The sequence below is a fragment of the Plectropomus leopardus genome, chromosome 23 (assembly GCF_008729295.1).
Source record: "Plectropomus leopardus isolate mb chromosome 23, YSFRI_Pleo_2.0, whole genome shotgun sequence".
NCBI lineage: Eukaryota > Metazoa > Chordata > Actinopteri > Perciformes > Serranidae > Plectropomus > Plectropomus leopardus.
The window spans coordinates 15,307,576-15,379,664 of NC_056485.1; the positions used below are offsets into that span (position 1 = coordinate 15,307,576).

General features: G+C 40.2%; 2 protein-coding genes across 2 annotated transcripts; both read right to left on the reverse strand.

Moving 5' to 3' along the window:
• Window positions 1-7,721: 7,721 nt before the first annotated feature.
• arhgef40 (Rho guanine nucleotide exchange factor (GEF) 40) lies at window positions 7,722-57,495 on the reverse strand. Its single transcript, XM_042511909.1, has 27 exons — window positions 57,247-57,495; window positions 45,517-45,606; window positions 44,550-44,657; window positions 41,229-41,514; window positions 39,085-40,231; window positions 38,039-38,277; window positions 37,767-37,955; window positions 36,898-37,012; window positions 36,701-36,794; window positions 36,478-36,564; window positions 35,472-35,588; window positions 34,566-34,664; window positions 33,985-34,136; window positions 32,333-32,471; window positions 30,735-30,854; window positions 28,779-28,970; window positions 27,169-27,678; window positions 26,520-26,899; window positions 25,849-26,098; window positions 25,074-25,163; window positions 22,959-23,165; window positions 20,190-20,369; window positions 19,367-19,547; window positions 17,988-18,098; window positions 13,975-14,084; window positions 12,243-12,286; window positions 7,722-10,622 (listed from the first exon to the last, which is right to left on the reverse strand). The coding sequence occupies exons 1-26, from the start codon at window positions 57,247-57,249 to the stop codon at window positions 12,260-12,262; spliced, it is 5,223 nt and encodes a 1,740-aa protein (XP_042367843.1). The 5' UTR covers window positions 57,250-57,495; the 3' UTR covers window positions 7,722-10,622; window positions 12,243-12,259.
• A 4,636-nt stretch (window positions 57,496-62,131) lies between these two features.
• si:cabz01007794.1 (mucin-5AC) lies at window positions 62,132-71,676 on the reverse strand. Its single transcript, XM_042512697.1, has 8 exons — window positions 71,510-71,676; window positions 70,193-70,680; window positions 69,889-70,077; window positions 69,658-69,753; window positions 69,046-69,178; window positions 68,795-68,920; window positions 68,663-68,679; window positions 62,132-62,233 (listed from the first exon to the last, which is right to left on the reverse strand). Exons 2-8 carry the CDS (start codon window positions 70,676-70,678, stop codon window positions 62,132-62,134), a joined length of 1,149 nt encoding a protein of 382 aa, XP_042368631.1. The 5' UTR covers window positions 70,679-70,680; window positions 71,510-71,676.
• Between the last annotated feature and the right edge of the window lie 413 nt (window positions 71,677-72,089).

The window sequence follows — 72,089 nt, forward strand, 5'->3', positions numbered from 1 at the left end:
AATGGTTTAGCCATAGCAGGTGCATGTCTCCAACAACACACCCGCATTGACATTTGCATAAAAGATCTCCTGCGTCATCCTATTTATCCTCTTATTAATGGGTCCTAGTTTAATGCACCTCCCTGTGCTGAAAGTTGGACATTTCTCAACAGTTTCAAATTCATAGGGTTTGGTGCCGGTCGAAGGAAGAAAAACTCCAAGAAAAGTTATGACTAATGTGTCAGTTAACATCTGCATCCTCAAAAATCCAGCAGACATGGAGCAACATCTATTCAACTTCCTTTTAGATTCAGAGTTGACCAACTTAAAGAAAAATATCTGTCTTCAGCAGTTAGATATTTGATTTTCTTTACCAGCTGGTTGCTAACGTCGTGTGTCAGCTGGGCAGCTCCCATACACTGGCTTAATCCAAGCTTTTTTTCTGAAAACAGCTGCTGGAAACCTAAAATATCCCCTCCAAACATGTTTTTAAAGACATGTAAGTACTACAATTTTCAGTGTATGATCACTGGAAGTTCCAAGTTTCCACATGGCAGTAGTGTAAGTTGCATACTGGAGCCAGATTGGCTCCCAAACTAGTCCTTCTCATACATCCATGTTAAAGTGATCTCGGTAAAACTTTCCTCCATTAGCATTCACTTCAAATGTTATCACTCCATCCAATTGGCATTATCAGTAGTTATTAGTGTCATAGATATAGTAACAAGGAAGCAGCAACCGCTGCAGTTGAACAGCGATGCCAACGCATTAGTGCCAAATATTGCAGTTTCTTGAGGCTAACTCCAAAAGCACATAGACTCAACTTTGCAAATAAATAAATATGTTAACAGCCTGGTGCAAAAAACATTTTTGGTCTTTACAGCTTATTTCCTATCCATGAAAACCATACAGGGGAGGAATTTAATACTTCTATCAATTTTATTAAGATTTAAGGTTATGTGTCTGATCTTTCTCCTTTGCAGCTGCACCCACTCATTACAACATGATAAAAAAAATCAAAAATCAAAAAATCAAGATGGCAATGGCCAAAATGTCGAACTTCACAAACCAGTGGGTGACAGCATGTTGGTTATCTCAATTATTTTTACCGTCCATGGTTAGTCGAAGCCCGGTAAACCCACTGTTGGGCATGGAATGGAAGTCCATCATCAATCCATTATCAGGCCATTAAATGGTCATTATCAGGAGCATAGACGGCGACCTCTAGTGGCTGTAATAATTATGTGATGCATTATGAACAGAGACAAAGTTCACACGGGTAGGACGGTCAGGGTGGTGGATGGGTTAAACAAACACAGGATTTGCACCCAGAAGAGCACTGCTTGTTTCCTGTGTGAAACGTCATGTCATGTGACATTAGGCAATAAACTTTTTTTAACCAAAGCCACGATCATTTTTTTTTTTCAAAATCTAACCCCTTAGCTTAAACCTGTTGAAACTGAAAGTGAAACCCACCAAAACTGCTACTGCATAAATGAGCTTATAACCTTCTGAATCTACTAGTAAGTGCAGCAGGCCCCTTCTAACCCATATCTGTGAGGTGATAACCACTGATAATGTGTATTCAATCAAGTAATTACATTGAAAGGAGTGTTTTATTAAACATTCTTCTAGAGTAAAAATCTGCAAAAACATACTTCATTTTGCACATGAAGGTCAAACATATTGAAGAATCAATACAGACTTAAGCAAAGATGAACTTTTTATAAAGTTTTTCTGCCTTTAACTGAAAAAAATCTAGGTGTATGGCTTTGTGATGTTTAAAGATTTCCAACAAAGTGAAGTATTAATACGCAAAACTTATTTTTGAAAGGAGAGGGCTTTAAAACCAAAACTATGAGCTAAAGGAGGGTGAAAGAATTGCAGTTAGGTAACAGTTCCCTGTGGGATCTTCACCATGAGTGACCCTGATCACATAAGTTGTAGACCTTGAATTTAGTGTTATTAGAAAACGCAGTGTAGCTTCTAACTTTACTTAAATCTGCAACTGGTGTTCAGCACTTTTCCTCAACTTTCGAATTTCACCCCGTGTGGTTGTGCAGGTGTTCTCATTCACCGTTTGTACTTACACCTACAAAAGTAATGTGCTACAATTCATACATAGCCTGGAGGCTTTGCTTTTGTGACCTGTGTATTGCCGGTTCGTCCAATGTAATATAATGGGTTTCCTTCGGGTGCTCCAACCATCCAAAACATGTACTTAGGGTAATACTACTGTCAGTGCTCCTGAGCAAGGCAGTGGCAGAAGATCTGGAGTTGGTCTCCGAGCACTGCACACAGCCAAACTGCTTTGTAGAGGTTGGGTTAAATGCAGAGGACAAATTTCACGATATAATGTGCATGTGATAATAAAGAATTCTTCTTCTTCTAATGAAGGAAGTCAAGTGAGGTTAATATAAAGAGCTACAAAGTTTGTATAGGGAGCCAGTCAGGATCAATGGATGGGTCAAACAAACACAGGACTTCAACCCAGGAAACTTAGGTTTGTTTCCTGTGTGAAAACAAAACTCATCATTGAGTTATTTTAAACTACATACAATCATGATTTTTTTTCTAACCAGTGAGGTAGGCTAATTTCGTACAATATTATACGATCCATTTTATAAGGATAGGCTTTGTTGGTGTAAAAATGCTCATGTGTGGGACGCCTGGTGGCTCAGTGGATAGAGCAGCGCCCCATGTTCAGAGGCAGTGTCCTCGCCGCAGCAGCCGCAGGTTCAATTCCAGCCTCAGCCCTTTGCTGCATGTCTCCCCCTCTCTCTCTACCCCTTTCACACTCACACTGTCCTGTCAATTAAAGGCAATAAAAGCCCCAAAAAAATAATCTTTAAAAATGTTCATCTGTAAAAAGTTCTTGCTGTGTTTGAGGCTCCGCAGACAAGTGCAAGTCTTATCCTGGATCGAATTGTTTTGTTGACCTTGATATGACTGATGTAGATTTTGGTCACGCATGTCTTTTTTTGTCTGGAAAAAAAGTTATTTCAACTCTTTCAACTCAAATATTCTCATCAACCCTTCACCATCTGCTTTATCTGCTCTATATAAATCAGAAGTTTAAAATTTCAAGTGCTGACTTCAACAGACTTTTTTTCTATTCTGACTTATTCTTTTTTTTTTCCATTTTCCATGTAAGTGGCTGGCATGAGCGAGCGCACTCTGCTGTACTGTATAAGGGCAAACGGCAACAACAAAAAGCAGAGAGTCAAATCTACAGTACGTGGGCTAGGGATGCGCGTAGAGTGGTGAAGCCCACGCGCCTCTTCCACCACCTCTCTGCCTTTATCAAAGAGAGTTACAGAGCGAGATATACACAACATAGTGAAGAACAAAAAGCAAGCTGAATAGTCTGTTAAGTAATGATTGCAGAAATGTTCACCTTTACATGTTGTTTTCCTCATTCTCTCACTTTGAGTTGATTCTTTTTAATAATAGGGCTTCAATCTAAGCAGCATTGAGATGTAACCTCTGCCTTTGTGTATTTTCCCCGACATATGGAAGACGTATGAATTGTGAGTCGTTTCTCAGCTAAAGGCCTTGGTTTTTAATATTTAAATGCGATGTGTTCTGTGTGAAGGTAAATGTTGGCTGGGAAATTCAAATGTCTTTGCTGACGCAGAACATATCTCCTGGATCAGCCATTGTAAGCCTGCCATTGTGTATCTGAGAGTGACTGACTAAGTCTGTGGCACATGTGCAGTGCATGCTTGTCTCAGTGTGTGTACATAGTAAATCAGCGTGCGTGTGTGTGTGCGAGCACATTTTTGCATGTCAGCAGCTTAAATGTATGTATACAAGCGCATATATGTATGTGTCTGCTGATGTGTCCCTGCAACTGAACTTATGTGTGTGTTGGCCTTGAGTGTGTGTGTGTGTGTGTGTGTGTGTGAATGTGTGTCTACAGCTCGCTATCTGTTTGTGTGTATGCTCATGGTACATATGTGTACGTGTTTGCGGCTGCCACAATGGCATCATCACCCGCCCCTGACGCTTTGATTGTTTTCTCCGCCGCAGCAGAAATGCACCAATTAATATGCAGAGAGTGAGTGAGACAGTGACACACACACGCGCACACACACACACACACCCCCCTCCCCTCTACCCTCGCCCCTTATCTCACTCCATCTCTCTCTCTCTCTCTCTCTCTCTCTCTCGAGGTGTGATGGAGAGAGGAGTGTGGGGGGGGGGGGCAGAAGAGATGGCACAGAGAGAGGGAAAGAATAGGGGAGATGAAATGAAAGATGAGGAAAGTGTATGTGTGTGTGTGTGTGTGTGTGTGTGTGTGTGTGTGTGTGAGAGAGAGAGAGAGAGAGAGAGAGAGAGAGATGGAGTGAGATAAGGGGCGAGGGTAGAGGGGAGGGGGCGTAGATGGGGGGGTGAAATCTGATAGATGCTTGAGTAAAAACAAGAGAAGAAGAGAAAGAAAGGAGTGAGGGATGAGGCTGAGGTGGGGTGAGGAGGAGGAGGAGGGGGGATCAATATGTACATATTCAGTGGGATATGGTGGGAAATCAATTGAAAGGAGGGGAGGAGGAATTGATTCGGGGGGAGGAGGAGGAGGAGGAGTGGGGGGGGTCGCAAGGAAAGAGGGAGGGAGGAAGGAGACGACGGAGGAGGAGGAGTGCAGAGGTGGAGTGATATGTGGCTACGGCTGCTGCTTCCATCCATCTTCCTCCCTGCCCTCTTAATCTCCACCTCTCCCTCCTTAGAGTTCTCCACCACGAGGGGAGGGAGGAAGAGGCCATCACAATGCTGCCGTGACAACGGCTGTCGCGGCGACGCCTACTGGCACAATGCAGCCACAATACAGAGGGCACTGAAGCATCACACACACTCAGAGAGAGAGAGAGAGAGAGCAGGCCAGAGAAAAAAAAGACAGGAGGGGGTGAAAGAAAAGAGGAGGAGGAGAAATATAAGGAGGGAGAGGTGGAGATTAAGAGGGGAGGGAGGAAGATGGATGGAGAGAAAGAGATGGAGATGGAGAGGAAAGAGAGAGGGAGGAGGGAGTTCATGGATTGATGGAGAGACAGGAGCCAGGGAAGGAAGGAAGGAAGGAAGAAAGGAGAGATGTGGCGGGATAATATTACATGTGTAAAACGCCGGAGGGTGTGTGCCCATAGAAACATGTTTAATGGCTTTTATTATTGCAGGGAAGGTTGTGTGAGGTGCAGGTTTTTTTCATGACAGAGTGATGTATGCACTGTGTGTGTGCAAACAACAAGGTGTTTATTGTGTAGTGTGGTTGCATTACAAATATATACCTACCTGTGTCTAGACAGTGTGCATGCATACGTACATGACTGTCTGGGGATACAGAGATCATATAGCATTTTTAGGGTGTATTGATATAATATGTAATGTCTTTCATAATCAATTGTTTTGTATTTTTACTATTTATTGTGTAGTGTGGGAGCATTTTGGACGGCAAATATGAGGCTTTTAGATACCTGTGTAGACATTGTGGGTGTACAAGCATGTGTGTTTGGGGTTCATAGGATTGCCATTGGAAATTGAGAATGGATTGGTAATAAACATTATTATCTTTGATGATCATTTCTTGGAAATTTCTGAGAATTTTATATATTAATAGTTTGTTGTATGGTGCAGGTGCATTATAGATGACAGATATATGCGTCCTGTGTGTAGACAATTTGCATGTATACATGTGCAAGCATATATATGGTGTTAATAAGATTATTATTCAGATTTTGGGATGTATTAGTAAAAATTAGTGTTATCTTTGATCATCGATTTTATTTAGTTTTCAAGAATGTTATGTATTAATAGTTAATTGGGTGGTGCAGGTACATTTTGGATGACAAACACATACATACATGTGTCTAGAAATTGTGCACAAGCATGCAATAACGAGTTTCATAAGATTTTTTTGGATGTATTTGTAATAATCAGTGTTGTCTTTTATGATCATTGTTGAATAATTTTCAACAATTTTAAATAAAAATTGTTTATTGTGTAGTGTTTTCGCACAGCAAATACACGTCTGTGTCCAGACAGTGTGCATGTATGCATGCAAAAGCACGCATGCATTAGTTGACAAGTTTATTATTGGAATTGTATTATATATATGGAATAATCATTATTGTCTTTTATGATCAGTTTTATGTAATTATTTTTAAGAATGTTACAGTAAAATGCACCCTCCTGTGAAACCCATGCTTCTCTAAGATGTTTTCAGTTTTCAGCTTTGTGATAACACATTAATCTGCTTATCCAATTGGTTTTAAATGGTTTACTGAACTTAAGAAGTCGGATCATTTTCTCAACCCTTAAGAAAGACTTGATCTTTCAGTTTGGTTAAAAAATGCAGTTTTTGGATGTTATAATGGTATTTTTTTTTAATCAAATCTGCTCGGTCAGTCTTTGATCGCTCTCTTTACGTCCGCTCTTTTCTATTATATTGTGAGTCTGTACTGCTGCTGAACAAGGTTTTTAAACTAAGGTTTTTTTGGGGATGAATTTGACACGATGCTGTAACAATAAAATGCTCAAATCATGGCGTACACCTAAAGTCAGTGCTCGTGTGTTTGTTTAAGAGATCATTCTGGTGGCAGATTGTTCCTTGGCGCTTTAAATCATTTGTGTCAAACTTGTATTCAAAGCATTAAAAAAAAAAAAAAAAAAACCTGACCTCCCTTCGCCAAAATGTCTGTGCCGGCATATTACTGTATCTCCCTCCAACATGCACTCTCATTTACAAAAGAAACGCTTGGCTGGCTGCCTATAAGTCAGTTTATCCGCGTGAGATGACCAACGTCCCTCTTTTTCTTTCTGTTTTTTTTCCTCCCCTCTCTCACTATCTCATACAGTGTGTGTGCGTATGATCTATAGTTCCCTGCCTCCCCCCTCACCCCCTCCCTCCATCGCCCCCCCCGCCTCCTCCCTCCCTCACCCTAACCCTTCTTAATATGATGTAAAAAGCTAATCGCATGCAAATGTCTGTTGTCCCGGTAACCGGGCCTGAAAAATCCCTTTGATGTTTCCCCCGACTCATTCTCTTCACGTTCTCTTTGTTCGCCACAGTCTCGCTGCTTTGTCAACATCCCCCCTTTTACCCCGCTCGCTCTCTCTCCTTCATCCATTCTGCAGCTCTCTCGGCCCTCTCTTGGTTCTCTCCATTAGGAAAAAAAAAGTTCGAACTCTACTTTGTGTCTCCCTCTTTCTATAAGCCCCCCTCTCTATTCTTCCTCTCTTTTTTTTTCTTCCTCTCCCCCTCGTGCTCATGCTCTCCCCTTGACTGTGCCTCTCTGTCTGTCTGCCCCTTCGCCCTCGCTCATTTCCCATCATTCCCACCTACTGTCTCCTGTCCTTCTCCTCTGTCGCTCCCTTTCTCTCTCCCTCAGTTCTGCCCCTTCCTGTCCCTCCCTCCCCTCCTCTTTACCCACCCTTTATCTCTCATTCCTCTCTCTATGTCGCTCACATGCACAGATGGACACACACACTCCCAAACTGCCCTCCCTCCTTTAGAGAATTTGATCCCTGGAACTATTTGATATGGCGCTGCACTGTAGTTATCTAATCATTCTGGTTTTTGTGAGGCCTGGTGGAAGCGGCAGCACAGCTGGCTCTCACCGAAGGAGACCCCACTCATTACAGCGAGTTTAAGGTCACGAGGTTACAGGCCTCATTTTTGAGCTTAGACCTGCAACAAGGCTCTCGCACAACCTCTAACCTACCACTTCTCCTCTTAAATCTCCTCTGAGACGTTTGGAACTTGCATCCAGTTTTAATTCAACACAGAAAAGTAAAAAAACAGTACAAATATCAAGTAAGCATAACATGCATTTTCAACATTCCTTCCAAAAAAATGTAAACATCAGGCAGAGTGTGTCGTAGAAAAAAAACAGAGCAGGAGGAAAGTTTCTATACATTAATACTGCCTCGCCGACAAAAGTGAGGGATTTTCTGCATATGACAATCTATACTGCGGTTAAAATGAAAGATGGTGTTCATTACATTGCTTCCAATATAACGCAATGTACCAAACAGCTAAAGGCCACGAAGTGTACAGGCCTTCTCCAAGCCAACAAATTACATATTGATTCAGAAACGGCTCAATAGCCATTTGCAATTTTTGAATCTGAATGCAGATATGAAACGTGCTAAATCTGATAACGGCAGCAAACTGCTGCGGCCGTCGTCTGCAGACGGCTGGCTTGACCTCCCGCCGCCGCCGCTGCCTTTCACTACCTGATGGTTTTATATTGTACCTTAAGCGTGATATTGTTTGATAGCAATGCACATGCTATGATTGGTTTTACTGAATGTGTGCTTGCTGTCATGCAATATGAACTACATCATCATATGAAATATTAATAACTTTTGTTTTGGCTGCATCATAAATATAAAATGACAAGTTCTATATATGTATTATTCTGTACGTATTCAGCCCTAACGTGATATATATTGGATCTTCACTATAATTTTCGTGAGTTCTGAGAGTCTGAATAAAGCTCAGCAATTTAATGAATAGTTGATTACTATTAATGGACCCACGGTTGATTCTGGCAAAGCAGTAGACATTAAAGGAGCTCCATGTGATAGCCTATTCAGAGCATTAGCTACTATTTGCTACGTAAAGATAGAGTGAAGTAATGGTGTCCTGAGCTGAGAATGAAGTCATGCTACCTCTATGTGTATTGTTACCAGTTGGTGCTGTTGCATCTGGTAACTCTCTCAGAACAATTGCCATTGTTAGCACTGTTCACACTGTTAGCACCATTAGCTATTAGCACTGTAATTTGCTAGAATTGCTAGCTGCTAACTGCCTGCTTAGCCATCACCATGTTGAGAGCCATATGCAGACAACTTCTGAACCTTAGATACGCTCTGAATATCACAAAGACCTCCTTTAAGTTGCAACTCTGCAAGGGGAAGTTATTGTTAAAACACGTGTTCAGAAATACACCAGTTCTTTCTTTGCAAGAGGAGCTATCAGCTTTGTACAGAGCCAGGCTAGCTGTTTACCCCCGTCCTTATGCTAAGCTAAGCTGACTTGTGGCTGGCTGTAGCTTCATATTTAACATACAGACTTGAAAAAAAATGGTGTCGATTTTCTTATTTAACCCCTGAAAAGACAGTTTTTTTTCCTACAATGTAGAATCATTCCTTTAAACTTTAAGCTGAAGCAATCCCTTGGCATCACAATAGCAACAGGCATTAAAGACATCACTGAAAAATATTCAAATTGTGATCTTAAAACTCCAAATATTCACAACCAGAAACTAAAAAGAAACATTTTGGGGAATTCTAGGAAAACTGCCTTCCTTTGAGCAACAACCTAGAAGTCAGATTATAAATTACCTCTTTAAGAATAATCAGATGTAGTTCATGTCTTTTGGCCGCAAGCACAAGACCCAGTAAAACTAGAATATAGCACTTCGAACAGATCCACCTTCCTCCATTTCATGGAGCTCAGTAAAGCTCAGATTAAATGCAACAACAATTACTCTTTGTACACAAATCAACATTGCACAGACACCCATTTTATACCTTTGGCACATAGAATATGGAACTTATATCAAAAGGTATAGCATTAAATTCATTATCAGTACTTATAAGTACACTTATAAGGCACCAAGAAGCTCATGTTGCTGACATAAGTTATACTTTAAAAACGACTAAATACCATTTCGCCCTTGCATCTGTTAATACATTATTAGCTTAAACAAACACTCAGATGTGATACTGTAAGATGTTCATTATCAATGCTTACTGTAATCAGATGTGACCTTGCCTGATGTTGATTTAGCCACTGTACCAGGCTCTAAAACAGCCACAGTGAGTGTTTGTGAGCATGAGTGTGAATAGAGCTCCACTGTCTTATAACAATAAGAATGACTGCATGTGTTGAAGGACACTGTGTGTGTGTGTGTGTGTGTGTGTGTGTGTATTTGTGTGTGCTCACACCACCCCTGCCTCATTTACATAGATGCAATCACACCTAGCCTATGCCACGCATTTTTACACAGGCAGGAGAAAAAAAGCCTACAGTACTCCATTCAGCGTTATGAAAATGACAAAGTACATAATACATTCTAAATCTGCAATCCTACGGTGGATTTACGCCCCGCATATTACTTCCTGTTTATTATCAGATGCTGGAGCATGTGATGCGTACAGTCAGCCAGCCAGGCAGTCAGTGGTTCAGACCAAGTGGTTTGGCCTAGTGGGGAGCCGCGGGGCAGACAATGGCCGCACTGTGTGGCTGAAGTGCCTTTGGTGTCAATGACTCTGCCAGCAACTGAGACTGGCAGATCCAAAATGGCGGAGTGCAGAGAGCCCTGCTGGTGCTTGTCATGGTTTAAACAGGGCAGTTTTGATCCTTTTTTGGAGGCAGCTTTCCTTCAGGGGTTCATATCAGAGCTGGGAGGTTTGAAACGTGGGGAAAGCAGTGCAGTAGTGCTGCTCCGGCTAATCTGCTGGCATTTTATTTGTTTTAATGAGGCGAAAGGGGGGAAAGGGAAGGAGAGCAAGCATGTGGGAGAAGTTCAAATAGAGTCCGAGGGTTTCTCTTTTGAGTTTTTGCTCCTCGAAGTCCAGTTTGGCTTGCCCAGAGGTGGAGTAGATGAGATGTTTAAGTCTTCAAACAATCCAGTATCCAGTTTCTGGAAAAGACAAAAAGAAATCAAATATTGCATTTTTTTTTCATTAAAACTGCATGAAATTTAAAGGTATACTATGCAAGAATTGTCTGTAAATGTTTGGAAATACAACATTCAAACTTGGTCCCTGCTCCCTACACTGCTTGTACATATACTGCAAGTTACTATTGTAGGAACGTTACATACCTTTTAACAGGAAAGCAAATACTTAAGCAAGATAACTAAGCTAAACACTGGCTACCAACTTTAAAACAGAAAACAGGCCAACAAAAGTGAAAACCCAACCCCAGGATCACTCAACCCAGTCGCCAGAAAAAAATGTTCGTACTGTACATTTTTGCAAATCATGGATATGTTACATTTGTATTTTATAGCAGATTCATTGAAACTTCATATTTCTTAACAAGGCTATGATTAAGGTGTGGTTATGTTTAGGTAGAAAAGGTACTTGGTTATGGTTAGAAAAAAAAAAGATTAGACCTAAACCTCACATCAGATGGCACACAAGCTGCTGGAAAAGCAGGGATGGGTTGGTAAAAAAAAAAAAAAACAGGTTTGGTAGCTAAAATGCAGCTGGGAAACACTGCGATGTGTCACAAAAAAACACCCAGATTTGGTGTTTTGAACACCACAAAGAAACCCTTCTATGTGTCGGTAAAAAATACCCAAATTTGTTGACTCAAATGCCACTGGGAAACCATACAATGTCACAGTAAAAAACACCTAGATTTGATGGCACAAAAGCCACTAGAAAAGCAGGGATGGGTTGGTGAAAAATACAGATTCGGTTGCTCAAACACCACTCGTAAACCTTGCATTGTGTTGGCACAAAACACCCAGATTGGTGGCTTAAACACCACTGGGAAACACTGCCTTGTGCTGCTTAAGACACCCAGGTTTGGTGGTCTAACAGTGGTCTGCAGCATCACAGGTGTCTCACCTAGGTGACACGCAATCCACCATCCCCTCCATCTCCTGATGACAGAAATCTGCTTCTATGCGTAACCTTAGAAAGGTTGATATTTTCCGTATGAAATGTAATCTATTCGTTTCATTCATCATCTGCATGCCATTATTGGCTGGTGGCTACACACTACTGTCATTTTTTTCTGGCGACTCTGCTGTTCATTTTTGGAAGGTGCTTTGTCTGCTTGGGGTTTTGCCTTGATATATTTGCAATACTGTGTCCATGATTTTCGTAGCTTCCTCTTGGATGCATCCTACACGGTCCAAACCTTTAAACAAAGTCCCACCCTCACCTGCATGCCGTTACTGACTGGTGGCTACACACCACTGCCCAAAGGAAACAGCTCATAAACATCAACAAATAAAGACAAAATGGCAAGGGGTGGAGTCTCTGCAGATAAACACACCGTCACACACCTCTAGTGATGGTTGAGAGGGATTACTTGTGTACGAGTCTGTAGTTTTTGGAAAAATACTGCGTAGCACAGCTTAAAAAAATTCTTGAGGGTACATTTGTGATTTCTTTCAGCAAAAGGTGTATAATCAGAAAGTGAGCAAAGGAGGGACGCGTTGACACGAGCAGCAACATAAAGAGAGCAACAACAGAGAGGGAGAAAAAAAGATGAAAGAAACGTGTAATAAAAAACAGTAACTTACTCTTATTGAGATGACAGTTACACAGCTGTGGAGGGAGACTGACTCTGAGGAGGAATAAAGGAAAACAGAAACAGTCACATTTCAGCATTCTGCGCTTAAGTGTGTGTGTGTGCGTGCCAAAACGGCGTGCACGACGTGCACAAGCGGCAATCCTCCCTCTGTTGTTGAATATGTGCGTATCGCTGTCTGTGTGTTTGCCCTATCTGTTTGGGCTGCGTGTGTCCGTCTGTCTGTCAATCTGTTCCCGGCGCAGTCTGTTTGCCAATCTGTCATATTCTGTTTGCTAGATAAGGAGATTGAGAGAACGTGTGTGTGTTTGTCTCTGTGTGTGAGCGCGTGTGTGTCTGTTTGTGTGTGCAGAGCAAATTCATTTAAACTTTACCATGGAGATGGCAGGCAGGTATTGCTGTTTTCTTACAGCTTAGAAGATGCATACTGACTGTCTTCACTTTACTAATATATAGAAATGCCTTTGCTGTCTGAAGGACATCTTTTTATATAAATCACTGAAACTGTAGCAGGTGTCGCACAATGACAGGTTACATTCAAGTGTCTGCATTTCAGTGTTGCACAATAGACAAAAAAATCTTATGTTTAAAATGGAGAAAATTAAAAAAAAATTGGCTTTTAAATGCAAAAAATAAAGATCAAGACATTCACTTTTAACAGATTGGAAAATGACACATTTCAATAATATCTGATTGCAACATTCAGTCGGGGACCTTTACTGCAGGCCATCGCTGCTTTCTTTCCCCTCATGCCTCGTCCATTCTTCTGTACTGTCTGCTATCGAATTGAGACAAAAATTCTTGCAGAAGTGGATGATCTACAAAGTGTTTTTTGCATTTTTATATTTTCATTCAATAGCCGAGAGATGAAAGGAAATCAGAGAGCGTTACAGAGAACAGACGGATTCAGACGAGGCATGTTGTGGTTCATGGTCAGCATTTCAAAGGATAACTTTGGTATTTTTCGAACTGAACACTGATATGCATTGACAATAAAAATGAAAATCTTTCTGTCAATATTTAGAACTAAAACAAAATTTTCTTTAAAAGTCTTAAGCAGGTGTTTGATTAAAACTGAGACTGTCAGTATCATACAGCAAGTTTCAAGCAACTTTTTTGTAAAATCAAGTGGAATAAAAAGAAGAAATAAAAAAAGCTTCCTGAGGTTTGATGCTGACACTTTCCTTGCACTTCTTAATTAATTTTATCAGCGATCATTAAAATAAAATGCCGATACAGATAGTCGACAAAATGCCAAATATCGGCCGCATAGATAATCAGTTGGCCCCCTACTCCGCTCGCTGTGACAAAATCACTGCAACTCTGTTCGTGCTCCACACTCACATAATAATCTATTCTATGTTTGTTGGCTGAATGAAGTGATACAAGTGACAACCGCAGCGTGGTTTGAAAGAATGCTGCACTCATTAGCAGTCTCAAGGCTCGTCTTTGACCATGTTCAGCATCGCAAACTCCACCCTGATACTTCTTGGGCTGCCAAAAAGCCCTATCAGGGACATTTTTTGGGAAGTGCAGGTTCTTAAAAAAGATTCCTGGAAAACCTTCTGATATTTGTTCAAGCGCCCGTGGTTCAACTTTACATTCCTCACATTCCAGATCTATATTTAACCAGCGTTGAGCCATTTCTGCAAATAAAAGTGTTCTCATCCACGTTGGAATGAGCAGATTGTGTGTTTCTGGATGCGAGTGAACTGTGAGCCCACCTGTGAGTAACTTGTTGATCCCGAGCTTCTCCTGGGGTCCCTCCCAGACGCCGGGGATCCCCCCTCCTTCTGGCTGCCGACAGAGGAGGAGTCTGAGCAGCTACTGTGGACTGAGACAGACAGAGGCAGTGGAGGAATGTAACTAACTGCATTTACTCCGTACAGTACACAGGTATTAATTTGAAATACTTCAGTATTTTCTTTTCATGCTACTTTATACTTTTACCCCACTGTTTCAGAGGGAAATATTGTACTTTTTACTTCACTACAGGTATCTGAAAGCTTTAGTTCCTTCACAAATTGTTGCATAAAAACACACAGGTTTCTAAAATATTGTGTTTTTTTAAATAAATTAAAATAACAGTTTATACAAGTGTAGCTGCAACAATTAGTTGATTAACCAGTCGATTTACAGAACATTTAGGTCAGTTTTCATGTTTTAAATCATTTTGAGTTTTGGAGGGGAGTTCCTTTTTTCGTAGTAATTTTCAGTTATAGGGCCTTTTCCTATTTTACTTTATTTTGAGTAATTTGGTTGGTTGTTTTTTTGAAGATTTTGATGTTTGTTTGTTTTTTTTATAATTTAGAGGTTTAGGGATTTTTTTCTTCTTTTTTTAACCATGTTGAGTTTTTTTTCTTTAAGATTTTTCTGTATCGGGTACTTTTACTTTAAATAGCTTAAGTACATTTTCCTACGTATACTTACTTTTACTCTAAGTAACATTGTTGGTGCAGGACTTTTACTTGCAACAGAGTATTTTCACAGGGTTGTATTTGTACTTTTACTCAAGTAAAGGATCTGAATACTTCACTGGTGAGAGTTTGTTATAGATTAACAGGTGGCATGTACACACAGTACATCTAGCAGGTTTTTTGTCACCTAAAATATGTATTTTGCTCTGTTTTTGCTCCTGTTAGTGGAACAAATATCAAATTATAACATCCTACATCCAGGCATGATTTGCGTGCATGGATTATTTGCATTTACATTATGTGTATGCACTTTTATAATGCCAAAAAACCCCCAAAACATTGTATCATCTTCTTGCGATGAAAAAAGGGGGCAGATTGGGTGTTGGAGAGACAAAGAGAGAGGAGTCAGCGAGAGGAGGCATTTTTTCTCATCCTGTTCAATGAATTTCTAACACAGCGTTCTGTCCCAGAGGACAATTCATGCATTGAAATCCTGAGCCGCTGCACTCAATGAGACACCTGGTGAGCAGTATGTGCATTACACTGAGCTATGAATGGGAAATCACTTTGTGCTTCAGGGCAGCCGCGGCCTTTTGAAACTGGATGGTTCGCCTGGAATCTGAAGAATTATACTTCAGATTATGTCTCTTCTTTCAAATTTCAAACCTTGTGGTCTGACCTCGCTTCTTAAAGGAGAACTCCAAGCTTGGATGTTGTGTTATTATGATATAGCATCAATATGAGGGAGTTATTTTGTTACAAAGCTCTTACTTTCCTTTAACCCTTTGAAACAGGAGCAAACTAGCTTGATTTCTTTCAAAAACATGGGAAGAAAGCATAGAGTAACTTGAGAAGAAAGGGCCCGAAAATTGGTGAGAAACTGGTTAAAACAATTACAAGAAAATTAGCAGAAAAAAATTAAAATAAAATATAATAAAAAAGAAAAAAAAAACAAACGGGAAAATGATTTGGAAAAATTGCTAAATTGTAATAATAATTCCATTATGTAATTTTCAATTTCTAATTATAATAATTGTAAAAATTGTTTAATGGACTTTTTTTTTCTAGTTCATTTTTAATTATTTTCAAATTCTACTAATTTCTTGCACTTTGCAGGACATTAGTTCATTGCCTTTCCCCCATGTTTAAAAAAAAAAATCAAACCGATTAACTCTTGGTTTAAATGATTGTGATCGGTAAATCAAAGTGATGTTGGTCTCTGTTTTAAAGGGTTAACCTGCCTCTTGTGTTTTATCAGTTGGTAATATCCTTGTTTTTTAGGTGGAGTTGTGACTATAGTGGATTAGCAGGGGACTGTTGTTGGCCTGTTGCTGATTACATGTGTAGGTGGAGAGTGCACTAATGCTGCTGACAGCATTGGGTATGATAGTAAGAGCATGGTGATGACTTTGGAGTTTCTCTTACTCATATTATGGTTGTTTTTTTGTGAACTTTCATACAGTTGGCAGATTCAGATTGCTGACAGTAATTCCATGAAAAAACTACATTGCAGCCACTCAGAAAACATAGCTACAATGTGAAAACATTTTGTTTTATTTGATCATTTTAAATATATTTTTTTATTTGATTTGATCTAGCTTTGTTTTACTCTATTCCACTTATTGGTTTTAACGTACGTGGGATTTTATTTGTGCTGGTTTATTGGTTTATCTGTTATTTGGCCTTTTTTTACTCATCATCTTTTAGTAATCTGTTTATCTTATTTTATTTTATAAGATAAAGTTCTTTTATTCATTTTAATTTCTATGTATTATCCCTTTTAATGCTCAACTTTAGTATTATTATTTAAAGTAGTTTTAACAATGTTTTATCAGTTTTGACTCACATGTCTTTCTACCTTTTATTGGTTTATCCTTCATTTTAGTTATTTTCTGAGTTTTTATTTTGATAGATTTAATTCACTTTTATGGTCGGTTGAAAGATTTGTTTTGTGCCTTGCACTTTGTGCAGCACATTGTGCTTCCACCTGGGATTAAATGTGCTATATAAAAAAAAGTTATGTTTGCTTTATCTACAGGTGTAGGGATGGGCAACATAGTCAATTTTACTATATTAAATTTAAAATTGTATCAGTTTCTGAATCTTGAGTATCATTCGCCTTTTTTGGTTTATTTTAGCTGAACGTCACAGTGACCTGGAGTTAATCAGAGGGTGATACAGTGCACCTGTTGTGCAGGAGTGGGCACTGAATTGGTGCATTCCCAATCAGAGTGTAGCGACGCCCATTTCTGAGGGCTTAAGACAGTTGAGGAAACACACACACACACACACACACCCCTCTCATGCTAGCAGAAAGTGTCAGACAGAAACTCTGCTCTTTTGACTCTTTGACATTTCTTTGATGTTCTGTTTGAAGGTGATTTTGTTCACTCTGAAACTTTCCACAACTGCATCAGGGCAGTTCTTTGTGTTTTTCAGGCAAAAGTTTTGCTTCCCTAACAAAAGCCTAACACCCATGCGCTTTATTTTGGTTAATTTATTTTCTTTCACACCTAACATAACCCCTCAGTCCTGTCTATGAGCATATTTGTGTATTTTTGAAGACAAGATGCTTGAAGGTGTCAGTGCTTCTCAGTTGTGCTATCCATATTGTGCATCCCTCGTAAAAAAAATTCAATACTTCTACAGTACCACCACTGATATGATACCATATTATAAATATATACGAGCTGAAATAAATCTGCAACAGTTGTCTAAACAGTGCACCGAAGTCAACACTAGGATGATTTTTTTTATGGATACAGTTTAAAAATGACGACAAAGCCACCGTTTCAGGGAGACACAGGACTGAACGTTGTGATGGGATTTGATCAAAGCAGAAGTAAAAGGTGCTTTTTGACTGAGCTACATATTCTCCGCAGGCACGTCAGAGCTCTTCAAAATTTCTCAGTGTGAGACAAATATCAAAAATTCATAGAATAGCCCGGGGGCGCCAGATTGAAAAAAACATGTAGCACGTTATTACCTTGTCACATGGGGAGAAACACCCAGAACCCGTTTTGTTTCCTGTCTGTATTCTCAGGGCCACAGCACTTTGAGATGGAAAAGTATATTTGAACAATCCAGTAATCCGACCCGGTCAAATAAAACCAACCGACTTCCTGAAGCCACAGTTTGAACTGGACGTTTTCCGTATTTGTAAAGTGAGAAAAGGGCTTCAAATTCAGATTCTACACTCATATTTACTTCTGTGTGTTCATTGATTTAGTGATCTACCTGCAGAAATCAGAGAGTTTTTACTAACACTATCATTCAAATCCCTGATGCAAACACTTTTCTTCTCCTTTTCGAGCTCCTACCTCTGTCATTAAGACTGTAGATGGAGTCCAGCTCTGAGCACGGAGTTCCTGATGCATCCAGCAGCAGCTTACTGGAAATCCCCATGCAGAGTGACTCCTTCAGACACAACTCTGGGAGAAAAAATCACATAATACATGAAGCTGCGTTTGCAAGATGTTCTTATATAAAGAACATTGAGGGAATACAACAGGTGTAACAGGGTAAGGGAATGAACAAGGAAATGATATTTTATAGTTTGGGTACATAAGAACAATGCCGTTTGAACACCAAGTAACGGTGCCTAACACTTGGCTGCCAGCTGCAGAGCATCTTATCCACTGTGATACTGTAATCTGAACCAACTGCAGGAAGCACGCAAGGTTTTATGGATACGAGGAGGTGGATATGACATGCGATAGCCAGCAGCATAGCTTAGAAAGCTGAGCAACAATTAAAACAGCAGATTGGACTGCTGCTGATAGTTTCACGTTTTCTACTCGTACGAAAGTAGAGAGGCAAGATAAAGTTACACACAGGAATTAGCTTTGTCTCTAACCTGGCCAGGGGACGAGCCAGTTGTGAGACATGTCCAGTCCTCTTTTTTTCTTTCAAGTGAGGATTAAACTAGAATCACCACCTTGCTGTTGTATGCCTCTGCACACCAGTAAAGATGTACTTACAGTATACTTCCATGTCTGCAAAAACATGGATACTCACACACACGGTTCCAGTGTTCCCACACATTTTCATTGATAAGATTTGAAAACTTTTCCATGACTTTTCAAGGACCCTAAATATTTTTTTTCCTTGCCCCCAGCATTTATCAAACAAATTTGATTCAAATGGTATTAAACACAATTTCAGCCCCCCAATAACGAGAGCCGTCAGAAGTGGAGTAATTAAAAAAAAAAAAAAAACAAAAAGCCAAAATGTTTTAATTAAAAAAATTTTTAAAAAACGTACAAAAAATACATTTTAGTAAAAATAAATAAATAAAATAATGCTTTCTTTTTTTAATAAAAGCAAAAAAAATGACAAAAAGAAAAAAAAGAAGAAAAAAATCGCAATTTTTTTTAAAAAAAGAAATCATGCCTTCCAGTAGGTTTGTAAGGCCACTCAGAGTCTTTCTTTCCCTGACACTGATTTGAAATGCTAAATTAGCTGTTAAAGGCCGACTAGTGGGTCAGACTGCACGACGGACTGTCCACAGTGTGTCAGGGTCTTTACGTCACAACCTATCAGGTTTTTTACATCCTCTTCACGTGTGCTGTCATACGCCAACAAATACTTAAAATTGGTGCACTTCTTTACAGTCTGAACACTTAAGGTTGATGGAGTTTTCCTTCAAATTTCTTAAAGTCTAAAGTTGATGCCTGTGAGGTCAAAGGTCAGACTGTACCTGTGTTGTTGATGGCGTGCGTCCACAGCAGATGGGCAATGTCATGAGTCCAGGCCGCCTTGTCCTCCCTGTCCTTCGCTTGCAGCGTGATGCAGTCTTTGGTTCGAGGAGCCTGTCGCACCCAAACTTCAAACTTCACTCCTTCCACACCCACGTTTTGAGTCAGACCCATCTCACCCGTCTGCGGGAGAACAGGATGGAAGACAAAAAGACAAAATCTGTGTTAAAGGACAAAAAAATGGACTGTTAAAGTCACAGTTTAAAGGAATGCTTGTGTTTATACTGAGGTGTTTTAAATAGGGTTTTAGCAAAATTGTATTTGTTTGGGAAGCATTGAGCATACGACTGGATAAATGAGATTCGGATTACACTGCACGAGTTGTGTGAGAGTTTATAAACAGATGTTTTGATATAGTTTTGCTGTTTTTAAAGGCGGTCCTGTTTTATTTCAATTCATTTATATTTTTTTCAGTTTTTGGATTCTTCATTCACCATGAATGTATTCCAGAAGTTTTCCTCACAAATTCAACATAATGGGGTAAAGAACTGGTAAACAAATACTCATTTTGTGGTTGAAGTATTCATTTAAAGCAAAACAGAGCAAAATTTCTAAGTTTGCGTTCAATTTAATCTGCACAGAAAGTGGATTTTCCTCTAAACTCTTCGAACACAGAGCACTCAGGAGATAATGAAAACTGACGGAAAAGATAATGTGTGTGTGTGTGTGAGGGGAGAAGACAAGGCGAGCAACAGTGTGTGTGTGTGTGTGTGTGTGTGTGTGTGTGTGTGTGTGTGTGTGTGTGTGTGTTTTCGAGGTGTGCACCTTGATGCTGTGTTTGTAGCTGTAAGAGGTGCGTCCCGGGCCGGGGCTCTTCTGTTTAGTGAAGATGACAACATGCTGGTAGAGGAAAATGTTCCTCACGCCCGCCCGCTTCCTCCGATTCCCCCCGCACACCGTCAGCTCGCCGTGCCGCACCAGCTCGCCGCGCTCTGCCACCGGGATCTGAAATCACACACACACACACACACACACGTTAGGATGCACTTATCTTGGCCTGAGGCCCAGGCCGAGGGCTCTAATCTGCAAATGATACCATCTTAATTTATATCTTAAGAGGCCATTTAGCCTTGAACTGAGTTTTAAATTATGGGGCTTTTTTTTTTTGGCCAGTGGGTTGAAATATTTCCCTTTTTTTTTCACAATCTAGATTCATTAATTGCCTTGAAACAAAAAATAATATTGAAAAAAGTGCAGATGACTTTATTAGATTCTTAAAACAAACGGCTTTGGAAACAAGTGAAATTATCTCCCTGGAACACTTTAAAGGGCCAGCATGTACAAATTCATTACTGAGTACCACAAAAATGAATAAGTGCTCATCTGAAAGTCTTTGCACAAGCTTATTGATGCCTTTATTACCTGGCAGGAGCTCGTTTTGGGCTTCAAACACTCCCTCTCTGGCCTGTTCTTTGTTTCCAAGCAAAATCTCCCCTTCACCTACTCCAATTTTCGATTTGGAGTTGCGAGACATTTCAGCGACAAAGACTGAAAAGCCTTATTCTCGAGTCAATAAAGAAAAGGACAAAGCAGTATTATAATTACAGTGCCGTGCATGGTGACAGGCTGAATTCCCTCTTCACTGGGATGCTTCTTTCTGTTGGATCTTTGCTCTAATTGGCCAGCTGACTCACGGCTTTTGTGAAAATATGACTTTATTGTTCATGTCAATTACAGGGTTAAAGGACTTTGCGATGTTGTGGCGACTCGAACCAGAGGCGGGGAGAGTTTGACAAAGTCAAATCTTACGTAACGCTCCTTAAGGACTTGATACGAGAGGCTTGCAAAGACACAAACAAACAGTGCTAACATTTTCTCAACCGTAACCGCTCTGCCAATAAAAATTAAAAGGACTGATAATTTACCAGCAAATGGTCACACACAGCCTTTATTTTTAAACCCCTAGAGATGTGTGGGTCATGATATAAGTGATGCTTCACACACATTATGAACACCCACATACACACACGCACACCTGCACTTACGGTCTTTTCACTTGGAGAGCTTTTGCAGTGCGATTTGAAGTAGCTCAATGGGAGTGTTTGTGCTGCCGTAATCTCTCCCCTCGCTCGAAAGGGGGAGGAGAGGATGGTGTGTGTGTGTGTGTGTGTGTGTGTGTGTGTGTGTGTGTGTGGGAGTAAAACGTTTGTCACGACTAGCTCTGAATGACACTGCTGTGTCAGAGTGGCACAGTATGGGGCAAGTGGATGTGGTGTTTTCTGACAATTTGATAAAGGTTAAAGCTGTATTTGTCAAATCCATACGAACTGACAAAGTGGTACCAAACTGTCTTCCTATTGGTCTGTCTTTTCTCCTACTTTCTTTTATTTTTTAAATTTTGAGCAAGTTAAAGACAATAACTTTCCCTGAAAAAGCCAAAACAAAACACAATTCAAAGGAGCAGAATGGTTTGCAGCTATGTTATTCTCTCCTGGATTTTAAACCAGCACAGTTTAATGTTGCTGTCTTCCCTTAAGGGTAATTTATGTGTTTAATGTTCAGATTGTCATTGGAAAACCGCCCCATGATTCCAAGCACCTACATTATTGTCTCCTGGATTTTATGTTGACACTTTAAAAGTTGTTTTTTTCAAGACAGTTAAATTGTTTCATGTTCAGATTACAGTATAACAGTTTGCACCTACGTTATTTTATCTCTAGATTTTTCCTTGACACACACACACCTCTAAATTTGTCTTTCCTTTGAGACAATTTAGTTGTTTAACATTGAGATTTTCACTAAAAAAGAAAACACAATAACGTTCTAGAGGCACAGCGGTTTTGCTCCTACATTATTTTCTCTTGGATTTTACATCAACACGCCTAAAAGTTGTCATGTTTCCAAATGAAAAAACATGTTGGTTAATGCAGTTCACAGTAAACTTTGTCTCTTTGTGATGAACAAACCTCACAATACAATCTTCTTAAACACTTAAAAGTTTTGGTGTTTTCTTAGAGGGAATTTAAATGTTTTCGATGTTAAATGTTTTCTGTTTAGATTTCATCAAAAAAAGCAACACAGTTCCAAAGAGCATTTCGGTTTACTGGTGAATTATTTTCTCCTGGATTTTAGGTTTGCACACTTAAAAGTTGGTGTGTCTCCCAAAGGACAATTTTTTTTCTACTTAGATTTTCATAGAAAAATCAAACCACAATTCGAAGAAGCAAAAAGGTTTGCTCCTGTATTATTTTCCCCTGGATTTTACAATGACACATTTAAAAGTTTTCATGTTTCCTAATGGAAGAGGATTTTGATTAGTGTTATTATATGAACTCCGCGTCCAAAAGATTCCTTTGAAGTGCATTTTAAGAGCATTTGACCTTTTTAAAATGCTACTAAATACTAATTAATTCCCTTTTTTTGAGCAAAAAAATGTAAATAATGAACTCTCAATGAAAGGCAGACGAGCAACACAATTCCATCTCTCCCAGCTGCCTGACCTCGTCAAAATGACTTAGTTTCTTCCCCTCTGAGAGAAGAAAGTGGGACTTGATTCACAGTTGTGGAGTCATAAACTGGGACAGGCGTTCTCACCGGACATCCGACGATGAGGTCACTGGCCCGGAGGTCCTCGCCGTGCCGCTGGGCGTGTCTCAGGATGGAGAGGGCGGAGTCAGAGGCTGGGTTTATCCCTCCCAGCTCCTCCAGAGCCTCGCAGTATTGCTCCAGTCTCTGAGTGGGAGCCTGGAGACAGTGAGGGAAGGAGAGAGGGGAGAGGGGGGAGGCTGGGGGGAGTTTGGACTGCAGGAGAGGGGAGAGAAGATTGACATTGCAGGAAAAGTAAAAGTTAGACCTAGATTTCTCTTTTGGAGTCTCAACATAATGTTCAGACCAGAAGATATGTTATACAGCGCATAAAAATAACCCACAGTAAAAGGCAGTGTAAAATATGGATACTGACCCAGATTTATCTACCATAATGCATTGCAAAGACCAAAGAGGGTAAATTTAGACCAAGCGACAATCTCGGGGGCTAAAAAATGAAGCCAATAATCACGTGCTAAAAATTGCAGTTCCTTGAATGGCCACTTGAGGCTGGCTCCAAAAGTGAGTCAGTCTGTTTAAAAAAAGGCTTTATAGCTAATAACAACATTCATGACAACTGGTATGGATGATGATTTTTATACAACGAACCGGTTAAATGTTATTAAGGCTCAAAGTTGAGCATAATTACGGCCGGTTTGAGCGACAGGTGTGTGAAGGCTGTTTGAAAGTCGCTGGAAAGTACAGACATAGCCACTATGTTTTTGTGTTTCTAATGTGAAATATATATTATGTGTAATGAGACGCAAGGGCATAGGTTTTATTTTGAAGGTGGGAAAAAAAAAGGGAAAAAAGGGTGTGTGGGGGTCCTCAAACAGAAAAACACATCAAACACTTCCTGCATTCTGGTGATTTTTTTTAAGTGCACAAATTTTTAAAAAATGTATATTTTCTAAATATTGAGGGGCAAGTGTCCCCTGTGTTCCCCCTAAATCTACGCCTTTGATAAGTGAAAATGAAAGAACAAACATATTTAGGTTTTCTCTTTTTTTATGGTTACGAATTAAACTTTTTACAAAACAGCTTTGCACCCATAGCTTCATATTTCACAACATAAATAGTTAAAATTACACATCACAATACATAAAAAAACAAATATCAGCAAACCAAACGGAATCTGTTTTTGATGATGAGCCTTTTTTGTCTGTCACATGAGACATTTTTCATTGGGATAATCATTTTTTGTGGTCGTTATATCTCAAACTAACTTGATTTTAATGTCATTTCCTGGCCGAGGAAATGCAAACATAGTGCAAACATAATGACATCTCAATCTGTTCCTTTCTTTATGAAATCCCATTCTCCTTCTGGCTTTCCACTCATCACAGAAACCACGTGAAAGTAGCCACATGTGCTGTTCCCGTCATCATCCTCATAACAATCATGACCGCCATCCCCAAAATGATCGCCATCATCACGTCCATCACGATAACCATAAACCCTCCTGCAGCCATAATCCACAAGCTGTTTTAAAGCTGCTGCTTGACTCGACATGAGCTCACACCGCCTCCTGGTGGTGCCTCCTCAGAAAGTCTGCTCCTTTATGAAAACACTCAACAACTTGAATGAGATCTTAAGCACTGTGATCTCTCCTTGTAAAGTCCTCTTAGTAATCTCACGATGCCGTCGATGCATTAGTTTTAGTTAATTGTAGCTTGCAAGCTCAAATTACTTTCCCTATAATCCGCCTTTAATTGGCTTTTCTAGTGTACATTAAACATGTAATTAGCTTTACTGTATACAGCTCATTTTTAATTGCAGCAACCGTTGAATAAAGCAACTTTAATTGCTTTGTGCTTGTGATGTGCTCCAAAATTACTCATGATGTTCTCACATTGTGGTTTTAACTGATTTTCTAGAAGAAAATAAACAAATAAAAACCTCATGACCCTGACACTCTTATTATGTGGAGATTCAGGAATGTTTGATCATCAGCGAGAAAGGAGGGCACTTTTCTTTAATTGAAATTATGTTTACTGGAATAAGAAAAGCAAGAAGACACGGGTTGAACTCAAACACTTCTGATGTAATCTCTGTGGGCACAACACGCTGTTGTTTTAAAGATTCAAGGATCTGATTAGACCACAGCAACATGATGAGATTTACCTTAAAGAAGTCGGCAGCTTGTGTGACCAGCGGAGAGTCCAGTTCTGGTTTGCTCCTGATGTAGTGGGAATACTGCAAAAACTGCTCCCGCTGTATGTGGAAAAAATAAATATAAATGGCGGAACATAATAGAAAATTTTCTATAAAAAAGGTTCTTTTTATTGCCTTAAATCTAAACTGATCGCAAAATAAATAAGTTAAGGAAACAAAGGTTTATTCCAAGCCATTTCTAGTCAATTTGGAGTAAAAATCTGTAACATTTTTGTATAAAATGTCTGCATGTCTCTATGTATGTACCACAAAAAAAGGATTCCTTTAAAACAATTCAAATTTCAACAAAATATGTGCCACGTTTACATGATTTTGTGAGGTTTGACTTAAAATCTTTGTTTCCAAACTAACCTTTTTCTGCCCAAAAGTAAAAAGAAAACTTTTATTTACTCAAACTGTCTCAAAATTCTACATAAAAGATTTCTTCAGTAAAGTACAATGATGAAATAATGTTTTGTTTTGTTTTTTTTGATTGGCAGAAATTGGCATCTATAAAAATGAACCTTCAGTGGAACGATTCATATCTCATTGACATGCGGGGGCTGTGATGAGGGGTTGCAAGTACCCGCTGCTTTTTTAATGGGCCACAAGCCAGAAAGTCCTGGGACTCTTAGTTTAAACTGTTCAAATCTTGTCCAAACATGATGCTGATAACAGCTTAACCAACATAAACAAGGTCAAGATTTTAAAAACAATGTTTTTTTCCCAACATTCCTCAACTTACATATTTGCTGAAACAGTCCTGTTGCAACAAGCTCTGCACAAGAGCGCCCTCCATGGCAGGGAGCAGGTTCTGTGAGTGAAAGCTGCTCAGGCTGGCCCAGTTGGGGAAGAGGGTGTCTGCCTTCCCCCTGATGGAGGCCGGGGTGTCCGAGAGCTCCAGTAAGGGGAGGTATGTCTCTTCTACCCCCTTCAGGACGGCCACATACTGCCTCTCTGAGCTCAGCATCCGACACCAGAGCAGGTACAGCTTACTGCGGAAAAACAAGGAGATGTGATAAGGAGGACAGGGAAATGGATAAGTAAATTTGCAAAAGAGCAAACAAACATGGGAGACAGAGGAGAAGCGGAAAAGAAGTGGGAGTGAAGATAGCAGTAAGCAATGGCCAGAGATCAAACAGTTAGTAATGATAAAATTATCTGAGATTGCACGCTGACTGATAAAATCGCTCTGAAACAGACTTCAGCTGTACTTAAAGGATCCCAAAAAGGATGAATCTCTTCTCCCTTTCATCTCAGCTTTTCCTCTTCTTAATGTAATTTATAATGTTGGTCTTGTTTTGGAGTTTTCAGCCAACTCAGAGCTTCTCCAGCTTATTTTCTCACACAGCAAAACACACACAAGACGGACTTCTTATAGAAACTTAAAAAAGAAAAAGAAGTAAAAAGACATACCTCTGCGCCGTTGATCCAGCTCTATCTGTCCCGGTCTCCCTCTCAGTCCTCCCGAGCAGCACGTGTTGCCGTGGCGACCCTGTATGGTCCACCACCTCCTTGCTGCTCACCTCCACCCCTCTGATTAACACCCCTCCTCCTCCTCCACCTCCCCCTGAGCCCCATCCAGGGATGGCTGCAGCCATGCTAGTGGTAATCACTGGGTCAGCTACTGCCCGTCTGCCCAGCCAGGACATCGGGGAGTTGCGGCTCGCCCCGCCCACTGGTGACTCAGCAGGTTTTGGGGTGGCCGTGCTTCTGCGAGGAGCCAGGAGAGCCTGGAGGTCAAAGCTAGGGTGGCGCTTCCTGGGGGGTTTGGGAGGGAGCGGGGCCTCTGTGGGCTGAAAGTTGAAGGACATAGTTATAAACATGACTATAATGATTTTTTTACCTCTTAACTAATTTGGTACAATACTAGTTAAAAAAAAAATAATAATAATAATAACAATGCTCAGAGCATATAAATAAAACAAAAAATAGCAGCTTTAATGATGATTTTGAAATAAAAAAAACTCCAGTTTATTCTTGTAATTTTAGCCCCTCAAAGAGGGTATTTTTGAGGATAAGCAGACAGACAAGATATTCAATTAATATCAAAGCACAAACTCACACTTTTCTTTGCCGGATTCAGAAGGTTCTGCAGGAACTTCCCTCCTCCAGCCCCGCCGGCCCCTCCGCCCCCTGCTCCCTCCTTCTTATTCCCTTTCTCCTCTCCTATCTTCAGTGTGGAGCAGGTCTGTGGTCTGAATAGCGATGCCAGGGACCCCCAAGACTGCAGCCCGCCCTCACTTCCTCCAGCTCCCAGTCCCCAGTCGCCCTCCCCCTCAGGACCCATCAGGTCCCAAAGGCTGCTGGCGGACGGCGTCTTTGGCTTGCCCTGACCCTGATTCTGCGCTCTATCCGGCTGAAGGAAGCGGGGTTTAACCTGTGCTACAGTCCGCTGGTAGCGCTCTACGGTCTGGGTCCAGAGATCCAAGAGAGCCCCGCCGCCCAGCTCTATGGCTAAGGAGCGAGCATCCTGGAAACGAGACGGGGGGATGGGAGGGAGGGACGCCAAAGGGCAGGTCGAAGATGGGGAAGAAGAGGAGGAGGAGGACACCACCTCGCACCACTGGGTGGCCTGCAAAGGAGACGAGAAAGAAAAGATGACTCTTGTTTGCCTTTAGGAAGATTAAAAGCATTAATGTGTGATCATAACTAGGGATACAAAATATTACGTCATCGGTATCGGCCATTATTGGCTTTAAAATGACATCTCAGAATCGGCCAACGTGCTAATTTCTGCCAATATGACAAACCCGATTATTATAATTTATTTTTTATTTTTTTGACAAAACATTAATTAATGATACAGCATAGATAACAAAGCGACATATCTGAAAGATATACCAGTATGTGTGAAGAATATACATAATATTGAACACATTTTTAAAAAAATAAATAAGTTAATAAATGAAAATGAAACTAGATATACCAGCACATAGCTGTACGCCTCTGCACACCGGTCAAGTTGCACCCACAGTCTAACACCCATGTTTGCTAAAACTGGGTGCTTCACACTCAGAAGATCTATAAAAGCACAACAGTTTCAAGGTGGTTCTTGAATTATGGCCAATAACATGTTGCATGAGATTACTGCAACCTTGACCTTTTAACCTTCAAACACCAGATTCTAATCAGTTCATTTTTGAGTCCAAGTGGATGTTTGTGCCAAATTTGGAGAAACTCCCTCAAGGCCATCTTCAGATGTTGCATTCATGAAAATGAGATAGAGGCAAGGTCTCAGTGACCTTGACCTTTACGCACCAAATTTGAATCAGCTAATCATTAAGTCCAAGTAAACATTTGTGTCAAATTTAAAGAAATTCCTTTAAAGTATTCTTGAGATATCGCATTCAAGAGAATGAGACCTTGACCTTTGACCTACGACCACCAAAATGTAATCAGCTCACCGCTGAGTCCAAGTGAATATTTAAGCAAAATATGAAGAAATTCCCTCAAGGCATTGTTGAGCTTTTGCATTCACAAAAATGTGATGGGTGGATGAACAACCCCAAAAAACCTTCTTAGAGGCATAAAGAGTTATATTCAGTCAGAGGGTTCGGATTGAATTTGTTTTTATTTACAGAGAAGTTGATCAGTATTGGTTATTGACCAAAAAATCCAATGTTTTGCATCCCTAATCATAACTTACTGTGTGCGTGAGAGACAGTTTCCTACCTCAGTCAGTGTGGACAACAGCCTCTGTGTGTTATCCAGGGTGGTCCAGCAGTCAGACAGACAGTGAGACATGTCTCTCAGCTTCTCCCTGACCGGAGGAAGTCGGATCTGGACGTCACTCAGGCCCACCCAGTCCATCTCGCACCATCCCTCCAAATCACTGAGCACCGACAGAGTCTCGCTGTGCAGATCCTAAAGGAATCAGGGAGATCCGCTGTGAGGTCTTTGCCTGGAAAATCCTCAAGTGTTTACTGTAGAGACCTGACAATCGTGCACTCGGGAAATAATGAATGGAATAATGGCAGCCGCCTCTGCTGGGAACGAGCTGACAAAACTTCTACAAGAATGAGCGAAATATACCACCGAACGGCAAAGTGGGCTCAAAACACATCTGTTTACATTTTAGTTATTGACTCCTGAAGTATTTCTGTAGTAATTGAGAGTAACATGTAGCTTAGGGGTCTTGCGGGGCTAATAATCCAATTGTTCTCAAGGAGGTCGTTAGAGTGCCTCCATATAGAGAGACGAGATGAAACCAAAACCTCTGCATTCAGTTCCAGAAGGAAAAAAATCTCATTCAAAATCACGTAAACAACTGAAAAAATGCAAACTGCATCATTTCTAGCCCTCGAAAATAACCCTGCTAATCAGTACGTTGTGCTATTCAGCCCATTTGTCTAAACAGGGGTAGAAAAACTAATAGAAAAACAATGTAATATTGCAGTTTATATAACATGTCCAGTTTTACCCAGTGCAACATCTGCTGAACAGATTCCACTTTGACCACAAGTTGTAATTACAGGATAGGTCTGATGGTAGGAGCTAAAACATGAAACAGAAGTGCAAGCAGAGACTCTGTTATGTCACTCATGCATCAATATCTATGCAATATATTATAATAATATATAAGAATATTAGCTAACATTAGCTACAATAAGTTTTTGGTCATATACCAGACCAAGTAAATCTTAAACAGCAAAACCTTTGACAGTTTGAATGAAGCCACATTTTTATCTGACTGCTTAATTAATTCAGCTTGTAAGTAATATGTGTGTGTGTGTGTGTGTGTGTGTGTGTATATATCATTTTTTGGTAGGAGGAGGTGTACTCTTTGCTTTGTAAATTTATTACTCTAAACTCTCCAGTGACTTTTATTGCATAGTGTGCACTCATTTGGTCTTCATCCATTTTTCTTTTTTTGCATCCTTTTCTTGTGCAATAGTATAATGGCATCTGACTGGAGAGTTAGCGTGTGTGTGTGTGTGTGTGTGTGTGTGTATATATCATTTTTTGGTAGGAGGAGGTGTACTCTTTGCTTTGTAAATTTATTACTCTAAACTCTCCAGTGACTTTTATTGCATAGTGTGCACTCATTTGGTCTTCATCCATTTTTCTTTTTTTGCATCCTTTTCTTGTGCAATAGTATAATGGCATCTGACTGGAGAGTTAGCGCCACCTACTGTTTATCTCAACGAACCAACTCCCAATATTCAGTAACATTAGTGGATGGTAAAGCACGTAAATTCATGTTTTCCTTTGCCAATTTTCTGAAAAACAGGTTAAAATTTGCTCTGCACTGGAGCAATGGAAACCTAATTATAAATGAGCTTAAAAGCTACAATGTGTTGAAGTTTTATGTAATCGTATAATCTTCAGAATTATTCTGATGGGCAAACTTAATGTTTGTCGCAAAATGAGTCACTACTGGTGAAAATTGCTGCAGTCCATGTGCCTACGTGTTATTTTTAATACTACCACTAAACGGCGCCAAAGTAAGAAATTTCAAATTTGACCTATAGTGGCTTTAATTCTAAGAATCATACTGTGCTTTTGAGCCAAATACATATTTGAATCTAACATATAATATACACTGTGTATGCAAAGAACTGTATACATAAATGCAGACTATTCTATGCTGCACAAAAGGTTCAACAAATACCAAAAAGTAACTCTCACATTGGCTGTTTCTCTGAATGTCTTGAATTTCTGCTGCTTGAGCGAGAGTCTGCTGAGGGACAGAGGCGGGTCCTTGTAGTCTTCCAGCTGTGACTGGACTTGCTCAATCTCCTTATCACACTGGGGTAAAAGAGAGATAGAGAGAGGGGGTGAGAGGAGGACACAAGGCATTTACTGTACATGGGGGACAAAGAGGGACGTGGGAAGAGAAACCCTGCGGAGGAGGGGAGTAGTTCTCATGAAGCGGAAAGAGATATGGAGGAGAGATCACATCTTTTCTTTGACCAGTGTACTATATTGCACTGGGCATCTGTCTTGTTGTGAAGAAGAAGCATATCTTCGAAAAGACACAAAACAGCAAATCAGGGAGTTTCCGAGGTAATCCCTGCTGGGAACTGCGGAGAAAAAAGGGAGGACGGGTGGAGTCAGAGCAGTGACAATACGTCATGCAGAGTGCACTGCTGGACACTGAGCAGCTGCTAATAGTCTGCCAGGTCTGTGAAAACGAAACTAGAATTTTGAATCAATTCAGTTCGTTCATGAGTTCAAATTTGTGCCAAAATTGATGAAATTCCCTCAAAATGTCCTGAAGATATCATTTTTGTGAGAATTTTTCATATGCAAGGTCACAGCAACCTTAAACTTTGACCACCAAATTCTAATCAGTTGATCCTTTAGTCCAAGTGGATGTTTGTACCACATTTGAAAAAAACAAATCCCATAAGGTGTCCTTGAAATATCGCATGAGACAGATGAGGACTTCTGACAACCAAAATCTAATAAGCTAAATCTTGGGTCCAAGTGGAGGTTTGTGTCAAATTTGAGGAAACTCTCTCAAAGTGTTCTTGAGATATCACATCCAAGACGATGAGATGGACACAAGGGCACAGTGACCTTGACCTTTGACCACCAAATTCACATTAGTTGATCCTTCAGTCAAAATGGACGTTTGTGCCATACTTAAAGAAACTCTCTCAAGGTGTTATTGAGACATCACATTCAGGAGAAAGAGACTGAAACAAGGTCACAGTGACCTTGACCTTGACCTTTTGACCACAAAAATGTATTATATATATACTTTAATTCCATGGTTCTGTTTCTTGCACTGTTACACTGTTACTTGTGTTACTTGTTTTGTTTTGCACTGTAAGACTCATACTTTTTATATTTTATATTTTATATTTGTATCTTCTATTTTATCTGTTTTCTTTTTCTATATTTATGTTGCACCAACCCACCAGAACAAATTCCTCGTATTGTGTTAACTATACCTGGCAATAAATCTTTTTCTGATTCTGATTCTGATATATAGCTATATTAATCAGTCCAGGTGAACATTTGTGCCATAATTAAAAAAAAATCCCACAAGGTGTTCTTGAGATATCTTGTTTACAAGAATGAGACGGTCGAGGTCACAGGGATCTTGACCTTTGACCATGAAAAATCTAATCAGCTCATTTTTGAATCCAAGAAACTCCCTCAAAGCGTTAAGATACTGTGGTCACGAGAATGGGAATGACGGACTTCCCAAAAACATTATGCCAAGGCTGTTGCCGGCATGGAGCCATAATAAAACCACACTCTTCCTCCTTGCATACCTTCTCCAGTTTGTCCACCAGCCCCGCTAGTCGTCCCAGAGCCTCCAGGTCACGGCCTCTCTGGTTGGAGACTCGGACGAGCCGGTGGAGGGCGTCATCCACGCTGTCGTAGAGTTTAGAGGTTGCAGCAAGAGCAGCCCTGATAGGAAAAAAGTAAAAAATTACCAGGCAATTACTTATAAATAGGAGCAAGAAGTTTATTTGTTTATTTCTATTCTAATGACAGAGAGAACTTGCCAAAAACTCACATGTTTTGGCTGGTAGGAATGATGTAATTATGAAAAACAAAAAAGCTTTGCAGACCAACTGCCGGGCAAAAAAGGAATCAAATCAGCAATCAGCCTATACTTGTATTTGGCCTCATTCTTGTACTGACTGAGCCAAAACTCATTACTGGATGAGACGAACAGCTACAAATACAGCAGTCTTTAGATCATCTTTAGTTCTGTAGTCGGGCGCAAACAAACAAGCGGCACCGCTCTGTCCTCCATTTGATGTTAAGTTCACATTCCTTTTCTCCTCCGGCTGGTTTTCATTTTTTTGGGGCTGAAAACAAACAACTTTGTTTTCACGATGAGGAGTATTTTTAACCTATAACTCATTTTGACAAAAAAAATCCCTCAATCGAATACAAGAGCTGAGGAGGCAAAGGACATGCAGATCCCTTCTGTGCCCCCCGGGACCGAGCTGCTTGTGTGAGGTGGTTTCTGCATGTCTAAGTATTTGCCCAATTAGAATTGTTGTGTTTGTCATGACGTCTTTGTATTTAAAATAGTCCTACTTCAATAGGCCTCTGTCTGATGTATATTCTAGTGGTATACACTCTCATTAGCATCAGAACAAAAAAATGCAGACACACACACCTCTACTGTAAGTAATGACTCTAAATTTGTCTTTTAAAGGATAACGTTGGTATTTTTCAATGTGGACGTGATTTTTTTCCCATGCTTTTGTGTCCAAGTGACTAATAGGAACAAGTGAAACTATTCCAGTATTGAGCAAGACAAAAAGGCTGAAATATTAACACCCAGGGTGTGGTTACACCATCTTTTTACATCCATTAAAATTGTTTGTTTTTGCCACTGACAGGCTGTTTATTATTCAAAGTGTTTGACAGCATTATGGAAAGAAACAGTAAACTGTCACGAAAGATACCGGACTGGTAGAAATGGGTGCGATCCGTCGGGCTTTTCTATTCTATTTTGGCCTTTATCTCTATCTTTCTGCAAATAAAAGAAATGGCATATGAAAAGATGTTAGCCAGATGATGGTGAGAACTTTAGAGATCATGGGACGTTTTTTCGCTCACAGTATTGCTGGGAAACTATGATGATCCAATAATATCGTTGAAAATACTATATATTTATTTCAGTTGTCAGAAATATGTGCATTTTCTGGAGGCCTTTTGATTTGGTATAACTTAAGGTAATAACTGCCTGTTTGCTTACATTTAAGTAAATAAAAATCTAAAAAACTTTATTTTTTAACTTCTAATACTAATGAGTAATTTATCAGTAATCTGAGTCCCTTAATACCCAACAACAAGACACGTTTTGTCTCAAATCAGCAAGAAGGGAAACAAAATTTGTGAAAATAAACAGAAAAAAAGCAGCAAAAATTGTAGTGCACTTAAAGCATTTGGCTTCTAGTACCTGCAGTCTGGTGACTTCTGTGCCAGTCCAGATGCGCTGTTGGTGAGTCCTGCGAGCCAGGCCCCGCCCCTTTGCTGTGGCTCGGTTAAGCGTTGGTCGGCCAGGACGCTCGCCATGAGCTGCCTGTGTTTGTCGATGCTCAGAGGAACAGCCTGAAGAAGAACAGCGTGTTTATTAATGTTACTGTGGAGAATCATCAAACTGCACACGGTGAAATATGTCCCTGGCATCTCTGTGACACGCACATGACAATCGCGTGTCATTAAATCACTGGTACACTGACACAGAGAGGCTAGAAAGCACGCCATGTTAGACTTCTGTCGGAGTTGAAACGAATAGATCCACATACCAAGCAGCTACCATTGAAAGGATTTTATATAACACACACACACACACACACACACACACACACACACATATATTTATAACCCACGTAATCAGAAAGGCTGCAATAATGTGACATGAAGTCCATGAGTAAAAAAGGACGAACTTTAAAGAGCAAAAGTTCGTCTAAAGTGGATGGGACATGACAGAGTATTAAATCCCCCCCAAAAATAAAAACTCATGTTAGATTTTTATACCTTGATGTTGTCTGGCATTGGCTCAGTGTCCATTGACTGCAGTGCCTCTCCGAGGAGTGCGAGGGCGCTTTCACAACGCTCTGTGAGACTCTCCAGGCTCTGAAGGAAGAAAAAAGTATTTTTTTTACCATCAAATTACCTTTAACACAAACAGCAATATGTAAACAGACACAGGGTAGTGTATAAATTTGATCAAATCCCTTCTTTCTTTCCGCTTTTTCAAAATCCATGAGAGAGGTCAGACAAAGTGCATGGGGACAGGAAAATGTTTTCATCTGTTTGGATAAAGAAGTATAAACTGTCTAGGGAAGAAAAAGCCATTAAGATTCTTCTCAGACCTTCTTTCCTTTATTTATCCTCCACACCCAGTTCATCAAAATTTTCTAAAATCATCGACCACCACCGGGCAGCCAGCGTCCTTTTATCTGTCATGTCTGCAATTCACTTTCTCCCACTCGCCTCCTTCACTTTTCATGGTAATATGTTAAACTTCCGGTGCACAAAACTCAGTAGTTACCAACAATTAATAAGAACTACACAAGTGCTGCACTAGAACTGAAAAATAAAACAGATGGCAGATTTTTCACGCTAAAATGGACACGGGTTTATAGGCTCCAGCTGTGATGCTTTATATTGAAAGCCGTCTATATGTGTGTATATAAATATATTTTACTCATGCTAAGAGGCTGCAACATTCACTCCGTGGCACAATGGCCCAAGTTCAAATAAATAAAATAAATCTGAATAATTTGCAAAAGCATAGTTATCAGTCCATCTTAACTGCCTGAAGTGATCATTTCCTGTTCAATTTCCTCAGAACCACTTCAACACACGCTCAGGTCAGTAAACCAGTCCGCCTCGGCTGAGTGAGTCTACTATGGAAATTTTTTAAAAAACAATTCTCACCAGTCTGAAGGCGAGCCAGTCTGAGTGACAGTGTGTAAAGTCTCCATCCATCTCTTTGAGCAGCTGTTGCTTGTCAACATATTGCTGAAGGATCCCTGTTCCTCGCACCATATGGATCTGGACAGAACAGGAAAAGGGGGACAAATTAAGTGCAGGCAGTGGTGCCTCCAAGGGGGGCCACAGGGGGCCATAGCTAGGTCAACCATCACTAGGTCAAAAAAGAGACTTCAAATCTCAGTGAGTCTTTTAACTGGTTGCAAATATCCCTATATAAAATAGACTGAACAAAGCACTCCTCTTACTTGATTCTCCCCCCCCCCCCCCTTTTTTTTTTAGAAAGAGCCGAGCAGGCAAAAACATTTATAACTCTTGCATCATTTCCATTTGTTAATTTATCTGCAGCAATAAAACTAATTGCAAACAAACAACAAAATGGGCCAGAGAATGCAGTTCCGGCAACTGTTAACATTTTTTTTGGGTGGGATTTCCCTTTAAAGTGCAAACTCTCAACGTTGCCAGGTTGAAATGCAAACCACATGACAACAAACAATTTCTCATGCGTGTGTGAAAGACAGATCTCTGCGGATCAATGCAAAGCAATGAGATGAATTGCCGGTAAAAAAAGAGTTATTTGCAAACTCTAGATGTGTCAAATGTGTGGAAATGAGGTTCATTTAGATTCAGGAACAATGTGAATGTGCGCTGCAGCCAACAGCAGCCAACATCCATCACATTTTAGCAGGAGTTAGAAACAAAGTAAGCTGTTGGAAATGTGATTTGCTCTTGAACATTTTGCATTCTGTATATGAGCAGTTATCCCTGCATTTATGAAGGAAAACTTTCATTGTGCTAATGTTTTCCCACACAAAGTTCCATGTGGGTGTTCTACCTTTGTTTTAACATTTAAACGTACAAATAAAAGTCATAAAATTAACTGTGAGCTTAAAGAAAAACACTGTGCAGTGTGTCGGCTCATAAACTGCAAACATGATTAGTGTGACGTCACCTCTGCTCCTTCCACATTATAAGAAAGGGACTCCTGCTGCTCCTCCACCAAAACCAGAACAGATCCAAGGCCGCCAGGAACCAACACCTGGAAAAGACAAAAAACACACACGCCCAGGCAAACACATGTGTTTGAGCTACTTCATCACATCTGCAGGACAAATTAGAGCAACACAAACATTTAGCACATTTGGCTAAACAATATATATTTTTTTCGGCCTCACCTGGAACAATTTAAGCGCAGAGAGAAAGAGGGTGGAGGGTGGAGAGCGTCTGCTGTCCATTAACACCGTGAGACCTTTTTCTTTGGCTGCAGGCCTGATGAGGATGGACGGAGAGAGGAGAATGTGGTGTTTAAACAGAAGCAGCATTTTGAAAATGAGACGAAGGGACGCGTAAAGTAGGAAAAACATAGTCTTACCGAGTGATTCTGTGGTAACAGGCCAAGACCCGGGCCAGCTCCTCCTCAGAGAAGCCCTCCTCCGATGCATCCGTCTCTGTGACAACCAGAGCGCGTCCCAGCCTGTCCACTGTACCTGCGGTGGAGAGGCATCAGGTTAAGAACTGAGAGAGGACTAAGTTCAGCCTGTGGAATTGGTTTTATTTGTTTTTGATTATTTTGGAGTTTTTTTTACATATATAGAATGTAAGCTTGTCAGTTTTTTGCACATCTTTATAATATAATCATGTTAGTTTTGGCGCTGCCGTTCACATAATGGTTCAGGGGATGCAGCAGGAAGTAATGAGTTGCCATGAAGTTAGTAAGAAAACTTTGGGCTACACCTTGAGGTCTGTTTTTAGCAGGTATTTAAATTTGCACCATGCAGAATTAGCTATTGACTGTTCCTGTTTGCATTGTTACTATGGATTATGAGAGGACATGGATGGAGGACAAATGTAAACTACTAGATTACTTTTAGTTCAGAGGAAAAAGTTCCATATGTGATGATTACGAAGCAAGATCTAAACTTGTAAGGTCTGTCTTTTTATCTAGGATTTCTGTGGTTTTATGAACTTTTATATGAGATGGACATTAAAGAAATTGATATTCCCAGAGACTGAAGTCAAACTAAACTTAGCAATATGTGTATCATGTATGTATGCTAAGATTTGGCTGACTCGTGACTCTGAAAAGAAGTGCAACTTATGACAAATTGTGCTAATTCTACATTAAGGTGTAAGAAACTACCAGCCAACCAATGTGTACACGTCGATGACAACAAAAAACAATGGCTGAATGCTAACCAGTAAAACAAAAACACACACAAAAAAAAACTTAAAGTAACTTACCTGTCAACTTTAGCTTCCCTGACTGGAGAAGCTCGGTGTCCAGTTCCCTCAGCAAGGGAGGCTCTCTGGATGTAACACCATTGAGTTGGTCGGGACATGTCTCTCCTGACCCCGCCTCCTCATTAGAGTGGTTAAGTAAGGATGTGCCTGATTGGCCATTGCAGACAGGCAACGATTCAGCTTCTTTCTCTGTTGAGAAAAGCTAAAGTTAAAGACAATATTCCATGGGGTGTTTTAGGACTTGTGGTTCATGCATTCAGTTTTCTTCAGACCTGTGCTGCTTTTCTTTGTGTCCTCTGTCCCCTCATTAGTTGAAGGTGGCACTCCATCAGGTTCGTCTGCGGGTTTTCTCTGCTCCAATTGGTTCTCCTCTGTGATTGGCAGCTTTTTCAGATCAGAGGAGGTGGTGGGACTTGGTTGAACACCTTTCCCCTGCTGTTTTGATCCCTTCTGGTGTGCACGACCACCAGACCTCGCCCTCCCTCTGGCCCCCTTTCCCTTCCTTTTCCTCCTAAAGACAAAGCACAGGAAGGTACTAATGAGGTGCAACACAGTTAATATTTTATATCACTTTAGGAAAGACTTTCTTTTGGACATGATGTCCTTTAGAAGGTGTCTTTTGTAACATTGGTGTAAGGCAGTAATACTCAACTTACTGTCAACTCAGCTGGCCAAAGCTGGCCCTCAATAGGGAGCCGCATGGCCCCCTAATCATTTTTTAACTCACAGTGAAAATAAAGTGAATCACATTGGGAATTGTTTTTGTACTTTTAAAATTCACAGGGTGCCAGATTGCTTAAAATTGTATAAAAATAGAGCTTTTTTTAAAAAATCAAAGTAAGTGCCAATGGGGGATCCCATGCACTCTGCAACAGAGGTCCGAGCTAAACCCCTAATGTCCTAAAATCATTAAAACATCCTGAAATCCTAGAAATATCCCAAAACCCTAGAAATGGCCTAAAACCTGAGAAATGTCCAAAAAATCGATGAAATGTCCTTAGATCCTGGAAATGTCCTTAAATTCTAAAAATGTCCTGAAATCCTAAAAATGTCCTTAAATCTGAGAAACATCCTAAATTCATACATCAGTGCGGCTGCTGTGACGGGCCCCTGGCCTCCTGTCATTCTGCCAAAGTGGCCCCTTAAGCAAAGCAAGTTGGGTATCCCTGGTGTGAGGTCTATATGTGCGTGAGTTTGGACAGACTAAACGTTATGAGCAGAGTTTGCACCAAAGTGTGACTGATCTGTACTTTCATAAAGAAGTGTGAAAATGAAAGCAAACATAAAGAAGGAATGCTCATAGGAAATACAGCAGTACCTTGGTGCTCTAAATCCTGCAGTTTTAACTTCCTTTCCTCTGGGACACACTCTGTCCTCAGTCTTTCCGTCATCCCTTTCCGCTGTCACCTTTGGATTGGATGAGTTCTTGATTTTAGATCCACTGCTGGTAATTTCTCCTCTTTCTAAAACTCCAGTAAATAGTCCTTCTGGTGCGTCTGATGTTGGGGTTGTGGCATCACTGTCTCCGCTCAGTGGTTTATCTGTATCCTCAAAAACAGAGTCTGAATGAGACCCGTGATCGGAATGGCCCTCTATAATATGTCCAACTTTGTGGTTCATTAAGTCATTTGCGACCAAACTGTCGCTGCTCTCAGAGTCTTTGCCTCTGTGGCTGTCTCTGCATGCCTGCGTGAGGCTGTTACTGTCTCTCTCCTTGCCCACGCCGGGCCTCCTCTCTTTGAACGCGCCATCAAAATAAAGCCGGTGGCTCTCCAGGCCCTCAGAGTCTCTGCTTGTTTTATCTCCTTCATCAGAGTCGTGGACAGAGGAGGAGTAAGACCGCCTCCCTCTGCCAGATTCACTGACTTCTTGTTGAGGCTGAGCTGGTAAAATATCACCTTTTGGGGTAACTACGTCTCTTTTGGCACCAAGGACAGCTCGAAAGCTTCCTGACCCTTCCAGTCTTCCATATCCCCAAGCTTTCCCCTTCCGGAGTTTGATGGCTTTACTCCTCCTGCACAGAGGCAAAGTCTTGGTCTTACAAATCCCATGCATCTCCAGGTACCTCTGCCTTGTGTCAACCCCCCCATCAGGCCCCAATCTGGGCTCCAACAGCTCCACGTAGTCCCCGTCCAGCTGAGGGTGCCTTGCCGTCCGCCCAAGCCCATCCTCACTACGCCTTCGCCGGGAAAGCCCAGGCTCAGAGTCCAAGCCGTCTGGTGGTAAACCATCATCTTCCTCCTCATCCCAGGACCAAGAGTCCAGTTCTCCGGAGGATGAGCCACCCCAGCCCCCGAGGCTGCTGCCCCCCTCGCTGGGGAGGCGGTCAGAGCCCTCGTGGCCTGACATCAGGCCCAGCTCCTCAGAAGGGTCGTGGATGAACTTTGGGTAGACGACCTCCTTCCAAGGAAGTCGGACCACACCATCACATGTACTGACCAGGCAGGTGTCAAGTCCACCTCCAACTGTGCAAAGATGAGAGAGGACTGTCAATTTTATATGTTTATTGAGGGTATACATTAGCCCAAAAAAAAACTCCTATTTAATATAAAAAGAAACCATAATAAGGAAATAAACTTTTGCTGCCTTTCTTTTTTTAGCTTTACTGTTCTTCTGACCATCCAGCACCTGCTGACACACTCATAAATCTCTCCATTGTCTTCTTGCCTTTCCACATACCATGCCTCGGTCATAAAATTCTTCTTGCCATCTGTTTCACTTCCCCTGTTTTTAAGTGTAGTCTTCTTCACAGTCATTACTTCCTGGCTAAGCTACAAAGAGTCACTTGAACACCTAATTACAGACATAATTATGGCTTAAACCTAAGAAAAACCTCAGTGGAGACCTTTCCAGACCCTTAGCCGAAAAAACCCAATAACAAGAAGACTCTATGAACAGTAACAAAATGAAAGAAGAAAATGTCAATGGAGTATATGTCAGTGGTTTTCAACCAGGTGGACCCCAAGGGATCTTTGAAGGAACTCCAGGCGCCCCCAGAAAAATAGAGAATAGTTTATTCTCACCATTGAATTCACTATGGAAGTGAGCCCAATGTAAGAAATAGTCATAACAGTGACTATTCTGATCATGGTTTCACTTCCTTTCATGGTATCTCCTAAACAAGTACTTCTCAAGTGGTGGGTTTCAGTCCAAAAGTGGGTCACAGATCACGTTTGTAAAAAACAAACTTTATTTTGAATTTGGAATAAAACTGAACATTATCTTATGTTTGGACCTTGACTATGAACAAAATCCTTGGTTGGACCAGTTGGGAACCACTATCCTTTACTGCAGTTGATTTGTGTCGAATTCTGGTTTTTGTCATATCCAACAACCAAAATCTTTTCAGATGGAAGTCCCTAAAGCAAAATCCTACCAAAAACGTGGGGTCTGTGACCCAGTGTGTATCATTTTAGCAAAGAAACAGTTGAGAACCACCAGTACAGGTAATCCTTTCCTTACCTTCTCTCTTGTGGCCACGTTCTTTGTTGATGCAGTGCAGCCACTCAGTGGTGAACACAAGAGGGTGCTGTGACTCGGGTACCAAGATTTCCTGAACGGTACGCCCCCCAGGGGCTAGACATTTTAGGGCAAGCCGAGGGCAGCGCGTAGAGAAGGGCACCACCTGCAGGTAAAAGTCATTACTGCGCAGAATCCTCCAGTCGAGGGTGGAGAGCTGTACGACCACTTTTTCGCCTAAACACAGTGGCCAACCGGAGTGAAGGAATAGGCAGCCCAGGTACTGAGACTGTGACAAGAAGACAAAAGATAGCGTGTTAAATGTGTTAATAAAAATGAAACCTTAATTTGCATGATATTAAATCTCCTCTCTGTACCTCTCTAGGTTGTGTGGTGCACTGTCTGCCCTTTAGAAATGTCGCCTCTAGAGTCCCCGCTATCCTATTTAATGCTCACGCACAATCTTGCAAACAAACCACAGCCCACATGAGCCAGTCAGAGCTTGTCTGCATGGTTGTTTCAGATGAGTCGAATTTCTAGAACCGATAACGCACCAGTCAACACTATTCACTGCTAAACTGGCCAAAAGCCAGCACCACATACAAATGTCAGACATGTGACTCACGCAGTGTTTTCCAGTGCTTAGCTGGCATGACACAGTGAGAAGACTCTGGATGGCTGCAGAGAGGCAGTGTGAGTCAGACAGAAACATGCAGATGACCAACTCTTCACAACAGCCAGCCACTGTCAGAACAGTCTGCTGTTTCATTAGAGGAAAACACATTAGGTAAGGCTGAGGAAAATCAATCTAAATCCAGCATGCTAAACTACATGAGTCTAAATATAGAAAATCACACATATACTCTAAAACTGTGAACTGAGGTGAAGAATAGAAGGCCCCTAGTGTGATCCTCGCTCTATCAACTGATCTATTTTGAAAAAAAATACCTTATTCCATGCGCTATTCCCCTCTTAATCAATCCTGTGTCAGATCTATATCCTCTCTCTCGCAGTCTGAGGTATAAAAGTCATCCAAAACCTCTCTCTGGTGTTCCCATCCACATCTAATCGACTGACTCGGGGCTGCTCCCTCCCCCCTTCATGCCCTCCCGACTCACGAGACGTGATCAAATTATATTCCTTTCTCGACCTCTCCTTCGTCTTCCCTTTTCTGCCTCTGTCCTTCATTCAATTTCTTTCCTGTAACCCTTTGGAGCATCACTTTTTTGTGCTGCCTATTACAATTATTTAAACCTTTGAACCAAGAGCAAATTGGTGCAATTTCTTTCAAAAACATTGGAAAAAGCCATAACCAAGTTGGTAAGAAATTTTTGACAAATTGCAAGAATTTAGTAGATTTAGAAAATTTGTTTTTTCTAAGCTAGGGAAAATGTCTCTGGGGAATAAAGAAAAAAGCTATAGGAAACAATGTCAAGGGCAAAAAAGAGAAAAACTACAGAAAAAACACATTTATAGTTAAATATTTATAATTATGTGACAAAATTATTATTAAGGTCATTTTTTTGTTTCTTTACCTTTCTTTTTTTCTGTTGTTTTGTTCCATTTTTTTTATACCATTTTCAGACATTTTTCAGTAAAAACAATTTAAGATAAAAACTATTATTATTTTATATATCTAATTATTATTAGATATCCTGAAATTGGGGAAACTGTCCAGAAAGTATATTTAGAATTCTCATTATTTAAAAAAAATGTTACAGGAAAAAAGAAAATTGTAAACTTTTTTTTAGCACTTTCTTGAGGTCATGAATGAAATCATGACAATTTGCTCAGTCCTAAAACGGTTGATGCTTTCCTGTTCCGTTGCTGAAGCGACAGCCTGATGGCTGTCAGGGTGGATATTAAAGAGCATGTGTGACTTTTCCCCTCTTAAAAAGTTTGTCTGCGTTGAGTCAGTCCACATTCTGTAACTCCCAGCGTCCTCTGGCCCTCCTCCCACTTCTCCCTCAATGTACCCCAGTGTTTGCTCCGTCTTACGCGCCTCCCGTTTCACAAGAAATTCCTCAATCAGTCCACTATAGTCTGCAACCTCCAGCATCTTCTCATTTTTCACGCGCACACGCCGGCGCACTGAATGAAAGCCATGTTCATTCTCTCTTTTGACTCCCACCGCTTCTCACTCTCTCTTTCTCTCACAGCAGTAACGCACTCACATATGGAAGAAATTATTGTCATGACTCACAGTCTAACTCCCGTCCCAGGCAACTCCACTAAGCGACAATGAAAACATCGTTTGCTCACAATGCCGTGGCATGTGTGTGTGCGAGTCTAGGAAAACTGTAAAGGGAAATATGAGACGGTTCTGAGCCTCTGAGCTTGGTCTAAACAGTGTGTGTGTTTATCTTTGTGTGTTTGTGTGCTGGAAAGTAAAATAAAAGGAATACTGTTCAGTATAAACCTCCGAGCTTTGACTTAAACACATGTTGCATCTCATTTGTTTGTCTTGTTTCATCCGTGCGAGGCAGAAAGTGCAAAGAGAGCGATGTGAGGGCACAAAGTGGAACTTTCAGTATCCAGTATCATATTTCCGTGCATTTCCTTTTGCATGTGGGAGTCTGAAAATCAAAACCAGAGCTCTTTTATTCATGCTTTATTTCACTGTGTTTCAGTAAGCTGTCGATTCAGTGCAGCTCCCAAGGCAGAAAAAAGGAGGTGGTCCTTTTGTCTGCAGGTCAAAGCGGCTGGTAAATCTCAAGTTTCACCAGTCACTTTCACTAATTTTACCGGCCGGCTAGAGTTTTAGAGCAGACTCGACCCTCCAGAATGTAGTGAGTAACTGTACTAGGGTCACACATGTGCCAAATTATTAAAGCCTTGAACTTTTCCTCGCACTGGTGTCTTCATGTCACCAGATGCTGTGATCCAAGGCTGAAGACTTGACACTTAGATTCGAAAAGACCTGAGACTGACATGACTGCTGTGAGTCTTAAAGCAGGGGTAGGCTGTTTTGTTTTGGCGTCAATGGGCAAAAATCCCATAATGAACTTTGAGCATGTTGTAATTCAAGTGGACTGAGAGAAAAGAGTCTAATAAAGAGTCTGACAATAAACCAAACAGAACACATAACATCGGTAGGGTTTCAGAGATGGACAGAAAATGTTTTTAATAGTTATGTGCTGAGTTGAAAATTGGTTGTCCTGTAGAAAACCAGCTTTACCAAAACTCACACATGAAAATGTATCAAAAAGCTAACAGCTGACAGATTCCTAACACTGTGCCTTTTGCACTTGACAGCTGATTCTGCTCCTGATTAAACAGCTATGTGTGTGTTCTCATCCGCAGTGTTTGCAATGTGGGACTCACGCAGGCGTGCTGCTGCAGTTTGTGCAGGAGGTGCTTGGCAGGAACGAAGTAGTCCAGGAGGTAGCGAAGACTGTCGTGTTGATAGGTTGACTCCAGGACTGAAAAGACCTGAATGAATATGCAAAAGTGAAGAAGAAAACTCGAGTAAATGCAGTTGTAGTCAGTACATTAGCAGATTAGATGCTTCAACATTCACATTCATTTGTGGTGGCCGGCCACGATCAAAACATCTGCCACCACTTATTGATTTTATATTTTTGGAGCTTTGTTTTTCATTGCATCACAAACTCAGAGTGTAGAGCATACTCTGGGCACAGATGGAGCAGCAGAAACTTAATCAGTAATTGCGCTGCTAAAAGTTTGCATTCACTCGTCTCTCCTCCTCTCATCCATAGATCTGATCTGATATGATGTGATCAGCTCTGACAGGATCAACAGATCAATTCTCCTGGAAAAAAACATTTAAAAATTATAAAAATTCTACAACATAAACACAGATAATTATGATAATTATAAATATATAGATCTATTGACATTTCCTTAGCTTTTTTCATCATCATCAGTGGCATTAAATCATCTTAAAATTACAATAATGTCATTTATTGCAATTATATCTGTAATGATTTATCAGCTAACAAAAGTTATCATGACAGTCCTTTGGCTAACTGCCCTGTAAATGTTACATAATAGTGTTTGGTTTTTGGTGAAACAAGTCATGTGAAGCTCCTGGTTGGAGGAAGAGGGCTTGGCTTTAATTGACCATCTTGCTTTTTGTTTGTGTTGGCTTCCAGCAGCAGTTTATATCTCGGGAAAGTAACGTTATCTGCACATAGCATCGCCTTCCCCACATGCTCCCAACATCCCCATATCATTTAATTGAATCTGCATTATTTATATTCCCCTGTTTATTACTGTAAATGTGCGAGACTGGATATGAGGTGTGTGTGTGCATCATTGTGGGACGTACCTGGGAGAGGAGGGGTGGCGCCGTGCTCTCAAAAGGAGGATAAAGCGACGAGAGCGCCCCCTGCACACAATCCTCCATTGCCTCCGAACCCTGAGGGAGACAAAGGTGGCATGAAAGGGTTAATCCATAACCGGATGTTAAATCAACTCTAATGTCTGTGTTTGTGTTCAACAGCCGGGTTGTCTCGCTTTTTGCTGACACACACACAGACAAATATACACACATATTCGATTTTCAGCTTCCTGTTGTATGGTCTGGGAACATTTCCTCCAAGGGCCAGTGAATGCGAGCACCCCCAGAACAAAAGAGCCCACTGCAACATGTTAACTCCCTTCACACATGCGTGCACAGCTGCATGCACACACACATCATAACACAGGGCTGGCCTGTGAGGTGGAGGGTGACGGAGCAGAGCACGCAACACATGCAGTGTTTATTTTTCTACAAGGCCCGTTGGCATGGCAACTTTTTTCTCTCTCTTTTCCAACTTCTCTCTTTCTCCCTCCCTCCCTTCACATTTCCTCCTAAACCTCCCATCTGCTTCTCTTCCTCAATTCGTTGCCCTTTTTTTCTCATCTCATAAGTCCAACTTTCTTTGTTTCACCTCTATCCGACTCTCCGAATGTCATCTGACAACAATTACATTGGGATTCTCTTCAACAGACGGCATATTGTCCTGAATGACTACAACGGCCGAGGGGATGGATGGAAAGCCAGAAGAGAAAACCCAGAATGGGAGAACAGAGTGTACGGAAAAAGAAAAGAGCGGCTATAGCGAAAGGGGGGCCAGGAGGGAATGAGTTGTTGGTGGTGCGGGGGTTTATGGAAGAAGACCTAGGTTCAGCCGTTTTGAAATTATTTTTTGGGGATGTTTTAGTGTACACAGAGGGTTTGGGGTTAGCCACAGAGGAGGAGAGAATGAGTTTTACCAGCAAGAAAGTACTGTTTTCCAACTTACGCAACTTTGCCTAAAATGTCCTAGCAAAATAAACTTGACAAATTCAATTTTTAAAGAAGTATTTCACAAATATCAAGAGGGTCCTCACATAAAACTCGGCTGTCAATGCAGTAGACAGACGCAAATACTTTTGAAATTGGTGCTAAATGACCAGAGAAAACAGAGAAAATGGACTGTGGCATTCCAACGCATTCTCAGTCATCTCAAATTGCCACTTTGCAATGGACATCCATGTCCACATATTACAGATATCCCTCTGTGTCTGCTGTTTATATTCCAGAACACCGCTACTGTGACGTCAACTCAAGCACATGGTGGGATTACGCTGTACGTGGTTTTGTTTAGGCAACAAATGCTGGGTCGTCAACAAACGCACATGATGGGACGGACGGTTAAAAAACATCACATTCACATGGGAAGCGAACACCAGACTGCTGCATGAAAGTCCGTTGTTTGTTGGACCCATCCACCACCCAACCCCACCCCACCCCACCCCACATCGTTACCGGCAGCGTCTCAACCTGACGCTGTCCAGCAGCGATTCATGTGGACATGACTAGGGCTGAAACGATTCCTCGAATAATTCGAGTAACTCGATTACAAAAAATGATTGAGGAATTTTCTCTGCCTCGAGGAATCATTTAATTTTGCCAGCTCAAAGCATGGTATTTCGCCCGGACTACTTTTAATGCGGCACAACGCGCTGACGTCACGCACGTAAAGGAAGAAGAAAGAGGCGGCGGATATGTTTGGTTTTAACCATGGATGTAGAGGTAACGACAAAGAAGGCGACGAAAGCGAAGAGAAAGGCACAAAGAAAAGGCAGAAAATGTCAAAAGTGTGGGAGCATTTCAAGCTGGACACCAAGGCGAACACTGCGTGTATTCACTGTAAGACAGCGCTTGCATACCACAACAGTACGTCTTCAATGCTGCAGCATCTCCACCGAAGGCCCCCTGTTTACTCCGAGAGCGGAGGACCGTCACCGGAGACAAGGCAAAATTAAGTTAACGTAGCGCTAATTAATGAGATTAACGTTACTGTACCTTGCTAACATAACGTTAGCCCTGCGGAGGGCTAGGTTTCCATTAATTATGACTACTGTCGATGCGTGGCTAACGTGCCTTTCATACAGGCTTTATTTAATCTGTAAAAACACAGCGCTGCAGAGTGATGAGGGTGGAAAATAAAAACATAATAAAGCTAACTGGGTAGTTAAAAAGGAAACCAATGGTTCATTATTAGGTGAAATGTCTTACTGTCTCATGTATATTTATAATTGCTCTTTAACTAAACAAAAATATGTTTTATCCGATTACTCGATTAATCGATGAAATTTTCAGTAGAATACTCGATTACTAAAATATTCGATAGCTGCAGCCATAGACATGACAGGTTCTATCTGGCCACATTGTCAACTGACATCAACAGTCCACGTCTCATGCTGTCCGGCCGTCTGCCTGTGTATAATAAATCTGACAACAGTTCTTTCGGGTCGGCGAATCATGCCAATCTGAAAGGTGGCTTTTGTCGTTAGGAAAAGTGTGCCATATAGAAAAGAGAAGGCTGAACGCTTCTGCTGGTGGATGACGTAATGCAAACTTGTTCGTGTGAGATAAAGGCAGCCGACTGGTAACAAACAATCTAATATAATAATCGAATTATTTTTGAAAACATTTGAGACAAGAAGTAGGCAACACAATAACAGAATCTTGGTTTATATTTGCTCAGTGCTTCTTCATTTTACCGTTTGATCTCAGTTTTTTTGGCCTCCACTGTGCAGGAAGCAGTATGGCCTCCACTTTCTGTTCACAAACTCTCACTGTTACAGCGAAACACAGTCATAAATGTCTCTCTAAAAACATTTTCTCACACACACAAGGTTAATTACTGCTATTATTGTTAGTAGTATATTTGTAACATTGCTGATATCCACCAGTATGTTTAGCTTACATTCGTTAATGTTGACATTGCTGTTGTTTCTGATGTTAACATTTTTTTATTGTGTGCATTTTAAAAACTGTACTTTTCCCGTTAAAACCACCTTGTACAATGTGCTCTGGCAATACTGTTTTAATATGGTCATGCCAATAAAGCCTCTTTATTTAAATTCTCTTGATGCACTTCTATCCTCTTTGTGTCCATGGTGGTGGGCAATATGTACACCCTGTACTTCCAGCAACAGCTTGAGAGCCAGCAACTGTTGGGGAGAAGGGAAATGTAGTCCCTGGTTAGATGGAGGACAGTTACCACAGTTCTTTGACACATACTACCCACATTGTTTTGGCACAAAGCTAGTTTTATGGTTGTGTCAAATGTCAAGACTTATTTGTAATTGTGTTTTGAGCAAAGTCTGGGAAAGAGATGGAGAAAAATGGAAATTCAAGCACAGATGAGATTAAGTGGTTGTAGGGTGGAACAGAAAACAGAGTCACTGGGGGACTAAAAACTAAGGAAGAGAAAGTCTGAGACTTATTAGCAGAGCAAGACACTTGAAAAAGCCACATCAGATCTACAGTGTAACTCTGGTGGAGACCTGCTCTGCAGAGGTTGCTCAGGGTCACTCACAGACGATGTTAGGTTCTGTTTCCTATCCACTCTCTTGGCGGCAGAGCAAATTTTTCAACTGTGACTTCAGCCCCAACAGCAGAGTGGCACCGCCGGGCTCAAATTCATGCAGCTTTATTTTTCCATAGTAACAGGGAATTTTGGACGGGTGCATATAAGGCAACGTAGGAAAAAAAACAAATGACAGAACTTACATAAATGTTGCTGAACACAGATTTCCAGAGAAAGAGCAGCTCTAAGGGTCATGTCAGTTTGCTGGCGTTTTAGTAAACAAAACCACTGAATCACCAAGAGGACTTTTTTGGAAGCCAAACATAAAATGCTCATATTAAAAGGCCGTAATTGTAAGTGTCCAAATCATCTTATTTATCATAAAACGAGTGAAAACTTTGCCAGATGTTTGGCATGTCACACGAGTTTCCAAGTAATTAACCTTTTTAGGAGTCAGTACGAAATAACAAGGTAGGAAAAAAAGCACTTTTCCACATTTGAAACAAGTTTGATTTTTATCACAACATTGACAGGTAATCTCCCATTTTCAAAAACACAACTTTAGCAAGAAATTTAAAAACAAAACTAGCATTAAATATATACATCTGGCTTTTTAATGCAATGAGAATGCGTACAATCGACATTCAAACTCGGGTGAAATGACTCTGCAGTAGACACGTGTTTTTACTGCCTCTGCCTCTGACTGGCATTGATGGGGACACAACAACCGAGTGAACACGGTGATTTCAGCTCCTTAACTGGCGAGATGCAATGACGTGCCACCACTAATTGCTGTCCGTCTCCTCCCAAGCAGCGCTCAAACATTATTCCAAGTTCATCTCCACCAAATTTGAAAAGATCAAATAAGCGAGAGATATAAAAAGAAACCACTGAAAAGTTTTCATAGACCTCTGTTGCTATTGCCATCTACTGTTTACGTGTTTACCGCACACACACAAGCTGACAGAAAGGCAGACTTGTGTGCAGCAGCGGTGTGTTCACAAGCAGTGGGAATGCAGCCTGTCACCTATATTTAACGGCTATGCTTGTGTTTGAAAAACCCCATGTGCATGTGCTAACTTTGGAGAAGTGGTATGTGTTAAGATGATTACATCATGCAGACAGAAGAGGTGTCTCAGTGTGTAGGCTATGGTAAACTGCAGTCTGTCAGCGGGCATGAAGGAGTAGGTGTAGTGGTTGTAAAAGAGGTTTAATCAGCCTTCTGGCTCACTGACAGAACATATTGAGTCTAGTAAAAGCACGGCAGGAGGTTTAGGGGGATTGCAAGGCAAGCCAGCAGGAACTTCCTCTTTGACTAAAACCCCTTTAAAGCATCCCACCAGACTCGAGTTAATTCAGCACAACACTATATTAAAGCTAAAACTCGCACATGACAGTGGACACTCTTTAATGTCTTTTGGTGTGTTTTCTCAAAGGCCCAGCTCTTTATGTAGAATCAGACTGCCTGTGAATGCCAATACAATTGTGTGCAATTCTGCGGTACTTTCAACACTGTCTCACAAGTTGAATGGGAACAACTCTGCAATCTGAGCCCAACTGGCTCAGTGCAGCCCCTCGGGATCAAATATGCAGCTCATGCCAGAGAATTCAATGCAGCGCTCATTCATTACTTAAGTGTTGGTACAAATAGGCCACTCAGGTTTGGAGAGCTATCCTAAAACCATTATTTTTACTTATTAGCATCATATTACTTAACATTTTGGATTATATTGAGACTAGCTGATAGAAATCCATGTAGCTTATTTAGTGATGAGCTGCAACAATATTTAGTTTGGATGTGTGATGTACTATTGTGTGCCACCAGCATTGTTTCCAGCATTTTATTTCCTCAGCATTCACACTGTGTTTGCATGCCAGTGCTGTGCACACAGCTTTCAACAGGATACTCCACAGCTGAAATCCAAAGAATGGAATTTCAGTCTGAATGTACAATCACACAAATACACAAGGAAAGATGTCTAATAGAGGGAGGAAACAGAAATGCTTCCCTCCAAACCACAAAATTGACGTCAAAATCAGAACAGTACTTATTTTCCAGTAAAGTCGAGGTAATGTTTTAAGCTCTGTCGTGTGTTTTGTCTAAAAGGTTTGATTCATGCTTCACTCCTGTCTACCTGCAGCTTGCAGCACCAGTGCATCTAATGCAATTAGTCACTCTTCATTTGGACCAGGGGCCCATACGTGCACATGAAACAAAGCAGCCCTGATGAAATTTGTAAATTAGATTTCCTTTCGGACTGCGAGACAGCAGGAGCCTCTCACGTAAAAACTAGGTGCCTCTTCTTTGAGGGACTATAGGTGTAATTCAGTTACTCTTCAATCAGATACTTGACGCTAATGCACTCAGGTGTCTTACTTACAGTAAGTCACTATGGACAAATCTGCACAAAGTAATGTGGAGTAGAAGTTTTCTGTTCATAAGATTTTCCAGCACAGTCTCCAATGTCCTTTGGAGAACTTTCTGTACGCACATTATCACCACATGAAACCAAACTAGAAAGATAATGAAGAACAGATCAGAGTCAAGAGCTTAACAAGAAGCATGACAGTTCATTTAAGACATGCTGAGACTAGCTCTCATCAGGACAGCGCATGAGTATTCTGGTTTGTTTAGCAAGTTCATAGACTTGTTCTTAGTGCATGTGTTTCCAAACACACATTGTCATTCTTGAAGAAAGTTTGGAGGAGTACTGTTTGGAGTCAAACTGTTGGGTTTTGTTGATGCAAAATTGAAAGTTAAACACTCAAAGTATTACATCTGAACCGACATGCAGAGTCAAGTAAAACATTGCAAATTTCTTCTAAAAATATTTCATTCTGCTGCAACTTTTCCCTCAAAGTTCTAAAACGGTTTCATCTCGTCAGTAGTGCTTCAGTCCCAATCTCCGTATTACATATCTTTCCTCCTTATTGGCCGATAACGATCAATCTGGGCCAAATACTTTAACCATTATGTATTGATGGAGGGAAGACTGTCTACAGGAAAGAAATTTATCTCCAAATCTGGTGATATTTAGTGTTTCAGCAGAAAAATGGAAGTTCTCCTTTTTGTGTTAAACAAATTTTCCTATATTTAAGGCTAGAAAAAACACGTTAAATCTCCTTTGCTAGTAGCTAAAAATGCATCATCATGAAGCTTAGAGTTTTTCTGGACTTAGGACATGTTGGTGTTATGGAAATACATGGCTTGCACGGTATACTGGCAGGATGATATTTATAGAAAAATTCATGTTGAGGGAAATTCCAAAAAGTTATTACATGACCAAAGTACCATACTAAGATCACATGATTACCGCTGTGCTGTTGCCATGACAATGGAGCAAACGCCGTCTTTTTTAAACCTTTAGAAAGAGGTAGAGGTGGGCCTTCAGTTTTTTGCTGTTGTTTCTTGATGTTTTTGCCTACAAATATGCAGTTTGTGTATCTGGCTTATCACAAATTTCACCTCCTGACTTTTCTGTTGACGTATAATTACATCATGGGTTGTAACTGCAAAGACAAATGTCCTGTCTCCAAAACTACTGATTACAATCTGGACGTTGGCATCTTACTGGAAAAACTGGAAAAAATAGCAAGAAAAGTGTGTGTGTTCATACTCATACATACACTTGAGAGTGCGGACAATCAGGATGCATGAGTGTGTATCCTCCTGTTTGTGTCAAATGTGGACACAGCACAGAATCAGGCTATGTCATTCTTGCGTCACACTTCCTGTCTTTCTCTCGTTACCGGACTAAAACGGAAGTGGTCTTCCACACAGACGCCTGGCACAGACAGAAAACCAGAAAAAGAGAAGAAGATATCTAGAAAAAAAGAGAAATTAAAAATTCAGAGGATACCGGTAAAGCAGCAAAGTGGAACTCAAGTGGTTCTTATATATATATATATATATATATATATATATATATATATATATGTATATCCCTTGATTTGGCCTTCATGTCAGATCAGCTTATTCAGCTTATTGAAGTGTGAGTGAATACAAAAACAGACTGAAAAAGAGACAGAGTGACAGAGAGACACTGAGAAAACCAGACATGCCTACAGAGACCGAGGGTTCAGACAGAAAAAAGGAAAAGAGAAAAGAAAAGGAGGAGGAGGCAGACCGGTGGGAGAGATCGATGGGAAACAAGAGCAGCGGCGACCATGATAGAAACCAGATGTAGACCCATACAGTACATGAACGAACGGAGAGGGAAAGCTGCAGAAAGGAGCTCAGAGAAGAAGGCATGATTAGGAGCAAAAAAGAGAAAGCTGCCAACAGAGAGAAAGACAAAGAGGAGACAAGGAAACAGGCAGAGCAGACAAAGGGAAAAGGGGATGAGGAGGAAGAAAGAGGCCTGAGAGTGATTTCCTGTCCTAAATCTTCCTGTCTAATCTAACCTGACCTACAGCAGGTCAAACAGCTTCTTCACAGTTTGTTTTAGGCTCCTTAAGTGCTACAGTGTGTTGCTGAATCCAATCCGAAGGTTTCACAGCAGATGAGATTTCACACTTCATTGTCTATTTATTGTCTGTGACAAATGAGCACGGTATTTTGTCACTTTTATTGGTGTTGTTGGTTTCCTTAGTGTGGGATATTTCCTCAGGCAACCTAATTTAGGCTTTGCAAGGCTGAGCAGGATGTTAGCTTGTTAGCTTAGCTGCCTCATCAGATCAACGCAGAGTGCGATCATATGGACGCGAGTTACCCGTTTAAGATGCTTATCCTGGTTATGATCGTTTTTGGGATATTGTGTTTTTCATGAGCACAGAGAAATTATTCATGTTCCCCTAATACACCCCACTCTCTTTAAGTATTCTAGCTAGCGTTTTTAGGTTTCTCAATAACAGCGATAGGTGGCATGCACAAGACGTCATCAAAATGACACAACCTTGCCGCTCATGATCCCATCCTGCTAGTTGGGCGGTTGTGGCTCAGAAATAGCGTGAGTCATCCTTTAATGGGAAGGTCAGTGGTTTGGTCCCTGGTTCCTCCAGTCAACATGTCGAAGTATCCTTGGGCAAGAAACTGAACCCCAAATAGCTCCCGATGCTTCGTCATAGGAGTGTGAGTGCGTATGAATGGTTACTGAGTAGCAGGTGTCACCTTGTACGGTAGTCTCAGCCGCCGGTGTGTGAATGGGTGAAAGCGCTATACAAGTACAGTCCATTTACCATTTAGTTGTCCTGTTTATACACACATAATTTCGGCGCTGTTACTACCTTCACTGCCTTCTTAAAGGCGAGACAACTCTATGCCGAGGTGGAATAACGGTGTTAAATTCTTGAAGTGGCAGAGTGAAAGGGGCTAGACACTTCCTCCATTTATGCTTGAATAGGCTATATTCTAAATTACAGCACAAAAGAAGACGAAAGTCATTTAAATTTAAAACAAGCGAGTTCTATAGATGCCCAATAAAGATGCATTTGATACGGCTGTGTTGAAAAGTATCCATCCTCGGGCTGCAGGCACTGTTTATGTCAGACAGTCTTGACAATCACAGGAAACGTGGTTCAAGAAAGATCCCCGTGATTGACAACAACGCTGACCCTGTCTGGATTGTTCTGCTGCTGTTATCTCCACCCGCCTGGTACTCCAAGCAGGTTAAAACAAACACAGAGAATCGATTGCAATAACTTTCATCAGACTTTTTCCCCTCTGGCCTTGAGACTGGACTGTCTGGTTCATCCCATCAGCGTTTCAAAATCAGACGGAGGGAATGGAAATACCCTCTGCCACATATTCTTGGCAAAGTTTGCTGTGTGTGTCATTGTGTATTATGCACCTTAACACATATGTGCATGTGTTAGCAGCCCTGTTTAGTGCAAATGCACACTTTTCTTGTGTCTTAAATGTTTGCTTTTTGGACACATGTTGTTTGGAGGGTTGTTTTTTGGCACATACAGGACTTGTGTCACTATTTTGAGTTACAGGAAATGTTTTTTTTTCTCTACTTCGCTGTGTGTACATCTGTTACTGTTTTCCACTTTTAACCTTCCCAACTGCTTCACCCTTTGAAACTAGAAAAAAAGAAAAATGAAAATCATAAAAAAAAAACAAGAAAATTACCCAAAAGTGCTGAAATTTGAAGAAAAATCACATGTATACATTCCTTTCTGTCACATAAAAAATATAGTAGTAATAATAGAGTTATAAATATCGTTTTCTTAACATGTTTTTTTTATTTTGCCCTTTTTTTGCCCTTTTACTTAAACTGGCTTAATTTCTTTCCGAAAAAGGAAAAAAAAAATATTGCAAGAATATTTCCTGGAAAAACAGTACAACAACAAACTAAAAAAATAAATAAATCGTAAAGTTATTTAAAAGGGACAAAAATGAAAATTACCTCAAATTTTATTTATTCCATTTATTTAAACAGGATTAGTCCCACTGAGATTCAGAATCTATTTTCCAAGGAAGTCCTGGCAAAGACAGCAGCACACAGAATAAAGTACTAAAAAGTGCTTAAATAAATATTTTTCTTTTTTTCTGTAACAATTTTGAATGTATTAAATAATTAAGAGAATTTTAAATATATTTTTGGGACATTTTCCCATATCTAATAACTCCCTCAGGTTAATTTTCAGATCATTTCCTTTTTAGTTAGTTTGTGTTTTTTTTTTTTGTTTGTTTGTTTTTTTTTGTTTTATTTGCCATTTTTGGGACATTTCTTGCCAAATCATTACCTCTTTCTTCAAAGTAAATCAAACCAGTTTGGTTTCTTATGGTTAAACACTCATGAAAGGTGCCTGAATGCAGCACATGAAAACTGATGTAGATCCTGGTTTCAAAGGGTTAAAGAGGAAGATGAAACTGTACTGCACGTGTTCTTCCTCCTCTAAAGTCCATGCCATCCCTTGTTCCCCCTTTCTCCCTCTTTTTTTTCTCTTTCCCCTTTTCTCAGGTCCAATGTGGAAAATGCGGCATCACCGAAACCACCGTCACTGGCGTCCAAGTCTCCTAAAATAAAAAGTAACCCTACCCTCCTCTTTTATTCCACTCTTTCCCACTCCAGCTTCTCTCTCTCTCTGCTTTTTCTCTTCCTCTCCCTGCCAAACTGCTCCACCCTTCTCAACGCACAGAAGCGGGAACATGATCCAAATCTTTGTTAATCTCTTTTCTCTCTTAATTCAATTTATCTGCTCATATGTGTGCATGTGTCTGCCTGACTCATCTCTCCGTGTCTCCCTGCCTCTGTGTGTCACTGATCAGACCAGGAGTGGGTGGGGATGGTAAACAAAATCCCTGGAGACGCAACAGAGAGTCCTTGATTGCCTCTGCAGGGCAACCACAAAAATCATCACCGACGTCACACCGCTGAAATCGTGTCAATATGATTTGCTGCCATTTGGGAATCGTCAACTTTGCATGCTGGGAGTTATAAGTGCTGACTTAAACTTCTTCCAAAACTAAAAGCATGCTTTTAGGGGAATGATTAACCCTTTAACATCTGGATCAACATCAGTTTTCTTGTGCTGCATACAGATGTCTTTCACTTGCATTTAAACCTCTAAAAACCCCAGAAAGTTGGTTTGAAGTCTTTCAAAAACACAGGAAAAAAAAAAAAACACATGGCAAGAAATGTCCTGCAAACTGCAATTTAAAAAAAAGTTAAAGATGACAATCTCAAAATGAGCTTAAACAAGGGAAAATGTCAAAGGAAATATATTCAAAATTACAGGAAAAATAGAATCTAAAATAAAAATCTTATTTCATTTTCTTTTTTTCTTTTTTTTTTTTTTTTACATGATTTTGTTGTCACTTTTTACTATTTTTTGGGCCATTCCTTGTCAAGTTGCTCGTCACTCTCTTACTGTGTTTTTGAAGGAAATCAAGCCAATTTGCTCAGGTATCAAAGGGTTAAATAAAGCATATCAAAAAGCGGTGCTGTTTTGAGTTTTAAGCACATGTGGAACGTCTGCGTGTTTGCAACATCTGTGTCAAGCACATGCAAGTCTTTGAAAAGTACGTTTAAAGTCAATTCAAGGCAGACAAAACCTAAAAAGTCATGTTGCCATGCGTCAAAAACAGAAAACACTGTGATATCAGCATTACTGGATTATTTTCAAAATGTAAATTAAGTTGAGTACATGAGCACTTTGAGTCACTGAAGGAGTTTGATAATGTTTCGGAAAACTTCCTTGTAGTAAAGCGAGATAAATTTCAGCATTTTTCAGCAAAACTTCTCCATGAAAAAAGGGGGACTTACCATGACTTCAGTCAGGAATTCCTACATAGTCCTCAGCTCCTTTCCTGCTTCCTCTAAGCATTCTCCGCAAAAACTTTCTCCTCTTCTTATCAAACAGCCTCCATTAGCTCCTTAAAGCGACTTTCCCCCTTTTCTTTATGTAAGATTTCAGCGCATGAAAACAGTCCTCCTCTCTTCCCCTCTCACTCTCCGTTATGTTTCCCAGCCTGGGAATGTCCAAGCTACATTTTTTTCCTCCCCTTCTCTGTCTGCCGGGCAGTCCCACTCACTCCCCCACCTCCTCCCCCACCTCCTCCCCTCACCTCCTCCCCTCCTCTCACCTAACAAGAGCACTACAGTCCCTCTCTGCACTCAAACTTTCCATTTAGCCCCCAGAGTAACTTAAATGAATAGACAATGAAAAGCTGTTACCCCACCCAGGCGTAATTGCAAAAAAATAAACCTCTGATGTTTTATTGTGTGAAATGGCACGCTTTTTTTTTTGGAAGGCAATTAGGTCTGCATGTGATTTAGCTTAATTTGATAAAATGCATCAAATAAAAGATGCCAAAAAGGGTCTGCGTCTGCACGCGTTCTGTATATTTCCAAAAAAGTCTCAGAAAGGCAAACAGGGGCGTTTCTAGGATTTGAAGACATGGGGGCTTGGCACAGACCTCTGTAGGGAGGTCCAGAGGATCCTACTTTTTGATGAACAAGCTCCATTTTTATGCTTTTGTATACACCCTGTCCCCATGCCAGGCATGTTTTCTGATTTTTTTTTTAATTGATGCACACGCCAGATTGCATTCATAAATATCCAAACTTTGAGTTTCTGAACACGTCATAATGCCCTCCTCACCAAATACAATGCCATTTTAACAACACAATAATATTTTTTTAATTTACAAATATCATGAATACTTTTTATAATATGCATTTATTTAAAAAAAATAAATAAATAAAAATGAGGACCTCATCAGGGGCTCTTTTGTGAGACTTTCAGACAGTTCTCCCCAGAGTCACAGAAGAAATGAAACCTCTATTTTCACTTCCTTAGTAGTGCTCACCATGACAAAGAAAACTGGTCATGAGGAAAACCTCTTTAAAGATATTTGCCAAAAATTTGTCTGTCAGGTTTGATGGGTTCATAAATTTAAGTGTCCTTCCAGTTCAATCTCCAAAAGTCTGATTTAAAACAGGAAATACAGTCCAGTATTTATGGGATAAAAAGTGTTCATATCGTAAATTTTGTGTGAATCATCCAGTAAACCTGTCGCAGGTTATGGAGTCCATTAAAACAATGCCATTGCTTAGCTGGAGGTGCTATCCATCTACTGAGCGTAACAGCTCTTATTTTGTCATTAAAGGACTCCTCGGTGTTTTTAAATTTGACTTCACACTGTTATCTATGGAGCAGACATTTGTATGTGGGGCCATGTGGGTAGGAAATGGGCCCTATATGGCATCGCCCACAGGTTCCATAATGGCCCCATGCCAATTGGTTTTACTGATGTGGGCCCCACATGGATTATTCTTGGGCCACTTGGGTATCAAGTAGGTATGAGACCAAAACGGGCATCTCATTTAAGGCCCACTTTGGTTAACCCTGCATGTGGGCATTTGGCATAGGGCCATTATGGACAATCCTATTTAGCAGTGGTACTCATCTTACAGCCGTTCTCCAAATCTGGCCCCCATTAAGGTGCCAGGTGGCCTCCCCAAACCTTTTCCAATTCACAGGAGAAATAAATTGATATAAACTGGGATTTTTTTTGTAATTTTAATATATATTAAACTGCCTTTGCACCACCACGTGGTGACTACCCGCAAGAGCGTTCCCCAGCTGCTGCTACAGTCCAGTGAGCGCTGCTATCGGCAGTGCAAATAATGGCATACCACAGCAAGACAACGGAAATCACTGAAATAACCAAAGTTTTCTACATCTTTGGACAATTTACCTTCTGAAGTTTGGTGGAAATGTCATCACAGGCCCAGTTTTTCTTCTGGTTTTCTTTATAAGTTACTAGAACTGTATTGTATAGCTCCAGGTATACAAACACCAACATGATCAGCAACTCCATCTCGTCTGTCTGCTTCCATAATGCCCGCCCCCTTCTATTTGATCATCTAAAGCTACCGCAAGACGTTTGACATGTTAAACTCTGCGTGGTACACCAAAAGCTTCCCCTCTGCCACCTACCCATCACTGAAATGACTGGAAGCTGTGAGTCATTGCGCATCAGTGTGTAAGCAGCTCAAGGTGCCAGAGTGTGTCGAGAATATCAAAATAGAAGTTGTTTATCAAATAAGTGCCAGCGCAGGATCCCCTGGATCCCCTGACAGACGTCCAGGCTGAGCCCCAAATGTCCTCAAATCATAGAGACGCTCCCACGTACGTGTGAAGGGCTGCTGAGTGGCCCCTGTCATTTTGCAAAAGTGGCCCTCCTAGCAATGCAAGTTGAGTATCCCTGCTACATAGAGCCCATTCTTCAGCCCATTTACTACCCCACATACAAATGTTGGCCGGGATGAACCATGTGCTAATGCCATACGGTAGACTTGGAGTGGAAAACTGTTTATATCACGGTGATGGGGACTTAATATGTGCTCGTATATATAATGACATGAAGTCACATTTCAGGTTTAATTTGCCATTACTCACTTTTTCTCTTTTATTACCTTTTTGCCCAATAATTGTGAAACATGGTTGCTACTAGATTTAACCTCTATGGTTTCTGTTTAGACTGCTGTAAATGAAGGACTAGAGTTAGTTTTTAATAGAACAATGTCGCCTCCTTGTGTTTATTGTGTGATACTGAAATAATGGACAAGTAGAGGAGAGAAAGGAACTTAGATTACCCTATAAGCATTTCTTGCATCAGACATTTTGACTGTAAAAAGACCTATAAGCAGACTTCTGCATGTTCTTCACCAAAGGGCAAATACTCACCTCTTTATTTTTTATTTTAGATATAAAATAAATAAACATTTGTAGTTTTTTTGTTGTTGTTTTTTTTATAAAGTTCAACGGGGGTGAAAATATTTCTTACTGTGTGTGGGATCTTTATGACATTTTCTTTTTCCTAATTGTTTCTATGACATATTGGCTTTTCGAAAGCATTTGATCAAAGCTGACTTGTTTATGTGCTGGGAAAAAGTAACGACTCAACACGTACACACCTGGCCAAGAAACGTGGCAAGAAGGACAAGAAGAACCGGGTAATTCCCCCTGCTTCTGGGTGTGTTCGTCCGAGCTGCAGCTTAGTTTATTTACACACTCCTCGATGCTGTTGTGATTACGCTCTTTACTTACACTCCCTTAAAAGCCACAGGATTGTGCCACACCTAATGCAAGGCACCCTGAGATGTGTCCTGGCCAACGTTGTAATGTTTATTGGTGTATTGTTAGTGTTAATTCTGCTGCAGTGTGTTCAGAGAGTGATGAAAGCGTTCATATGACCTGAACTGCTGTGAATCAACATTCCCTACGCCACGACTGGTTGACAAATGTCTGATTCAACAATTCAGTTATTCGTCTCTATTCACACCTCCTATGAAGGGACTTGCATATTTTATTATTTATTGCTTTCCTACCTCAAGGTCAATCAGACATTTACAGAATAAATATGCAGCAAAGTCAAATTTCTTTTTTTTAAAATCTGATTTAACTACTTTAAATGTAGTGAAAATTGCTACTGATACTTTAGTTCTACATCTCCAAGGTCTTCCTATATCTTAGACACATAAAAATGGGAAAATGGGGTCCATATTTAAGTTAACATTTAGATCAGTGGTTCATCACTGTGATTTCAGCTCAGTGCATCCACAATGTGGCATTATTGTTAACCCAAACCACAAGAGGTGCACCACAGTAGAAACATGAACATCACAGTTACTCTATCCCACATATGAATAGCATGAAAATAAATACATCCAGGTGGTTGAAAAGGGGGCGGGAAGATTAAAATTGCTGTTTCTAACTTAATAAATACAGGTTCCAATATTGCAATACATTGTCACTCCCAACTCATCGGATCCAGCCGGTGGGTCAGAGGCCTATGTAAGTGTCTAAAACTGTGGCGCTCTATGTACCCCTCTAGCGTCAGTTTCTGCTTCTTACATGCACACAATGTCTTTTTAAAATAAACTTCTGGTTAGGTTCAGGGACCAAAATACTTTGTTAGAATTAAGAAAAGACCATGATTTTGGTCAAAATAAGTACCTTTGTAAGTTATGTTGCGTTACGTGCCTGACTGTCTTTTTGCACCTTTTTTTGGAAACCGTGCGGTCAGGAGAAAAGCAGTACCACTAGCATCTAAGTGAAGTACCTTCACCTTGGCACAGGGACAAACAGCTACAACAGAATATCTTGGAGGACAGCTATTAAGTGTCTGTTAAGTGTAAATTAGACAGAGGTGAGGGACAAGTTGAGATTTGCGTGAGACCGCTGCTCTCTGGTGGACATATATTGAAGTATCTGAGCAGTGCTGGTTATAATATTTGAAACAGACTTATCTATTTTTGTATGTAAATGAAGTATAAACCTTTCGTCAAAATTGAATTTTGATTTTACACAAGACACAAACAGCGGTCTCCTTGATCAAAGTTCTGTGTTTGTTTGATCCATCCACCAGGATCTCCTCCATTCTGGTGCTCTTTATACAATGTTACCTTACTCTCTCCTTTCCTCCCGTCATAATTACTACAGCTACGTAGAGCATCATAGTTTGAAAAGCAGGCTGCTGTGTATGACTAGTTTGGATTAAGACTGCCCCGAATATGATTAACCCTTACCAAGGACCTGTGGCTTAGTCTGTGCTGTAGAAATACACTCTCTGTTCTCAGCACCTACGGGACAGACAGAGCAGGTTAAGATATTGTGGTGAAATAAGTGTTTGTGTGCAGGTTATGAGGTATAACTCCAACCTGATTGGCAGATGAAGTTGAGGTGCTCGTCACAAGGCTGGTCCTCCCACAGGAAGTGCTCTCCTCCAGCCATGCTGGCCATCTGCCAAAAAGATTAATTAACAGATTTCACAAAATGTTTTGTTGATATTCTGTACACACAGCTGTTTCTGGTTGTACTTTGTAGTCACAAAAACAGATGTCAAGTTCTAGAGCAGCTATGTAAAATCCAGCTTTATCTTCATGATGTTGTGTAGCACTACAATTGACAATTATTTTATCAATGTTAAAAAAAAATCATATTTGCAATATCAAAAACCTGGGAAAAAAATGCCCTAAAAGCTCAAGATGCTAATGCTTTACTTGTCCAACCAACAGTCTTGAAATTAGCAAATGAGAGCATAAACTCATTAGGAAAATATTCACTGAGGTTATAAGCCAATTAAAAATTGGGGCATTTTTCTCATAGATTTCTATACAATTGGATTTATTTTTCTTTCTGCGGCCATCAGAAAGACTGCTGGTTGAAGGCACTTCATTCATTTAAAAGACAAAAAAGCAGCAAGTTTTCTCACTTGAAAAGATAGAACTAGATAATGTTTTTGCATGATTGAAAAACTGAATGTTATTGTCTTATCGTGCTTCTGTCAATGGACAAATCACATGATGGAATGTTTTAGCTCTAATGTTACAGTAGGTTGGGTGCGGCCTCAGTGAGAACGGTTGGAAAAGCACCCATCCATGACTGTCTTGGCATGGTAGCGATGCACATGAGTCAGTATAAGCACAAACAATATTTGACTCAATTGACCTGTGTTTAAATAGGTTTTCATTTGCAAAATTCAAATGTGGACTGTATGAAAAAGAGAACGGGGTAGGGTTTTCTCAGTCTGTTCCAGTACACAAGACAGGAACACAGAAACCCAGGGCCTTATAGGAGGTTAAACTTTTTTTTTAAAAAAATGAGCTTTAGAGGGGTGAGCTATGTAATGCTGCAAAAATCACATGAAAATTAGAAGAAAAAATATAAAATTATGATAATTCCAATTGTGATTTTTCCCTCTAGACATTTTCCCCTTCTTATAAATCTTAAAAAAAACACAATAATCCCCTAAATCTTCTTATTTCTTACAATTTGTGGAACGTGTCTTATTAAGTTGCACATATCCTTTTTCCCCATATTTTTTAAAGAAATTTCACCAATTTGTTCAGGGCTCAAAGGTTTAAATGCTTGAGAAAGTTCATCTGAAAGCAGCACAAGATAAGTGGTGTTGTTTGAGGTTTCAGTGTATTACAGATGATTAACAGATTAGCTGGCCATCATGTAAAAGAAAATTAATTCATATTACTTCATGTTGTCCTTGAGTGAGACACAGAGAAATTTAAAGCGTCAGTGTCAATTACCTGCGCAGTGCCAGCCAGACATAGTCTGTGAAGTTGAAAGGACTGCGACTTAGCAGCTGCTCCACCTCGCTCTGCTCTCCCTGCCTGCGCAGGCTGAGCAGGTCCCAGTGGTGACGTCTGCAGAAGAACATCACATCGGACCTGCAGAGCCTCTCTCCTACCCACGTGACACTCCTGCCACCCAGCAGGACGCTGACAGTGGCAGTGACAGTAGCAGAAGGAGGAGAAGGAGGAGGAGGAGGTCAAGGAGGGGAGGGAGTGATAACTTTTGGCACTGGAGCAAAAAAGAATGTTGCTTGGTTTCTGTTGGCCCAATTCATGCCCGATACATATTTTAAACAGGCTTGGCTTGAAACTTAAGTTGCCTGGGGAGTTTTGGTTCTAAAATGAAAAGTAAACACCTGGCCTTGTTGCGAAAGAGCAACTGGAATCAGTCCACATCTCGTCAAGCTATTGCGCTGTCATTTTGTTCAGCGGAAAACAAAAAAAAGTAAAAGAAAATGTAAACTTGTTTGTTTAACCAGAAACAGCCCCCGAAATCACGATCACAAAACCCACCAGAATCCACTGAAATAAACAACGATTTCAAGGTTATAAAACATTCAAAGTCAACAGAAAATAAAAGCCAACTCACAAAACCCAGCTTGGTTTGTCTGTCCTCTGTTCCAACATTCACCAGCTCTGATTTGGTTGAAACACACCCTGAATTCTCCCCGTTAGATGTGTAATTACGGCAACTGTATACACAGTAAAATTACTATTTATTTAAATGGAGCCTGATGGCTTCCAGGTTATGATTTCTTGGCTGTTCACAGTTAAACAAAACGAGGTCTGTCTCTGTAGGTATCCTTTCCATATTGCACCTACAATGGCCCATTTCAGATTTATATATATCACTTGGTTACACTGTTGATGCAATAATATGTACGTTTGCAGTAAAGATTGGGTTACGTTTAATTACTTCATATCCTGCAGGGCATCTATTGTGTCACCTATGATCAGATGATTTCTATTTTGTGTGAATAATGTAAATCTGCAGACTAACTAAAGCTGTCAAACAAATGTAGAGGAGTAAAAGAAAAAGTATTCGCCTCTGAAATTTAGTGGAGTAAAAATAGAAAGTAGCATTCAATGGAAGTACTCAAGTATAGCACCTCAAAATTGTACTTCAGTAAATATACTTAGGTGCATTCCACCACTGGTATTTGAAAGCTAATTTTTCTTTTTAATTTTCTTTCCTTTTCTTTCTTTTTTTTTTTTTCTAAATTTCAGGTAATTTTCTTTTAACTCATTACATTTTACTGTTTTTGAAAGAAATTAAGCCATTTCGCTCAGTTTTTAAAAACAAAAAACCCTAAACTGAACAAAACATTTTTGTCAGAGCCCTATTAGAGATTATTTTATTTTTTTTATTCTAGTGCACTAATTTTGGTGACGCAACGTCGAACATTATATAGCTGTACGTCACTTCCGGCCGCCATCTTTGTTTTCCTTAACAACAAACAAATCACAAAACTGTGTGAGAGCGTCTGCACCGCGCAGCACACGGAATATGTTTTATTATTCTTTCTGCTGGATAGTCACCGAGGTGTGCCGGCTATATTTTTAACAATGGTAAGTGTTTGTTTGCGTTTATCTTTTAGACAAATAGCTGTGTAACGTACCGAAGCCGCGCATATCAAAACGGCGAAACAGCTACTAGCTAACCCTATCCGGTTAGCTAGCGCTAGCTAAAACGTTTAACCTTGACATCGGTGTAACGTTAAACTTACTTTAATTTTTAGCTTAGTATAAGTTTGACGTCTTTCCAGCTCGCCATTACTAACTACCGACGTTGTTTTGAGCCAGTTTAAATGTCGTTAATGTAATGAACGATGAATGATACATTTCGTTAGCTCGTGTTTGTTTGCTACCGTTAGCTTTATGTTGATACCAGGCGAACTAGACAATATTAACCATGCCTGGAGCTAAAGCAGGCATGGTTAATATGATTTAACTGCCCGTGTTGTTCGAAATATACTATATGCGGTCCCACACGTCGTTAAAAAATATAAAGCCAGATCACTTTGCGTGTTTTGCGTTAACTTAAATATGGCAGGACTATTACTCAGTTTGTAGACATGTACCAAGTAGAAACTGTGCGGGCGCAACTAATGTGTTTTCACCAAGAGACAACAAATAATCAATCTACGAAATCTAAAAATAGACATTTCCTGCAGGTAGCAGACATGGTCCAAGAAAATGTCCATACACTTGATTATCGCGATTTTATCTGCTTTGATACAGTGTGAGTTTTTGTAAAGGCAATTTAGATGAATACCCTGACTGTTGAATAAGAGTGCTGTAACATGTCTTACGTGATATGATTGCTTTTTCAACCTTGCCACATATTCCTTGCATGATACTGAGGCTGTGATAAATAAAGATCTTATTGTTCTGATTGCATTTAAACTAACAACATGCATATGGTGGAGTGGTCTTTATGACAGCTTTGCTTTAAATACAACAATATATTGTCTTACCTACAGTATTGCAAAATATATCGAAATATTGAATTGTGACTTGTGTTTTAGTATGTATTGTATCACCAGATGCATGTCAATACAGAGCCCTACAGTAAACAAGTGTTGAGTTGACAGCAAATTATTTTTCACTGAAAGACGCAACAGCTGTTTGTCTCATTTTAACATAATTTTAAAAAAAATCTATCATTGTATCCAATCTGGCCCCCACTCAAAAAAGTTTGGACAACACCTGAGCTAGAGGGCTTGTTTAGAAAACAGAGCCCAGAGTGACCTTGACTATTTCCTTTGCTGTTTCAAATCAGCTGCTATTCTGTTTTTTTTTTAATTTTATGGAGACAGAGAGATTATTTTAAAACACAGAATAGCTCGATTAATAAAAAAAAGTTACAGAATACCTGAAATAAGCATTAATAAAAGTAAAAAACAAATAAGAAAATGATTTAAAAGTGCTGACAGTAAAAATATATGTATTTATTTTACATTTAATATTTGTTGTAACATAATTTTAAATATAAAATTATTATAATTACAAATACAATTATCTGGACATCCTCATTTTTTTTTAAGCTTTTTTTAAACAAATACTTTGGTAATTTTCTCATCACCTTTACTTTCAAATTATTGTATCTGTTACACTGTTAGATTTTTTTTTTTTACTGCTTTTGTGACACTTTTAGATCTTGTATGGTGCTTGTATCTGTGTCTGTTAACACTCAAAATTCTCCATGTATGGCTGTTGATCGTATATTGCCCTCTTGTAAACATATGACAGTGTGCTGATGCTGAAAACTAATTTCATGGGAATTAGATTCAAATTTCAAATACTGATCTGTGAACAATATCTGACATTTTATAAATGCCACCAAGATAGTCAGTTTGGTAAAATATTTATTTCAAAAATACGTAATAAAAACTCAGTTGTTACATAAAGCCATGTGCAAAATGTGTTTCACCAATATATGGTATCATATATAGCATTCATTATAAGCAAGTTCTCATTTGCATGTGTACTTGCACATACACATGCACATGAAAATATCAGCCAGTGAAGGCTTCATTTTAAAGGCACTGTTGAATCATCAACAATATGTTAATATACATTCACACAAAAGAAAACAACATAATAATAATAATAATATTAATAACATAATGCAGACATATATATCTTCCATTTGCTGGTATCATTCGCTTGTCTTGTGTGTGTTACCATACATTAACGTAAATGTGTAGTGACACACACAAGCCAAAAACAATTATGGTCCTTCATAAGGGAACATCTACTTTTATTTTGAGGGTACACAAAAAAATCTGGTTAACAAAAAGTTCTTCATTAGTTTTTGACAAAAAGTTTTGACATTAAGGCACCTTTTTTTACCAATAGTGATTTAGCAACAGATATTTCTCTGCCATCACAGTGTAATAATTCAGTGGCTCCTCCGATGTGGAGTCTGTCTGTAGTCCTGACAGTAGTAATATGGGCTTAAAAGGTAACCAGACCACAGCTCTTAAATTTGTAGAAAGCATGACATCTACTGGTGAAAGGCAGATAGTGGTTCAGTTGGTAATGAACTGATGTTTGAGGCTGCAATTGCTTCTCATTTGTACCCCATTCTAACCATTCAAAGATAGATTTTCACTTGGGGCAGAGAGTCAGAGTGTTTGCCTGCAATTATGTTGTAAGTATGTTATAGGACAGAAATCCAGCAGTCCTAAAGTAAAAAAAAAACAACAACAATGAATTACACATTAATTTTAAAACTCCTCAAAATTAACTCACCTGGTTTTCTTATGCCTTCACAGATGTGAAAGCAGTCAGAAGGCTGTAGAAGAGTGATCCCCTTCCACCACTCCTACTTTCACATACGGTAAGTTGATACAAAATGATGCATGATCCTAATAATCTGCACTGCACTGTGTATAGTTAACTTCCTGTGAGATGTTTGTAGTCAGTTGTACGCGTACAATGCTGTGCAAAGGTCTTAGGTCACCATAGATTTGCTGTTATGGCAAAGTTGCAATGGGGGTGTTTGTATGTGTGTGTTTATTTCTCAGTCTCTTTATTAGGATACAAAAAATACAGAACGTGCAATGCATTAAAACACAAAACAAATTTTAATACGATGGCTACTTTGGACTGAAGGCAGTATTTAGTGTGACCTCCCTTTACACATAGAACCTGTTGAATTTTTCTTCGGCAGACAATCTTGGAAGTTTTCTCAAATAATATTAAGGTATATCAGAAGATTGGTATTGTAAATCACATATTGTGTGCCCAAGAGAGTTCAAGAGGGGGTGGGGGGGTGGGGGGTGGGGGCTGGGGGCTCACACGAAACACTTAAATTAAATTAAACATGTTAAAGTTTTTCTTTTTCTTTTAATTTTTGATACTGTATGCATATTTCCTGTATGTTCTGGTTGTATTTTAGTAAAGAGACTACTGAGAAAAAAATATGTATGATCATTATTATCTACTAAAAATAATGCAGTTTAAGGTGGTCTAAGACTGTAGCACAGCATTGTATATGAGTAGGGAAGTTATGATGTTCGTCTCCTGAGTCCTGAATGGTGTCAGTTTCCTCATAGCATGACCAGACCCAGCACACCAAGGTGATCAGCAGAGCTGTAGGGGTGGATAGGAGAAAGGAAAAAAATAGATTATTTAGGCATTGTTCAAATGCACATTTTTGACAATATTTCTTTCTTAAGGAAAGCAACCCTATTGCGCCTTTGCTTACCTTGTGTCAGAGATTGCTTGAATGCAGCAGCGTGTTGGTTGATGTTGGTGACGTTGGCGCCTGGGTTAGACAGGTCTAAAATACCACTCTGGAATCGGGTGCTGGCATTTCCCAGAGCACCAGAAGCTGAGAGTGCAAGTAAATGACAAAAAAGCATTAATGGTTTTTAGCACCTTTTTAACCACCTTAGTTGACTTTTGAAAGTGCATATGATGTTTGTGTGAACTTGTATCTTAAATATGTCGGCTTACTGCTGTTGAAAGTTCCATTCAAGATTCCGACGGAGAAACGTGTTGTTCTAGTGCTTGAGTTTGGTACAGTGGCAGCAAATGTACACTGGATTAAATTTCCTCTGATACTGCCCTTCACAGAGTTCACACGTTGCTGCAGAGCAAAGAAAGTTTAACAGATAATCAAGAAGACAATGCGTTTTTTTTTATTGCTGTGTTCATATGAAAATATTTTCATACCCTGCATATGGTAATGGTTTTAGAATTAACATTTGCCTTGATATTGCATGAGCTGCAGGTTCAAAGAGGCTATGTGTGGCATTTTGTGCATACTGATTGAACCATGAAATCTGTTTTATATTATATGTGTGAAAAATGAACTACACGGAAGTGCAGACACACAAATTAGCTTCATAACCAGACCACAGGAGCTGTGTCTACTGCTGTGTATGTAAATTCTTTACACAAATTTGTGCATTGCAGAACAATGCTAGATGACTGGCTATTCATGAGTGTGCTTTGCAACTGCTGTGAAGTCTTATTCATGCTTGTTGAGTGTGAAAAATAAAAATACATATATCAAAGATATTTTCGCCTAGCTTTACACCCACCAAAACTTTTAGTAGAACTCACCTCTGTCATTGTCAGCATACCGTTGTTGAGGACAGCCCCAATGAATTTAACAGTACCGTTGTTGTTTGCACAGACGTAGGTGGTGTCGTTACCTCCCTATGGTGCAAAACCAGAAACGGTAAATTGAACCTGTGTACACACAAGACTTCAAACAAACTGTATGATCGGCCCAGTGCCAGACTTCGTGGTACTCTCATCTGTGAATATGTGAATTAGATTAATATATCTTACCAGTGAGCTGTCGGTTGACAGGGCGGCAGCGAGGTAGCCTTCTGTCTCTCCTGCTAGCTCAAAATTAAAGTTTTGACCGCTGATCTGATCGGCAGAAGCAAGGAAACATCCGGCATTTCCAGGGGTGCAGTCAGCAGGATCGGCCGCACAGAGCTTTGCAGACCCACATCCTGTCCTATTAATGTTTGTCTGTAAAAGGGATGAGACATTTGTATTGGGTCGGAAATTTATACTGATGAATGCAACTTTACTTTATCCTAATCTGGTCTATTCCTCTATGTTCTTGTGTTTTGGCATTACTCACCATAAGGGCTGTCACTGTGGTGTTAGGCATCAGCGGGGCTGCTGTAGTCGCTGCTGCTGCTGTAGTTGGTGCTGCTGTTGTTGGTGCTGCTGTTGTTGGAGCTGCTGTTGTTGGTGCTGCTGTAGTCGGTGCTGCTGTTGTTGGAGCTGCTGTTGTTGGAGCGGTTGTTGGAGCAGCTGTGGTTGTTGGAGCTGGTGTGGTTGTGGTTGTTGGAGCTGGTGTGGTTGTGGTTGTTGGAGCTGGTGTGGTTGTTGGAGCTGGTGTGGTTGTGGTTGTTGGAGCTGGTGTGGTTGTTGGAGCTGGTGTGGTTGTGGTTGTTGGAGCTGGTGTGGTTGTTGGAGCTGGTGTGGTGGTGGTTGTTGGAGCAGCTGTGGTTGTGGTTGTTGGAGCAGCTGTGGTTGTTGGAGCTGGTGTGGTAGTTTGACCGTAGGTACCCGCAGATAGCCAGGCCACAAATAGGACAGTGAGGACCAATCTGTTATCCATTCCTAGAGTGGGGTAAAATTATTCAGTTAAATAACATAATGGGACACGTTATCTACAGTTAGTTGTGCTGTAACAGCTTGTAGCAGGTGATCTCAGAAAAAAAATCATTTTACAAGTATCCAATGGTAAGCTCCGCTCCTTAGGAGGGCTGAGAATAAGAACTATTGTAGTAATTGAATTGATTGAAGTAACTGTAAAATGGAAACACAAAACTTACTAAGGCACTCTTTTTTAAAATAATTTCAATGCCTTTATCATTATGGCCTGGTCTAAAGACCTTAATTCAGTCTCCAACGCATATCAGCATCAAGCCTGTGCCAGGGAGTCAAAACAAGTATAGCATATTAATAATAGTATCCTTAATTCAGCTTGCCTTGTAATGTAGCACAGTACATCATATGAAAACCAAAATAGAATTCTAAAGAAATACGAACAATGGGTGTAAGATAAAGGTTAGTTGTAATACAGATATTAAACCAATAATTGATGAATGCCAAAACAATATTGGCATTTACCTTGGACATCTAACATGTAATTTAGTCTGTCATTTTAAAACCATTCAGTTGAGGATAGAAAATATAAATGAGGTTAGATTCCTAAAAATATATTTTGCTTAATAATATTAAATAATTTTTATCCAGTAATCATTGCTTTTAACATTAGTCCTGATAATTCATTTAACTATTAGCACTGTGTATTTTACATAATCATTGACTTGCAAAAATGCAAAAGAAACTTTAGTGATATTCAAAGACAAACTGATTATATGTACACCAGATCATATTCCTCCGAAAGATATCAATATCTTTCATACATATTATTTAAGCCTACCTGTGGAGCTTGTCTTCACTTCCAGATATGGGTGAAATAGTGTTTTGAAGCAAAAAGATGCGCAGGTCCTTGATAAGAAGGTTTTCTAAGTCTCAGGTGTGGCTTCCAGGTGAACTGCTTGCACTTCTGATGTTCCTTGCAGGATCTCAGGTAAAGATGTGGCACATTTGCTTTCTGTGTCACTATTTAAACTTAGGAGGTGGGGCGGAAAGATGTTAGAGCCCAAAAAAAAAAATCTCTGACATCATGTGTGATGTTTCTCAAGAGCGAGGCAGGGAATGAGGGCTTAAGGGCGTGTCTGTGATGGAAGCTTCGCATTGATTCTGCCATGTCATTGTACATTTTCACCTTTTTGTCTCTGCTAGAGTTACGTTTCTAAATGCAATACTTCCTTGAGGGCTCACAATGCTCGTAACCTACACGATTGACAGACGAAGACAAGGAAACAAACATAATTATTACTGCGCCTGGTGTCTCTTGGAATTGTTTTCTCTAAAACCTCTTCTTAAAAAATAAAAAAATAATACATAAAATAAAAAATAATTTAAAAAAATACACATAATACTGAAAGTTTTAGATT

What these genes read in the sequence shown, in the direction of transcription:
- arhgef40 (XM_042511909.1), bottom strand. An exon ending in CAATGCCAGACAACATCAAG is followed by an intron (nt 34,137 to 34,565) that starts GTATAAAAATCT and finishes GTTCTTCTTCAG; the next exon opens with GCTGTTCCTCTGAGCATCGA. An exon ending in GCTGGATCAACGGCGCAGAG is followed by an intron (nt 26,099 to 26,519) that starts GTATGTCTTTTT and finishes GTTTTTCCGCAG; the next exon opens with TAAGCTGTACCTGCTCTGGT.
- si:cabz01007794.1 (XM_042512697.1), bottom strand. Translation starts at nt 70,678, where the DNA reads ATGGATAACAGATTGGTCCTCACTGTCCTATTTGTGGCCTGGCTATCT. An exon ending in GTATGCTGACAATGACAGAG is followed by an intron (nt 69,179 to 69,657) that starts GTGAGTTCTACT and finishes TTTGCTCTGCAG; the next exon opens with CAACGTGTGAACTCTGTGAA. An exon ending in GAATGGAACTTTCAACAGCA is followed by an intron (nt 68,921 to 69,045) that starts GTAAGCCGACAT and finishes TTGCACTCTCAG; the next exon opens with CTTCTGGTGCTCTGGGAAAT.